The 70,942-nt window shown below is 51.0% G+C and overlaps 2 protein-coding genes across 2 annotated transcripts; both read left to right on the top strand.

Moving 5' to 3' along the window:
• Positions 1-19,256: 19,256 nt before the first annotated feature.
• CDH5 (cadherin 5) lies at positions 19,257-50,496 on the top strand. Its single transcript, XM_016213140.2, has 12 exons — positions 19,257-19,345; positions 31,773-31,992; positions 36,771-37,059; positions 38,166-38,282; positions 39,149-39,313; positions 40,047-40,234; positions 41,580-41,830; positions 42,539-42,681; positions 44,466-44,590; positions 44,931-45,039; positions 47,123-47,368; positions 48,357-50,496. Exons 2-12 carry the CDS (start codon positions 31,792-31,794, stop codon positions 48,875-48,877), a joined length of 2,355 nt encoding a protein of 784 aa, XP_016068626.2. The 5' UTR covers positions 19,257-19,345; positions 31,773-31,791; the 3' UTR covers positions 48,878-50,496.
• Positions 50,497-57,739: 7,243 nt separating this feature from the next.
• On the top strand, positions 57,740-69,220 carry BEAN1 (brain expressed associated with NEDD4 1). The gene is made up of 7 exons (XM_087827414.1): positions 57,740-57,983; positions 59,237-59,311; positions 64,498-64,653; positions 65,542-65,751; positions 66,478-66,534; positions 67,785-67,929; positions 68,944-69,220. Exons 1-7 carry the CDS (start codon positions 57,740-57,742, stop codon positions 69,218-69,220), a joined length of 1,164 nt encoding a protein of 387 aa, XP_087683540.1.
• The last annotated feature ends 1,722 nt before the right edge of the window (positions 69,221-70,942 follow it).

Raw genomic sequence — 70,942 nt, 5'->3', positions numbered from 1 at the left:
GTGGGGCTGGCGGGGCTGAGGTGGGAAGTGAGGACAGATTTAGAAAGGACTGAATTTTGCAATTTAAAAGTAATTGAGGGGAGAAAAGGGAGAAGAGAGAGATAGACAGACAGAGAGCCGTGAATCAAATAACATGTGAGGGCAGGGGAAGCGGGTGCTAATTCTCCTGGCCCTGAATCATCCCACTTCTGTTCCCACACTGACAGCAGGGTAATAGCAGGGACATATAATTAGCAGCTGTTACTACATTCGAGTGTGTGATCCATGCTGATGAGGTGGCTGCGTCTGTGAGAAAGGCTCAGACAAGGAAGGCGGTGAGGGGATGGCAGGGACAGAGGTCTCCTGGCTGAGCCTCGGACCTCTCAGACTGGCCAAAACGTGCCCAGGACACCTCCCATCCCCCACCTCCCACCAGCCTCCACCTCTGGGGGACTGACCCTCCTCCCCAGGGTCAGATAAGTACATCCCGCTGTCCCCTCAGCCTGTCTGACCCTGCCTCCCCTCTCCCACCCCCAGCCTCATTCCTCAGCCTGTCTGACCCTGCCTCCCTTCCCCCACCCCCAGCCTCATTCCAGGGCAGCCTCCCTACTTACTATTCCCCCTCAGGCTCTCAGAAGACGTTCTGCATGTTAATAAATTCAGGACACTTTGGAATTCCGAGCAGCTGGTTATTTCAAAGCAACATTTCAACACGGTCCAGCAGGCAAGCACTAACCAGATCTGAGACCAGCCAGGCCTCGTCTATCAGAGCAGCTCTTCTGGGTCTACCAGGGCTGGGGAGAATTGTTCCCCAAAGCTGCCACCTACCTGCCCATTCGTAGAGTTGAGGCTTGGAGGTTGGGGACGGGATGCTGGCTTTCCCTAGGGGTATCTAAGCCATGATTCTCAAAGTCTTCCATGAGCCACCATGTCACCCATGGTGCCTGTAAAAATGCAGATTCCAGGGTCCAGCCTTGCTGAATCACAGGGGCCTGAGAATCTGTATATTAACCTGAATCATCCCAGATGATTTTGATTCGAATAGAAGTTTGGGAAGCCCTAACCTGAGGACATGGGTAGAGGGCATGCAGTCACCAGTGAGAAGAGCCAGATGCTAAGAGAATGCTTGTTCAAAGGCCCTGAGGCCAAGCTCCTATAAGGTACTATACCCCTTACATGTATGATCCCATGTATACATTACAACATGGAGGGGGTGGGGTGTTTCCACGTCCATTTTACAGATTAGGAAACTGAGAGTAACAAAGGTTCAGGTTTCAGCTCAAAGGTATTGCTTCCTCCCAGAGGCTATGACCACTGGGTTACCTGAGCCCCCAATCACTCCCTGTCACAGGATTTGTCCAAAGCACTTAAAACTGCTCAGAATTATTTTCTGTAGTAGTGTGTTTATGTCCACAATGACCTTGAATATCCTGTCCTTACAACCCCAGCACCCAGCACTGAGTCTGGTACCCAATCAATGTTCCCTGAAGGATGGAGGCAATGAGGTCAGGGTTCACCACCAGGTTTGGGGATTCCAGAGCTGTCCTGAGATGGTGCCCCAGGGCAAGGCCATGGTCAGGGTGGGGCAGGAGTCAGCAGGCATCACCTCTACCTTCGGGAGCAGGTTCAGAAGTGTAAAGCAGGCAGGGTCACACTTCCTGTTAAGCAGATGAGGTGATGCCAGGTGAAGCGGTGAACACAGAGCCCCCCAACGAGTGAAGGTCAGGCCTGCCCCCACACCCTCTCTTCCCCTCCTCTTCCCAGGGGTGAAATTCTTGTCCATGGGGTTTCTGGGGCTGAATCTGGCCTTGGACCAAGGTCAGCCAACACCCAGCCTTCCAGGGTTCAGGAAGGATCTGCTGAGCTGGGTGGGGCAGGGCAGGAATGTGGGCAAACAGCCCGGTCACATCCCTCGGCCAAAGACAATTGGCAAAGACAAAGAGGCAGCTGAGCGTCTTTCTCCAAGAGACTAATGTTGATGCTGCAAGTTGAGCAGCTGCAGCAGCTGGTCCACAGCGAGGCCTTCAGAGCTGCCCCGCTGGGGCCTGCTCCAGCCCAGAAAATGGACTTTTAACAGACAGCAAATGAACATGTCAGGCCCAATCAGACCACAATCAGGCCATGACTGTTGGGGGTGGGGAAACAGCCTAGGGACAGTGGCCTCAGGGCACAGCTGTCCCTGATAACACCAAGTCCTCTCTGTGAATGGTAATCTGCTTGGCCCGCGGGTCCCTTCCATCCAGTCCCTTGTATCTTGGGCCTGGTCAGGGGCCACTGCAGAGCCAAGGGGGCAGCTTTCAGGGAGAGCTGCGAGGCAACATGAGCAGGACAAGGGGGGATGGCTGGTGCAGGGGGAGGGTGGGGTGGCACAGGCCTAACCAAGCTTAAATAGGGAAGCTGTCGCCCCAAAGCCAGGTAGGATGTCGCCCTCTCCCCTCCACTTGGACTCCAGGTCAGTAGGAGCCTTGGTTCTCCACTCCTCTCAGAACAGCTTTAAGGGAAAAGTCCCAGTTTCGGGGGGAACTATCAGAGAGCTTAGCCCTCCTGAGAAGCTCCCCTCAGACAGCCCCACTTTGCAGGCTCAGCGTCAATCACAGAGGGATGTCAGGGACCCGCCCCCATCCCACTGTCACCCCTGCCCTAAGGACCTGGAGTCCCCTGTAGACTCACCCAGCCCTGGGCCATGCCCTCCCACAGCCCTGGCCACAGTGGCCTCAGCACACAGCTGTCTCTCTATTTAGACCTAGAGCTTCCGGAAGGCAGGAAGGAGTGTTTCCTGCATCCCTAGGCCCTTGCCCAGCCCAGTCTCTGCTGAATGAAGGCGGGGGCACGTACCGAGTGGCAGGAGTGGGGCTGGGCGCTTTACCTAAGAGCAGCATCACCACTGCACCAGGAAAAACGAGGTAAGGCTGGGGGACTCACTGCAGTCACACCGCACATGCGTCTCAGGCCCCGTACCCAAAGAGGCCGGCCAATACTTACAAACACATGTGCACGCTCATGGGCTCAGTCCCCCTGTCTGCACACACACAGGTCCTCATGTAGGTACACGCACACTTCCACAGATGCTCACACCGACTTGCGCACACCAACCCACAGCCACACAATGGGAGCTATGGACTCGAATTCACAGATTCACACACACACACACGGAATGCCCAACTTCACAAATGCACCCGCCGCTTATATTTAAAGCATTTCTCTGGCTCCTCGGTGGAAAATAAATTTCTTTCCACACTTTCCAGATTTATTATCTTTAACCTGGTGCCAACTTCCACTTAACAAATGACACCCAAGAAAGACCAAGAAGCTAGAAAGGGAAATGAGTCTCAGCCCAGCAGATGCTGGCACCGAGCTCTGCCACAGCGCACGGGAACATCCAAGGAGGACGATAGGGCTGGGGCTGAGGCCAGTCCTCAGCTGCGATGACAGGGGCGACGGGTTCACGCCTATGGGAGGCAGGCTTTGGGGCAGTCAGCAGGCGGGTTAGGGGAGCAGAAGGAAGAGGGGGTGGCAGGAGAGCCAGGTACAGCACAGGGCTGTGATCGAAGTCCCAGTGGTGGAGCTGCCTCTGAACCATGCAAGATAGCTTCTTCTGAGGGCTCCAAGGGAAGGATCTCTTGAGAGACGACTGTCTTCTCCCCTGTCATTTCACGTGGTTTTGCTGCTATGCATACATGTGTCTAAATGTCCCCTTTTCGTAAGGACACCGGTCATATTGGATTGGGACCCACCTTAATGAACACATTTTAACTTGATCACCTCTGTAAAAACCTGATCTCCAAATAAAGTCACATTCTCAGGTACTGAGGGTTAAGACACTAACATTTCTCTTTGGGGGGGGGGACACAATTCAACCCATATCACCCCAAGAACAAACCACCTAAATAACAACTGACAGAGGCTGGGGTTCAACCTCGCCCAACAGGTCACAGCTGAGCAGGTGGCCAGTCAGCAATATGGCCCCCAATTAGCAGGCCTCTAACAGTTTTCTTGGAAGACCAAGGCTCTGCACTGTACACCCACATATTTATAATTCTTGTAAAATAGTCTTCCTGGAAGGATGAATGGTTTTATTTGAGCTCCCAGTCGAGAGCGGCACAGCCTTTTGTGTGGATTGGGCTCATTAGAACTGCATCTGTGAGGCCCACGTGGGCTCGTTTCTGAGTTAGCAAATACAAGCCAACCTTTTATAAAAGTCGTAGATCTCAACTTTAAGTGAACAAACCATTCTCCACAAACATTCTAACGAATTTAGTTTCCCATAACAAATATTCACCATCTCCAATGTCAAAGTCTACAGTCCTTGGAACTAAGAAAATAAACCTTTTAATATTTCAGGAATGCCCCTCTCCCCCTTAGGAAATACACTTGGACAGAAAATCAACTTTACGATGACAAGACACAGAATAAATACGAATTTCTCTCGAATTTCACAGTAACTGGTATGTAAATATTTGCTGCACTTCTCTTGTCTGTCCAAATAAAGGCTAGTGGTTAATCCAGGGTTTTGCATTCTTGAAAGTGCTTGTACACTCTTGAGGCACCTGCTACTGAAGCTTGAAGCCTCTGGCCTCAACTAAATTTGAATCAAGTCTGATTTTTAAATGTTTGGAGTTTATAATTTTTAATTCTATATAGCTCCTAGGAAATATTCCCAGGGCCCCTTTTAGAACTCATGACCTTGAAACGGTCTTGGGGCAACCTCCATAAGACAAAGCCTGGTCCATGAGCAAAGACTCTGGAGCCTGTCTGCCTGGGCTGGAATTTCAGGTCTACCCAGCACTAACCACATGGCCTTGGACAAAGGTATGTTAACATCTTTGCGCCTCCGTTTCCTTATCTGTAAAATGAGGACAATAATAATATCGATTTCACTAGATTGTTGTGAGAGTTAAATGAGATAGTATATGGGTTCTGGATACTATGATGTGGGCCTCCCGCTTTGAAAGTGAAAGTCTAATTCCCCCAGCTGCTGGGTGTGCTGCCAGGAGACGGCCTTCAGCTATCAGCCCTCTTTGGGGAATTGCCTCAGCCGCAGAAACCTGCCTTGGCCAAGGTTCCAAGGACAGCCTGTACTAATGACTGATCAATGAAAGAGTATAAAGCCTGGTGGCTTTGTTCACACTCAGGCAGCTCTGGAGGACCATCCCAGCTGCAGAGCATTCTATGGGGCTGGCTGACCCCCTGCCCAACCGTGCTTCCTACCCTTCTGGAGCTTGGAATGCTTGAGAACTGGCTTGGGAGGAAGTTGAGGAATCACATAAGAACCTGCTCATGGCTGGTTCAGGATCTCAGATCAAAGCACTTTAATCTCATTCTGAAATGATGGGGTACCCACAGGAGCTCCTGAGCAGGGGACTAGCCCAGCTAGACATGGTTTCTAGAACTATAACTCAGGTGGCTAGCATGCGGGGTGAGATGAAGGGGTGACCTGGCCACAAGGCACGTCTTCCCAGTTTGGGCTGGTCAACTAGGAGGCAGCTACCTGGGTATTGCACACCTAAGTGAAAGTCAGAAGGCAAACATGGGTTTGAAAACGACAGAAGCCCACACTTGGAGGAAACCGGGGAACTGGAGTAGTTTCCTTCTAAACAACTGTGGTGACAGGCGTTTGGATCTGAATATTTTAATGGGATGTACTTCTCACTGCCTCTCCTTGTTTTATATCAACATCTGAGGTGGCCGCAACAGTATCCGAATGATCCAGGGACTTGCTCAACAAATGGCAGCCGCTCAGCCACAAGCCACAGCTGGACAGTCCAGTTCTCTATGGAATTTTCAGCCATAAAAAGACCCAGCTGTTCCAGGATGAATTTGGGGGGGGGGGGGTTGGTTTGTGTTGGTTTTTTTTTTTGGTGCTAAAAAGATGCGAGGTGTTAGCAACAAACTGTCAAGAAAATGGGTGTCACGCTGGCCAGTGTGGCTCAGCGGTTGGCCTCAGCCTGTGCATCCAAGGGTCGCAGATTCAATTCCCGGTCAAGGGCATGTACCTGGGTTGCACTGTAGTTTGATCTCCAGCCCCGGTCGGGCTGCGTGCAAGAGGCAACCAACTGATGTCTGTCTCACATCGTTGTTTCTCTCTCTCTCTATCCCTCTCTAAAAACAAGCTACCATAAATTTAGTGGCTGAAAACAACACAAATGTATTATTTTACAGCTCTGGAGGTCAGAGGTCCAGAATGGGTCTGACTAGGGTGAAATCAAGGTTTCTGCAAGGCTGCGACCTTTGTGTTCCTGCCTCTTCCAGCCTCTGGAGGAAGCCTGAATTCCTCGGCTCGTGGTCCCTCTCCTCCACCCTCAAAGCCAACAATGGCCAGTCCAGTCCTCCTCACGTCACATCACTCTGACACTCACTCACTCACTCACTCTCTCTCCCTCGCCCACATTTAAGGACACTTGTCATCACACTGGGCCCACCAGGACAATCCAGGAGAATCCCTCTGTTGTAAGGTCAGCTGATTAGCAACCCTGATTCATCAGCAACCTTAATTCCCCTTTGCCATGTAGTATAACATACTCACAGTTTCCAGGGATTAAGATGTAGACGTATTTGGGAGGCCATTAATTCTGCCTACCTCAGCCCCTAAATTAGTATCGTGGGCCTGCTGTACCAAATGGATAAATCAGCCCTGGACATTAGTGTTCCCACTTTATAGCTGAGAAAACTGAGGTTCAGAGAGTGCAAGCAATTCACTGGAGGTCACAAAGCAGGGAGCTGAGATGTCAGCTCAGTCTGGACTGCCTCTGTGGTCAGAGTCCTGGGGAAAGTCACGCTGGCACAGCAAAGCCACCTGCACCAACAGGTACAGCTCCGGGAAGGGCCTGGGTTTGGTGGGGAGGGCAGGGGTTCGATGGCAGGGGCCGGCCCTGCCCTTCAGAGCTCCTAGTACTCAAGCAGGGAGGCAGTGCCCAAAGGCACTGACAATGACAGGGGGGCAGGAGCGGTTCCAGGGGCTCCATGATTGACGGCCCAGCAGATGCCTTCCCGCACCAGTGTGCTGATTCTTAATAAAGCAGATTCATTTATCTCTGACATTTATGACTGGAGACAGAAATCATGTTGGGGGAAATGTATTACTTTTCAAATGCACATTTGTTTCCTCCTCATCACCTACCAGTAAGCAGATGCAGGTACGAGTTATTTATTCGAGGTTCCTATTAACTGGCAATTAAGTTGCTAACACGCTATGAAAAATGCAATGAGGCGGACGAGAGCATGCTTCTCGGGATGGGCAGGCAGGGCTACAGACTGGCCAGAGGCCCCACGACACCCCTGAGAAATGGGAACTTGGACCCTGCGAGCCCAGAGAGGCCAACAGTCGGTGGTGGCAGGGGGACGGAGTCCAGCAAAAGTCAAGGACTCTGAACTCTGAGACTGGGAATTTGGGGATTCAAGGGGCACCAGGGAAGGTGACGATGGATCATGCTGGGGCCACAATGGGGCTGGTAGAGGTACCCAAGCATGGCAAGGAAGGGGAAAGGTCTAGGACTTGAAGGAGGGGGCCCAAAAGCTTATATTGCACCCCCAGAATAGATTCCCACAATGCAACGCCTACTGTGTGCTGGGCACTTGGTGGACAGCTCACAGTGTGAGAGCCATAGCTGACATGTACTGGCAGGCTGACTGGGTGGCAGTGTCCTTATGTTTCACAAAATCCTGCCAGAAGTATCCCAAGTTTTCCAGGTGAGAAAACCAAGGCACAGAGAGGTTAATTCACCTACCCCTATCACACAGCTTGAGAGTGGAGATTCATACTTAGGTGGGTGGGCACCAAGGGCAAGAGGGGCAGACCTCCCCTTGCTCTGCCAGGCTGGTCTGAGCAACCAAGAGTCCTGGTGGTGGGGGGAGGAGACGCCACACCCCCGCTTCCCCAAACCTACCACCTGCATCAGGCAGCCCTGCCTGGGTCTGTGTTGCTGCCGCCAACTCTGCCATTGACAAGGGTCTCTGGCTGGGAGCAGAAGGGAGGTGGTTGAGGGAGGCAGGATCACCCCCTTGCTCGCTGCCTGCCCTCGCCCCCTCACAGATAATTCCCCCTGATGTTTACTGCCTTTCCCCTTATTTATTAGCCAGGCTGCCTCAGAATGTATGCCAAATCAATGTCATAGCAACAGCTCGGCTGTAAAGATTGATTTCTTCTATTTAAGTTGAAAACTAGTTTAGTCTGGAGGCCCCAAGCAAAATCCTCACATTTGCTGAAAAGATGAAGGAAGAATCCAGAAAGCTGGAGCCCTCTGGGTGAGCTGCCGGCCTTCAAGGCTCCTGGTTCCCAAGGCAGTGCCAAGGAGAACAAAGGATGGAAAGACAGTCGCTGAGGACGGGCCTGCCACACACCACCTCGGTAATGCTGGGAAGGGCATGCCTCCTCCCCTCCCAGCCCTAAATGAGGAAACTGAGGCCCAGGCCTGTTGAGAAACTCATCCAGGCCACAGAGCAAACTAGGTGTGTCTACCTCCAAATCTGTGGGACACTTCCCTGAAACTAGTGACAGTGGGAGGTTTTCCCCAAAGTAAATCCGCTGAGTTTCTGAAACCACATCATAAAACAAACTGTCATAAGCTGGCCACGCTTTCCCACAGGAACTGTGTAGACGTTCGGTGTGGGCTCCTGATCAATGACTGGGCACCCAGTACTTCATAAACATGACTAACCCTGTGTCATAAATATAAATGCACAGTAACTATAAATGTCTTAATAATCAGCCGAAACATAAACTCGAAATGGTCATGTAAAATTTGTCACAAGTCCTAGCACTTGGGAGCAAACACAGTGCACATACTTGTCCCAGGAGAAACCCCAAAGTAGTATAAATAATGCATAACTCAGTGTGTAAAAAATGGAGTCCTCCCGTATCATCAACTTGACTTTAGAGTAATAAGTTGCTCTAGCAGAATTAAAAAATTGCAGAGGATGGAGGGACCTTACATATTATTTATCCTAGTCTCCATCTGATGCTTGGAACCTTACCACAACAGCGCAGCCCAAAAGGGTGCAGATTCCCAGTCAGGGCACATGCCTAGGTTGCTGGTTCAATCCTGGTCAGGTCGCATATAGCAGAGGCAACCGATCAATGTTCTCTCTCACATCGATGTTTCTCTCTCTCTCTTTCTCAAATCAATAAACATATTCTCAGGTGAGGATTTTTTTTTTTTAAATGTTGGTGAGGACATGGAGAAATTGGAAGCCTTGTGCACTCTTGGTGGGAATGTAAAGTGGTGCAGCCGCTAAGGAAAACATTATGACGGTTCTTCAAAAAATTAAAAATATAATTACTATATCATCCAGCAATTCCATTTCTGAGATATACCCAAAATAATTGAAAGCAGGGACTCAAATAGATATTTGTGCACCCATGTTCACAGCAGCATTATTTACAACAACCAAAAGTAGAAGCAACCCATGTCCATGCTCGGAGGAATGGATAAGCAGATATGGTATGTACACGCAATGCAATAATATTCAGCCTTTATTAAAGAGGAAGGAAATGCTGACACATGCACAGCCTGGGTGAACAGGTAAGGACATTGTGCTAAGTGAAATAAGCCAGTCACAAAAGGGCACATACTATAGGATTCCACTTATAGGACATTCCTAGAGTACTGAAAATCATAGAGACACCTAACCCTAACCCTAACACAGAAAATAGAGTGGTGGTTGCCAGGGGCTGGGTAAGAGAGGAATGAGGAGTTGTTTAATGGATATAGGATTTTCATTTTGCAAAATGGGAAAAACTTCTAGAGATGGATGGTGGTGATGGTTGTAACTTAACGCCACTGGACACTTATTAGCAGGATAAGATAAGAAATCTTATGTTATGTGTACATGCTATGGGCACCCTGCTCAGATGTTCTATTTCTTTCAATGTCCCTGCCCTGGTGAGAAGCCCAGCCATGCCAGCATGTGAGAGGTCCCGAGTCACGTCCTAGGGCCTCTTACTTGGTTCCACCGGAGCCAGTAGGGTAGGTAGCAGCCACCAACTTTGACTCATCTCTGTGGGTTCCTATTCAGCCCCTGCGAACCAGCTTCAAGAAGCCACCCCCTCCCACAGCCACCTCAGATCTCCCAACTGGGGCACCACCGACTCCCAGCCCTGCCTGCCTCTGATGGAGCCCCTCCCTGGGCCAAAAACAGACCTGCTGGACCACAGGGGATTGAGCACCCCAAATATTCTGTGCTTCTCCCCCTGATGTCTGAGAGCCAGCACTCCCCTGAGGCCTGACCTGCAGTGGCTGTTTGTTGAATGAATCAATGTCCAAACAGAGGTTTGACAGCCCCTGAGAGTGGGTGGAGCTCTACTGCCCAGGTGGGTGGATGGAGGCAGGGAATTTCTCTCCATTTCAGGTCCCTCTCTACCTCCCCTTCCATCCTCTGCCTGGGACCCAGCCTCCTGGGTTTAACGCTCCCTAGGGTTAAAGAAATATATATTTATGACACTTGATAAAGATGATAAGGCAGGCTGTATTCAGGATCATCAAGCTAGGTCCAGGGACCACTGCAATTGCATTTTGCAGTCAGGGATAGAGACTGGGCTCAACTCTGAACACTACAGCGTGGGCAAGTGGGAATTCATATGGCCAAGCTGCAGGGTGAGGGGGGTAAGTGGATGGAAAATCACTAGGAGGAAACATCAGGGATCTGGGGGGACCTAGCTAAGCCAACCTACCAGGATTCTCGTTCATCAGACCTCACCTGGGGGGCGGGGGGAAGGGGACCTGATCAGATTCAAGGATGATCAGATATCAAGGGTGGAAAGTTCTGGTTAATCTGACTTGGCTGGGTTCTTGCTAAAACTGGATTTTACAAAGAAGCACACAGACGGCCTAGGAAAAGGTTCTGGAGCCTGACTAAAGCTTAAACGGGAACCCACCACCATTCCACTCTCCTTTTCTCAAAGGACACCTTTTGGAAAAAATGCCCCCCGCCCCCCATCCCCTGAGAACAGTCACTGTAAGTCCTGAAAATGCTCATCAGTTGTCAACGGCCACTAGATGGCAACATTATGCATCATTTGTTTTCCAAAGAAGGCCTCTTGGGGAACCTATGCACAGGTTCTAAATTAATCAAAAAGTAATAAAATGGAGGAAAGAGGGAGTGGAAGGCAGAGACTTTGAATTCCAGCTCCCCCTCCTTCTACGTGGCTATGTGAGAAAAAAAAGAAACATCTGGGAAAGTGCTTTGCGGACGAGGTATTGTTCCCACTGTCGGGAATTCAATCCCTGCTCTACCGGTCCTTTCCTGGTCAAGGAGAGGCCTCTCTCAGCCCCTGTCCTCCTGCCAAGTTCCAGTGACGGCACGCTCAGCAGCCGAGTTGTGATTTCCAGCCTGTGGCCTCTCCCCAGCCTGACCACAGGCCACCAGCCTAGACAGGGCGATTCACCTAAAATTTAGGGCTCCTTGGATCCCTGCTTGGGGTGAGACACCCAGGTGTCCCCTTGCTTGATCTGTCAGTGTGGCTTGAGAGGCCCTCTGCTACCTGGCTTCATCCCCAGCCAGTCCCTCCCTGCGCCTCAGTGCTTCCCCCCATGGAATGGCTTCTCCTTCCCAAATGGGCCTCTGTGCCTTTGACCTTGCTGTACCCTCGGCACATTCAGTCCTGCTCTGTGTTTGGTGACTGCATGGCTGTATGGCGACTGCCTCTGCTGAAGCCAATGGCATGGCTTCATCCTTGGGCCTCCCACATCCACCATGGAGAAGAAGGAACTGGGAACTCTTGTTTGATGAGCCCCTGCTGTGTGCCAGACATGTAGCTGGAACACAAGTTTGACTGCCTACTGCCACAAAAATCAAACTCATGAGACAGATGCTGGTGAAAAAGGAAATAGGTTTATTCAAGTGCCAATTACCTGAGAAGATGGGGGACTCTTGTCACAAAGCCCATCTCAATATCTCAGTGCAGGCAGAGGTTTCTGTAAGGAAGGAAAGGGAAAGCAGAACAAAGAAATCAAGGGGAAAAGGTTGCAAAGTTCTCTACATGCAGGAGGTTCCAAGATGGCTGTAGAGTAGCTGGAGGCTCCATCCACTTGCTCCCAACACAGACTGGACTTGTAGCTAAACTGCAGAGCATTTGGATTGAAAAACCAGCTGAAGTGTAGCTGATCTGAAGTATTGTAGGCTAGAAATAAGGAGAAAGACAGGAGGAGACATGGACAGGGTGATCCAGGTCTCGCACCTGTGAGGCAGGGGGCTGGGGGGAAAGTGTGGCAGGGGAGCCACTGCCCCCTGGGAGCACAGGGTCTCAGCCCTATGCAGGGATCCCCAATCCACAGCAACAGAGAAGGGAAAGGGAACCCACGTGCATTGGGTGGTGGGAATCAGTGGGGATTCAGTCACAATCAGTGAGGTTAGGACACAAAATAAGCCTTAACAAATTTAAGAAGACTGAAATCATATCAAGAATCTTCTCGGATCACAATGGCATGAAACTAAAAATCAACTATAATAAAAATACTCATAAGTATTTGAATACATGGAGACTATATAGCATGTTATTAAACAATGATTGAGTTACTAATGAGATAAAAGAAGAAATAAAAAACTTTCTGGAAACAAATAAAAATGAACACACAACAACTCAAAATCTATGGGACACAGTGAAAGCAGTTCCTAGAGGGAAGTTCACAGCATTACAAGCCTATCTCAAGAAACAAGAAAAATCTCAAATAAACAATCTAACCCTACAACTAAAAGAATCAGAAAAAGAACAACAATAAAAGCTCAGAGTAAGTAGAAGGAAGGAAATAATAAAGATCAGAGTGGAAATAAATAACATAGAAACTTTAAAAATATATACAAAACATCAATATCAAGAGTTGGTTCTTTGAAAAGAAAAAGATTGATAAACCTTTAGCCAGACTCATCAAAAAACAAAGAGAGAGGACCCAAATAAATAAAATCATAAATGAAAGCATCAAAGTAACAACCGACATCACAGAAAATCAAAGGATTGTAATAAAAATACTATAAACAACTATATCCCAACAAATTGGACAACCTGGACAAATTCCTAGAAACATACAATCTTCAAAAACTCAATCAGAAAGAATCAGATAACACAAATAGACCAATAACAACTACTGAAATTGAAGCAGTAATAAATAAATAAAATTCCCAGCAAACAAAACTCCTGGCTGGATGGCTTCATAGGCAAATTTTACCAAACATTCAAAGAAGAACTAATACCTACCCTCCTCAAACTATTGCAAAATATTCAAGAGGAAGGAAGACTTCCAAGCTCTTTTTATGAGGGCAGCATTATCCTAATTCCAAAACCAGGTAACAGTACAAAGAAACACAACAACTCAAAATCTGTGGGACATAGTGAAAGCAGTCCTGAGAGGGAAGTTTCAAAAGAAAGAAAATTACAGGCAATATCCCTGATGAACACAGATACTAAAATACTCAACAAAATATTAGCAAATCGGGTCCAGCAATACATTAAAAAGATGATACACCATGACCAAGTGGGATTTAGTACAGGGATGCAAGGCTGGTACAATATTTGCAAATCAACAAATGTGATACATCACATAAACAAAATGAAGAATAAAAATCACATGATCATATCAATAGATGCAGAAAAAGCATTTGACAAAATCCAGTACCCACTTATGATAAAAACTTTCAGTAGAGTGGGAATACAGGGATCATACCTCAACATAATAAAGGCCACCTATGGCAAACCTACAGCCAACATCATACTCAATGGGCAAAAACTAAAAGCATTTCCCTTAAGTTCGGGAGCAAGACAGGATGTCCACTTTCACCATTCTTATTCAGCATAGTACTAGAAGTCCTAGCCACAGCGGTCAGACAAGAAGAAAACATAAAAGGTATCCAAATTGGAAAGGAGGAAGTAACACTGCCGTTCACATATGACATGGTATTGTCTGTAAAGACTCCACCAAAAAACTACTAGATTTAATAAATGAATTTGGCAAAGTAGCAGGGTACAAAATTAATACCTAGAAATTGATGGCATTTTTATACACCAATAATAAACTCTCAGAAAGAGAAACTAAAAAAACATTCCCATTTACCATTGCAACAACAACAACAAAAAGATTCCTAGGAATAAATTTAACCAAAGAGGTAAAAGACCTGTATTCAAAAATCTATAGGACATTGAAAAAAGAAATAGAGGAAGATACAAATAAGTGGAAGCATATACAGTGTTCATGGATAGGAAGAATCAACATCATTAAAATGTCCAAACTACCCAAACCAATCTGTAGATTCAAAGTAATCTCTATTAAAATACCAATGGCATTGCTTGGCTGGTGTGGCTCAATGATTGAGCATTGTCCCATGAACCAGGAGGTCATGGTTCGATTTCCGGACAGGGCACATGCCCAGGTTTCAGGCTCAATCCCCAGTAGGGGGTGTGCAGGAGGCAGCTGATTGATGATTCTCTCTCATCATTGATGTTTCTCTCTGTCTTTCTTCCTCTCTCTTCCTGTCTCTGAAATCAATAAAAACATTTTTTTAAAAATACCAACAGCATATTTCACAGATATAGAACAAATATTCCAAAAATTTATATGGAACCAAAAAAGACCCAGAATAGCTGCAGCAATCTTGAGAAAGAAAAACAAATACTGAATATCAAATACTGAATATCAAACTATATTACAAGGCCATTGTAATCAAAACAGACTGGTTCTGGCACAAGAGCAGGCATATAGATCAATAGAACAGAACAGAGCTCCAGAAACCAACCCATGCCATTATGTCAATTAATATTTGACAATGGAGGCAAGAGCATACAGTGAAGTAAAGACAGTCTCTTCAATAAATGGTGCTGGGAAAATTGGACAGGTACATGCAAAAAAATGAAACTAGACCACCAACTTACACCATACACCAGCATAAACTCAAAATGGATAAAAGACTTAAATGTAAGTCACCAAACCATAAAAATCCTAGAAGAAAACATAGGCAGTAAAATCTCAGACATCTCACATAGCAGTATTTTTGATGATAGATCTCCTATGGCAAGAGAAACAAAGGAAAAACTAAACAAATGGAACTACATCAAACTAAAAACCTTCTGCACAGCAAAAGAAACCACCAACAAAATGAAAATGGAACCCACTACATGGGAGAACATATTTGCCAATAATACATCTGATAAGGGGTTAATTTCCAAAATATATAAGGAACTCATACAACTCAACACCAGGAAAACAAACAATCTAAATTTAAAAATGGGCAAAGGGCCTGAATAGATACTTCTCCAAAGAGGACATAGAGATGGCCAAGAGACATGAAAAAATGCTCAAAGTCACTAATCATTAGAGAGATGCAAACTGAAACCAGCCCATGAGATGTCATCTCATACCTGTCAGAATGGCTCCATCAACAAATCCACAAACAAGTGCTGGCGAGGGTGTGGAGAAAAGGGAGCCCTAGTACACTGCTGGGGGGAATGCAAACTGGTGCAGCCACTGTGGAAAACAGTATGGAGTTTCCTCAAAAAATTTAAAAAAACAGAACTGTCTTATGACCCAGTGATCCCACTTCTGGGAATATATCCTAAGAAACCTGAAACACCAATCAGAAAGAACTTATGCACCCCGATGTTCATAGCAGCGCAGTTTACAATAGCTAAGATCTGGAGACAGCCCAAGCGCCCATCAGTAGACGAGTGGATGAAAAGCTGCAGGTCATATACGCCATGGAATGTGGCTGTAAAAATGAAGGATCTCTTACCTTTTACAACAGCATGGATGGGCCTGGAGATTATTATGCCAAGCAAAATAAACTGGTCAGAGAAAAGTAAATATCACACGATCTCACTTATATGTGGAATCTAATGAACAAAATAAACTGACAATCAAAATAGGTCCAGAGACATGGAAGCATGGAACAGACTGACGAACCTTGGTGGGGAGGGGGGTAGAGGGGACGGGAAGAGATTAACCGAAGGACATGTATGTATACATGCACAACCCATGGACACAGACAATAGTGTGATGAAGGCCTGGGTTGGGACGGGGGTTGGGTGGAGGGGGCAAAAAGGGGGAGGGAATGGGGGACATCAGTAATACTGTCAACAATTTTAAAACAATTTTTAAGCCACCTTTAAAAAAAAGGTCTCTACATGCAGACTAGTACAGTCCATTCCAATAAGGATCTAGAAACTGTCAAGTGATGGTCTAGTTCTACGTCATCCTGGTCCTACATCTGAAGGTCAAGTGTCACAGAACTGGGATGACTGAAGGTCAGAGCCTGCATCTTCTGAAGTTAGTTCCCAGGATTCTCATACAAACATGCTGTTTATGTACAAGCTACATATTAGAGTCAGCATTTACAGAAACAACATCAAAAGAATAGTGGGTTAGGGTGCAATTCCCTCCCCACTGTTACAGACGCAGCAGGACAGGAGAGCTTGGTGGGTGAGGACATGGCCTCTGCAATGGGAGTCTGGTTGGTTCAGAATTTCTGTTCCACCACCATAAGCTCTCATCATGGTGAGCACTGAATTCCCAGTCTCAGTTTCCTCATCTGTGTAATGGGGATGACAATAGTGCCATCTGCCAGAATTGTCCGGAGACTGAAAGAGGAGTTCCTGACGAGAGCTCAGTGCACCACCAGCACATGCAGACCGAGGTCCTCAACCATGAGTGCGCAGACACTGCCTGAAAGCTATAAATAATAGGTCTTGGGGGTCAAGGGCCAGCCATTCTGACCTCACTGGCCTGGGGAGGGGCCCAGGAATCTGCATTTCAACACACACTCCCCAAGTGATTCTGAGGCAAGCGGAGAAAAACCTGTTCAATAAATGCTTGTTCCAGCCCTGGCCAGGTAGCTCAGTTGGTTACAGTGCCATCCTGATATGCCAAGATTGTGGGTTCAATCTCTGATCAGGGCACATTCAAGAAACAACTAATGAATGCATAAATAAATGGAACAACAGTTAATGTTTCTCTCTCTCCCTTCCTCTCTTTATCTCAAGTCAGTAAATAAAAATTTAAATAAATAAAATAAATAAATGCTTGTCATTACCATCATTTATTTTTCTTGTCTCACTTGATGCTCAGGACAGTTCTGAAAGTTTGATCTAGTAACCCACAGGTGCAAAAAGAGGCTCAGAGAGGTAAGTCAACGGCCCCAGGTCACACAGCCAGCAATGGGCCAGGGGAGGATCTGAACTGGGTCTGCCAACCCCTGAGGCCCCGCCTCTCCAAGCAGGATGTGCCAGGGCCTCCTCCCTGGGCAGCTTTTGTCTTGGAAGAGGCTGGGTGGGTGTCCCCAGGCCTCCCCACCACCCCCATTGTTGCTTCCTTCTCTAGCTGCTAATCAGGTCTTGCAGAGCATCCCGTTTCCTGTCGGCCTACCGGCTGCCTCCTTTGCTCCTGATGGCACTTCCTGGCCTTGTGCCTTCCTATTACTGCCTTTGCCTCCAGAGGGGTTGGAGCAGGGGGTGGACAGTGGCAGAAATTGGGCATGAGATCCTCAGGGGCACAAGCCTCCCTCCTGGGGCCTGAAATACCTCTTCATGGCAACCCTGTCCCCACCCCAGGGCCACAGGCTTGGATGGCCATCCTTTGTTTACAACATGACAGGAACAGCGGGTTTCAGGGCAGTCAATCCCCCCACAGACTGGGAACACAAAGGGAATTGGCAGGTGATGCCAGGACAGACCCCGTCCCGGTCTGCCACCAGCACCAGGTCTGAGACCCAGCAGGAAATGGTGCCTGCCGTCTCTGTGGGCACGTACACCACAAAGGCAGACAGCTGCCAGGGCAGGGGTGAGGGGCTGGAGCACAGGGACAGAGAGCTGGCCTGGCTCCTCTGTGGTTGCCCCCACCTCTGGCAGGAGAAGGTAGAGTTAATCCTATCGAAGAAGGAAACACTGAGCTTTTTTGTTCATTCCACAAACAGTGGTCCAGTGTGCCGCCTTGGGACAGTTCCTCTCCAGCAGGTCCAGGGCTGACCCAGCCAACACTCCCTGCTCTCACCTGGCTTCCCCGGCTTCCCTCCTTCTGCGACGGGCTCTCCTCACTAGGAGAGCTACAAATCCCAGAGGCCCAAGACCTCCCTCCCTGTAAGCACATCCACTCCATGGCTTCAGGTACCAGCCATAAAGAAGCTCCCAGCTTCCAAACCTCATCTCCAGGCCACCTGTGCCCACCCATCCCCAACTGCCAACTTGACTCGCCACCTTGGTGTCTAAAGGCCATCTGAAACTCGACATGCCCAAAACAGAGAACTCTTTATCTCCTCCTCCCCAAAATGTATCTTCCTACGCCATGCCCCATCTCCAAACTAGTGTCCACTGACTGATCGAGTGCCTCTGGGCAAGGCCCTCTTCCGCTCAGCTCTCTGTCCAGCTGTGTAATGCAACCAGTTCGGGGACTTCCCAACCATTCATTTGTCCACGGAAAAACAGGGGCAACTATTCAAAGGACAGACTCCCATTGGGCAGCCTGGGAGATTCCAGTTGGCCTCGGTGGGGCCCCGGTGCCATAGTTTGTAAAAGCTCCTCGTATGAGTTTCATATCAGTCTGCGACACACACCATCCTCATCCCCCAGCTTCTTGGTTCCCACGAGCTCTGGTCTGGCCCCAGCTTCCCTATCTTCCAACCTGCAATTTTAATCTTGTTTATCTCAACAGCCCTGTGGGGTTAAGTCTCTGATTATCCCCATTTTACAGATGAGGAAACTGAGGCTCAAGGGGACATGACTGGTCCTCAGTCACATCAGAAGCAGAACCAGGGCACTGGATTCCACCTATATTCCTAAACCCAAACAGCCCCCACAAGCCCAGGCTCGCTCTCTGAGATGGAACCCGTGCCCAGCCCCACCACAGGGAAGCCGATGGGCCTTCCAGAGCCGAGAGCTGCTGTTTCCCTTCTCCCACCGCCCCCCCCACCCCAAATCCTGCAAAGTGTACCCTTCCCCCAGTGGGTCATGAGGTCACCTGGGAAAATCTGGCTCTGGGCCCAGGCAGACCCCGGCTGGATCTCAGTGTCCTAAGCTATAAAATGACACCTGCTTTGGGGTTACGAGGAGGAGAAGGAGCTTATGGCCCCAGATTTGAGGCCTGGAGTTGGGGTGCAAATTGAATGTCCCAGGTGGGTCCAGGGCTCAGTCTCCATGGAGACAGCCTGCCCGGGCCTTAGGGGGCCGCCCACTACAGGGCCTGCCTATCTGCAGCAAATCCAGCCCTCCCAAAGACACAATAACAGGAAACAGCCTGGGAGAAGTGGACCAGGGCCAGCTGGAAGTGGCCCCTTCAGGGTGGAAAACCTTCTGGGTGTGGTGCTACTCCATCAGTGGAGGTCGGCGGAGCTGCACAGCACGCAGCTGGGACAGACGGGCCAACTGACGGAACACAGACGCCTCTCAGCCCGCAGCTCGGTGAGTGAACTCTCCCCAGCCCAGATCCACCTCACGCATCGCCATGTGCCCAAGACAGGAGGGTTCTTGCCTGGCCCTCATCTGGAGGACGGTTGCTGTTGGGGTCCCAGGGAAGAGCCAGCCGTCGGGCAGAGCAGAGCTGGGAGGTACACAAACTCTCAGGCATCCTCAGGGCTGAGGGAGGGGTAGGGGCTAGGCTCTCCCATAGGTCGACTCTCCCACTCGTTGTGACTCCCATGGGTGCCGCGCTCAAAGAGGGCAGGATGCTGCCTGAGATGCCCAGCACACAGGGCCAGAGGACCGGCACCCAGGTCTAGGCTGCCCTTGGTGCCCCTGCCCCCATGGGAGAGGATTAACCGGGGCCTGTCATCATGCCGTTACCCCAAGGCTCTGTGCTGGGACTGGGAGAGGAGCCCCGGAAGGGGAGCTCTGAGCCTCAGCCCCTCTGTCAGCCTGCATCCCCGTTTTCAGAAGACATAAACTGAGGATCAGTTTCGGGTACCTGAGGCCCTGCCTGCGGAAGCCCTGCCCCACTCAGGGCTGTGGGAGCTGGGGTCAGGGAGGCCACCCACCCTTTCTCCCCTGACACCCAGATACCCATGGCCCTCATATTTTGGGGAAATCCCTCAAAAGGACTTGAAGGCAAGTAGTCAGGGTAAGAGCCCAGCCTGGAGACGGCCGTCCCAGGTGCAGATCCCAACTCTACCTTTCACTTCCTGAGTGACTTTGGGGAAATTACTCCACATTATCAAACAGTCTGCCTGTCTGGACAATGGCGATGGGGTCTTTTTACAATTCACCGTGGGAACAAGATCCAATGCGTAGAAGGCTCTCAAACAATGGAGCTCGTTCTTTTCCTGCTACCGACCACCCCATGAGTGAGATATAGCCTGCCCGTTTCCCAGCAAAGGAAACTGAGATTCGGAGAAGTTAAGTAAGAGCTGGGGTGGGGGGATTCAAAACAGGATCTTGTGCCCTAAAGCCTGGGCTCTTGCTTCTCCGTGTCTCAACTTTCTCAACTGTAAAACAAAGGAAGCGGGCTCTTCGTGAGTCAATTTAAGGAGGCGAAGTACACACCTGGCTCCAGGAGAGGCTCATAGTAGGGCATCTCCAAGAAATCACAGCTGAATTTACCTGTTACCCCAGAGCCGACCGTGGCTGTGAATGTTAGGAGAGTTTTGGCCCCTGAGGTCCGTCTGTCCCCAGCAGGTGAGAGGGAGGAGGTGGAAGCCAGAGGATCTCAACTCAGCTCTAGAGAGCAGCAGGTGATCTCCAGGGGCCCCGGGGGGTCAGGCAGCCTTGCCAATGCCTGCTTACTGTGGTGAGGGGTTAGGGGAGGCATCCACTGGCCTTGAAGGGGCTAAACTGCCCGCCCTGCAGTCTGGACCTGAGCAATTGTGTTGCTGAACAAGGGCCGGACATGGGGGCAGGAAGCTAGAGCTTATTTTCTCCTAAAGTTAGATGACTCACGCAGCTCTGCTGCTAAATCGGCGACACAAGGTGGACACAGTGGCCACCAGCTTGGGAAAAATCCTGGGCCCCTTACCCATGTGGACCCATGCCTGCTACCTCTAACACTTTTTTGCACCCCCTCAGAGGCCCTGAAGCTACTAAAAGAATATCCATTTGACAGATGAGACCACAGAGGCTGCGAGAGGCTGAGTGGTCAGTCCAAGGTTACAGGATGAGGTGAAAGCAGGATATGAGTGAGCCCAGTTCCTTCTGACCCCACAGTCAAGCTTGGAGAGGGGAGAAGTCGGGAGGATAGCACCTGACAGTTCAAGCCATAGAAGCAGGCACCAGGATGAGCCCGGGGCCCAATAACCCTAGGGAAGGAATGTTCTAGGAGACAAGCCCTGCCCTGAGGAGCTTGGCTTCTGGCTGGAGAGATACTTAAAAGCCCATCCTAACCAGGTCCAAGATGATGCTGGGTGGAGAAATCATAGAAGGCTTCCTGGAGGAAGAGCAGGAGCCCCATAGGATACTGGCAGGTCTTAGGTCCACAATCTGATCTTCAATCTTATCTCTCTGGGGCAGGGAACGAACCCAAACGTCCCTAAATTCATTCAGGGACCTCCAGATTGCCTGCGAGGGGCCACAGTATAACAGTGAGATCCCGGCAGGTGTAGATAGTAGGAGGAGGAGGCATCAGGCCAGGCAGGCGGTGAGTGCGATTTCCTTCTGGAGAGCGATTTCCTTCTAGACTTGGGGTGAAACCAGGAAATGAGGTCAGGTGTGAGTCAGCCAGTTGAGTCCAAAACCTCCAGGCGGGAGGGAGTAGATGAGGGTCGAGACATTTACTGAGCACCTACTGTATACTGGGCTTCCAACCCATGATTTCATTTAATGCTCCTAACTAGGGAGGCAGCTATCATTGATGAAGCAGCTAGAGCTCAGAAAGGGTAAGGGATGGGCCTAAGGCCACACAGCTCATGAGTGACTGGGCAGGCTCAAACAAGCTCACTCATTCTGTTGGCCCCACTGACTGCCTCAGAGCCCGTCAAAGTCAGGAAGCCCAGAGGAGGCTAGTAAAGGCCCTGTAGGGTGGGTGGTCTCTCCCTGAAGCTTGGAGATGCCCCATTAGGAGACAGGGCCATAGACTGGATGATCCCGGAGCCCAGAGACCCCAGCACAAATTTGTTTCAAATCGCACACTAGTTCTGATGAATGAGTAGAATCTACTTCAAAGATTGTATTGAGGGCTCAAGGGCTGAGTTCAGGTTCAGTGGGAATGAACGCTGTGGTTGATTAGTGATGTCTACCGAGGGTTTGGGAACGGATGAGTGGCAACCCATGAGCTCTGTTTTGCCAGGCCCACTGTAAGAGGCCCCTGCACAGTGGCGGGTAGGTATTCATTGGGGACCATAAGAAGAAGAATCTTAATGTCCTCAAAGGATCAAAATCTTAAAGTTGGAGTGTCTGACATCATCGTGGGCCATCAGAGAGGCTATTTGGGGACAAGGAGGAGCTTCTTTGAGTTACAGCTACTATTGCAGGCTGGCTCTGACCACCCAAGGCGTCTGCAAATATGCAGATTTGTCTTGAATCCTGAGTGGGGAAGGATGCAGTCACAAGAACAGAACTGACGGCTGAGGCAGGATGGCAGGCAGCAGTGGGGACACTAACACGTCAAGGTCCGGGAAGGCCCTGAGTTCATGCAGCTGGAGGTTAGATGAAATGGAGACAGACCCAGACCTGCCTGGACAGAGACATTTGGCTGTGCTAAGGACAGGAGTTGATCAGAAGGCCTCACAGAGGAAGCGCCCTGGGGCTTGAAAAGAAGGATGGCATTCACTCAGGGGACACAGCAAGGAAGGGCATTCAGGAAGAGGGAATAGCCTATGCAAAAATCCTGCTGGAGAGAGGAACAGCACTGTGAGTTCCAGAAATGTCTTGTTCTCCTCATGGTGGGAAGGGGCAGGGAGGTGGGGAAGAGGAGAGCCAGAGAGGTGGGCAGGGGACACGCCTCCTGCTGGGCCTTGAACCCTGGCTCAGGAGCTAGATTCATCCTGCAGGGGTTGGGGAGCCAGGAAGAGGGGTCAGCAGGGAGAGCGGTCAGCAGGGGAGCAGTGTGGTCAGTGTAGTCAGCTCTCAGCAGAGTAGAATCCCGAGGGGAGGGGATCAGGTCTGGGACCCAGAGGAGCAGGTCCCTCGGCTGAACTGAGCCATAAACCAGGAGAAATCCCCGGGGGCCAGCTCATAGCTGCCCAGTCCCACCCCCACACACCCCATCCCCAAGACTCCCAGGGCCTCACCCTGCATCCTCCCAGTGTGTGGTTGCCAACGCCCAGCTATAAATGCTGGGGCTTGAGCAAACAATTTGAGAGTCCCTGAAGGAGTTTGGGGATCCCTGGCTCCAACCTCTACCCTGGACAGATGTGGTGGGGTGGGACGGTTGCGGGAAGAATTGCCCACAGCCACACAGGGAGTGTGGCGCCAGCAAGTCCCCTCCCAAAGATATACCTCGTGCATGCTCTGGGCCAGCCCCTCATCCCTGACCCCGGGCCTCTGGGCTAGAGCCCAGAGTCTGCAGGAGGTTGTGCTGGGACTAAGTGTCCAGTCCCTCCCCAGTCTGGGGCTTTGCCTGGGGCTGGGCTCAGCTGCCAGGTCTTGTCCCAGCTGACACTGGGTGTGCTGGGTGGGAACAGAGGGGTGAGACCCAGAGCAGAGGCTCTTCAGGAGTTGGTGTGGGCAGATTCCTGGAGACAGGGATGTGTACTTGTGTGGTATTTGAGGGTGTGGTGTATCCATGAGGCCCGAGGATGTCATATGTGTATCCCCAACCTAAAGGCTCCCTCCACGCCACCCTCAAGGGCCCTTGGCCTACTCAATAACCGTCCAAAGCCCAGACTGAGCCCCTGGAACCTCAGGCTTGAGCAGGGCCCTGGTCAGGTCAAGGAGCAGGGGTCTGCCCAATGGTCAGGGGCAGGGCCAAGCCAGGGGTATCTGCCAGGCTGCCCCTCTGAGTGGACCCCAGCTGGATCCAGGCTTCCTAGGGTTGATTTAGCTACAAATGGAGCAGCTCCAGCCCCTCCCTCCCCTCCCTTTGTGCCCTGTGACCCCTTTTATTTTGTTTTCATTTTGTTTTTTTGTTAATCTTACCCGAGGATATTTTTCCATTGATTTTTAAAGACAGTGGAAGGGAGGGAGAGAGAGAAAGGAAGAAACAGAGAAACACCGATGTGAGAGACACACATCGATTCGTTGCCTCCCACACGAACCCCAACCCAGGTATGTGCCCTTGAACAGGGATCCAACCTGTAACCCTTCAGTGCGCGGGCCTACGCTCTAACCACTAAGCAACACTGGCCAGGGCCTAGTCCCTCCTTTTAAAGAGCACAGAGCTAAGTAGATTTCATGGCCCCTTCAAGGCCAAACCCCAGCAACACATGGGAGCCACAAAGAGGGGTGCAGGGAGCCCCCTCACAGCTCCCTGCACCCCTCCATCAAAGCACGCATCACAACTTGAAACTACATTTTTTATCAAATGGTAGCATCCCTCTCCCCCACTGGAAGGCAGCCTGTGTTTGCTCCCCATGTGTAGTTCAGTGCCTGCCACATAGTTGGTGCTCGATAAATGTTTGTTGAGTGGCTGTGTAACCCCAAGGCCCTAGAGAGGGCTTCAGAGACGTGGTAATATGTGACCTAAATCCAGGCAGAGGAGAGAGAATGGTGAAGTGCAAAGGCCAGGAGGATGTGACCAAGTCTGGTGGGTGTTAACATCCTACTGGCTGGAACTCCTCTTAGAGGCTCACCCAGACAGATAACTGGAGAGAAGCGGACAGAGGCACAGGACCCCCACTTGGCTCGGCCTTGAGAGCCACCCCTTAGTCCTCAGGCCCAGCCCAGGCATCTAGGTTTTAACCTCAGTGGTCCCACTCACTGTGGATATAGACCCAGACCCAGGGGTTCACCAGAGCCCCAACCTGCCATCCAGGCTCCTCTGGCCCTCCCCTGGGCTCCATGCCCACTCACCAGGGGCCTTGGGCCACACTTCGTTCTCTCCTTTTGGGCCCTCCAGACCTTCCCAGACTGACCAAGGACACAGAGGGCCTGCTCTCATTCACAAGTCCACTTGGAGCTGCCCCAAAAGTCTCTAACAGGGCTCCAGGGGTAGGCATTGTCCCACATCCTAGGTGACAGGGACTCGGGCAAGCACCTGGCCTCTGCTGCCCGGCACATCCTCTTTCCCCTCAAGGCAGTTGTTGGGTAAGTTCCCAGGGCTGCTCTGCTAGGAATTTCTGAGCATGGAAATCACTTCCAGCATCTTCTGCCCCTCTGCATATCTGTCATAACCAGATCCACTCGACCGCAGCCTGTTCTCTCTGAAAACTTTGAGAGCAACCAAGAGACGTGCCTCCTATTTGTGGCGAGATAAAGGGTTGAAATAAATCCGACCTCAGCTGTGGTCCTGCTGGCACCTCCAGAGGTGCGGCCCTGAAAATTCTGCCTCCAGCTGTGGGTACAGACAATCCTGCCACCTGACTTCCTCTCTCTCAGCAGGAGAAGGAGGAACAATCCTTGGTAAAACTCTTCCCCTGGGCAGCCTTTCTGATGGCCAAATTTCTAACTTAAAAGGCAAAAGACCCAAATAAACATGGCTTTTCAGATGGAAAAGTTCCTCAGATCCAACTGAGATTAGGTGTAGGAGCCCGGGATTTAGAAAAAGATCTGGGTGAGGGCTCCAGATCTGCTGTTTCTGAGTTATTTGCCCTCAGCCTCAGTTTCTTCCTCTGTAAAATGGGGCTGATAATTCCTACCTCCTGGGGATAGTGTGAAAACTGAATGAGAGCCCAGCGAGGAGAACAGTTTATTATTATTACTGTATGACTGTCACCGTGGGAGAAGGAGGTCATGGAAAAAGCACTATGTGGGGTGAAAGGCAGCCTAAATTCAAATCCTGGCTCTGCCTCTTGCTGCTGTGTGACCCAGGAGGACTCACTCCACCTCTCTGAGCCTCACCTGCAAAATGGGATTACTTACGACTACATCATGGTTTGACCCCATGCCACTAAGGAGGTGCTCAGGAATGTCAGCCCCCCTCCACCGCCCAGGCAAGGAAGGGCTGTTGTGGGATGGCACTCAAGGGTCCAGCGTGGGGGATGGAGAAGGCCCCCACCTCCAAGGTCCTGCCTCCTCACTAGCTGCTCACTAACAAGAGAGCTAAGCACACAGACCATCCCCTGCCCACCCCAGCAAGTGACACACTGGTGATGTGGGGCAACTCTGCGGGGACAGTGCCAGTCCTGTATGCCAAGGGAGTTCTCTCCAGGGCTCACATTCAGGCCTTCACTGGACATAGGTGGAATCTAAGGGACTTTTCCGTACATTCAGAGAATACTTTGTACGTGAAGCCAGCCAAAGCCCACTGAGGGGTTCATGTCCCCTGTGAGCCATGTGGCCATGGCCATGGCCATGGCCGTGGCCTGTGACTAGTGGCCTCTGCTTTATTTAAGTCCTGTGTGGTTATTTGTTTGTTTGGCTGATGGCTGCTGTCAGCCCTGGGACCACGAGCCCATCCACACAGGCCCCAGCAAAGAGAAAGCTCTGCTCCCCTTCACTGCGTCAGATAGGGTCCTGGCAGGAACAGTATTGTCCCCAGGGGTCAAATTAAGAGACTCTGTGAAGGGATCAAATTAAGAGACTCTACTTATAGAGCTGGGCAGTTGGCTAAGGGAACAAGGAGGATACTGAGGCACACGGAGACCAGCAACAGTGAGAGCTGTTACTGCCCAGGGCCAAAGACACAGGTGACGTGTCTTGCGTGCAGGCATGTGGTGAAAAGGCCGAGCAGCTGAGGTTCTGTGGACCGCGGAGCCTATGGTCACAACCGTCACCCTGCACTGTGTGAGCCCAAGGAGGCAAGATCCACGTGTGACGTGCAGGTGGGCCTTGGGGAGCAGGAAGGATGTAGTGGGGCCAGATGGAGAGATCTTCTGCAGGAAGGAGAGGAAGCGAGATCTGAGCCACTCTGTGGGGCCTGGACGTCAACCTGTGACAGCCCCAAGCAGTGCTGCCACGGGCAAGACCCAGGGATGCGCAGGGCTCTGAGGCAAGGACCAAGAACGGCCCCAAAAGGAGGACATTTGGGCTTAACTCTGAAGGACAAGTTCACCAGACAGAGGAAGAGGGAAACGCAGGGGCACCTGTCATGGGCACTTCCCTTCTCCAGCTACCTCCTCTCCTAACTGTGTCAGCCTCACAGGTTAACTGCCACTCACACACCCAACCCTCTGCCTGCTGCCCCGGCCCTGCTTCCTTCCCCCCCCCCCCCCCCCCCCCCCCCCATTCCCAGGCTGATCTCCAGCAGTCGCTGGCCATGGCCGCACAGACATTTCCTAGGCAACCCCAACCTGACACAGGTCACACAGACAGTTTTGGTTTCCTCCTCTCCACATGTGCCACCACCCCAGTCTCCCGAATCTCAGTGAAGGCCCTGCCATCCCCCTAGCTGCTGGGGCCAAAAACTGGGAGTGTCCTTGATTCCTTTCCATCCCTCACCCCCTACAACCCCTTCAACAGTGAGCCCTGCTAACTCTACCTCAAAACCGTATCCAGCGGCCATACCCTCCTAAACCTGGAGTGGGAATCATCTACTGTCACCTGGTTGACAGTGACTGCCTCCCCCTGATCTCCCCTCGCCCAGCCAGTCCCCTCCCCATGGCCAACTACACAACCCAACTGCATTAGTTTTCTAAAGCTGCTATAACACACCGCCCCAAACACGGTGGCTTGGAACAACACATATTTACTTACTTGTTGACTTAGAGCCCTGGAGAGCAGAAGTCTGAAGGGGTCTCGGTGGGCTAAAGTCAGGGCTGCGTTGCTTCCGGCAGCTGCAGGAGAGAATCCATCCCTTGCCCTTTCCCGTGTCTAGAGGCGCCCACACTGCTAGAGGTCCCACGGCATTCCAACCTCTGTTTCTGTGGTCACATCTCCTTTACCTGACTCTTTCCCCCTACCTTCGCTGGCCTACCCACGCAATTCAGGGTAATCTCTCTATCTCAAGATCCTTAACTTAATCGTGTCCGCTGAAAGCCCTTTCGTGAGGTATAGGTTCCAGGGATGAGGGTGTGGACATCTTTGGTGGGGGGCCATCATTTGGCCTGCCTCATCGACCTGGCCACCTCCTCCCGCACCCCACTCTCCCCCATTGTTCATGTCAATCTGACCCAGGGACCTTCTTTTGGTTCTTCAAACACACTAACCACTTTTCTACCTCAGGGCCTTTGCACTTGCTGCTCCTTCTGCCTAAAATGTCCTTCCTTCCCCTGCATTCCTGGGGCTGACACTCAGATGTTGGCTTAAGTGTCATCTATCTGAGAACCCTTCCCTGGCCTCTCGGCTCAGCCAACTGCCCCCTCTGTTGCATCCTTCATTATAACCCCCTGCGCACCTCTCAGCCTCACTTAGCTATTTTCCTGGTGTTCCCACTACAGTGTTTACTCTCCAAGGGTGGGATCTGTCTTGCTCACTGCTGTACCCCATGGGGCCCAGCATACAATAGGTGCTCAATACCCATCAAGGCTTGCACCCTGTCCTGCTCAGAGGCCTGAAAACTCCCCCAGTTTCTCAGTTTCAATTTTGTTTGTTTTACTTTCTTTTTCAAGTCATTTTCTCACTTGAGGGGGGAAGAAAGGACCAAGACTTGTAGTTTCTTTCTAAGCAAAGAAGGAAATGACCCATTAAACCTGGGTCCAGAGAGGCTGGGACAGGGGTCATGCCTGCTGCTTCCCCTGAGTCAGGACCAGCTTCCTGGTCAAGGCTCCCAACTTTCCCACACCTCTGTTCACTGCCTACCTGTTGCCTGGAAGGGCTGCCCTTTCTAAATCCTACATCAAAGGGCACCAGATCTCTCCCAAGTCAACCACCTGATTTGTGACTTAGAAATGTGAGATGCAGAGCCAGGAGGGCCTCCCCCTGGGCACATGGCACTTGTACTCTGGGGCCTGCTCTGCCCTACCCCAGCCCTAGCAGGACACTTCCTCATAGGCCAGTAGCATTGGGTGGGGGCTTTGAATGCTAAGGTCAGCAGTCCAAGAGGCCAGGCTGGCCCAGAGCAGATAACCTCAGCCCTCGCGGAGGCCAGCCTGGCGCCAGTGTCTCAGAGGAAATGTTACTAGAGTTTGAAGATCTCCTGGGATGTGCAGAGTCCAGCCTCTCCCCTAGGCCGGGACAGGGGACAGCTGTGGAGGAGGCCTCCTATCCAGAACCCGGAGAGTCCTCGACTCTCCAGGCAGGAGCCCTGGTCCCACTACCACCCACCCGCCTTCTTCCCCTGAACCATCCCAGAGGCTGCAGGTGAGTGACACAGGGACCCAGCAGGGGATGGCTGAGGGAGTCAGGGCTGAGAGGGCACAGTGATGACCAAAGTCAGAGCCTCCACTCACCACGGGGTAGTAGGGAAATCCCTCTTCCTGGATTCTGGGTCCCCACCAATGGGTGACCCCCAGATCCCAGTCTAGGCTGATCTGAGGGCTACCTTCAAGGGCACGCACTGGGCAAAGGTGGGGGCCCTGCCCTTAAAAGGCCCCCGAGCTTAGTTTCACGTTCTTCTGTCTTAGTCCTGAAATTCTTAATAACTTTTGAACATAGTTTAAAAGTTACTTAAATTTTGTACTGGGCCCTGAAAATAATGAAGCCGGTTTTGTGAGCCCAGACTCTCAACCCCCCACCCGCCTCACCCTTGCTCATGTGACTGCTCCTAAACTAATCACCCACGGTGAGTTCTGGGGTGAGGCCTGACCCACTGGGTTAAGACATTTGTGTTTCCTAAGAGCCTTCGAAGACAGATCAAAGCAGTGCTGCCACAGGGGCTCTTGGGCTGGCCAGGGGACGTGTTGATTTAGAGGAACCTTAAAATCAAATATTACAGCAGCTGCTGGGACAAGCGGGAGCGGTAGGTTTCCGTCAAGATAATGAAGTAGGTAAACGCAGTGCACGCAGCCTCCCACAACCGCATCAAAATTGCTACTAAACTACAGAGCCACCACCATTCAGAACCACCTGAAACCTAGAGAAGAGAAGTCCTTTAACAAAGGATGTAAAGAAGAAGCCGCATCAGACTGGTAGGAGGCGGAGAGGCAGAAGGGCTGGGCCCACACCCACATGTGGTGGCTAAAAATCAAGAGGGATGTCTCGGCTACAGAGGTACCCCCGGAGGAGCAAGGGGTCCCAGTGCCAGGAAGAGAAGTCCCCATAACTTCTGGCTGTGAAAACCAGAGGGGATTGTGTCTGAGTGAGACAGAGGCCTGTGGGAGTCCCAGCTACTCCTCTTTTTTTAATTGAATTTATTGGGGTGACATTGGTTAATAAAACCATACAGATTTCAAGTGTACAACTCAATAAAACATCTCTGCTTACTGTACCGTGTGCTCACCACCCATAGTCAGGTCTCTTTCTGTCCCCATCTATCCTCTCTTTGCCTATTTCCAACCCCCCCTTCCCCTCTGGCTGTCATCATACTGTGGTCCATGTCTATGTCATATATATATATATATATATATATATATATATATATATATATATATATATATATATATACTTTTTTTTTTTTTGCTTAACCCCTTCACCTTTTTTCATGCAGCCTCCCAATTCCCCTCCCCTAGGGTAGCAATACTTATACCAGATAAAACAGACTTTAAAACAAAGGCTATAACAAGAGACAAAGAAGGACCCAGCAATTCCACTTCTGGGTATTTATTCAAAGAAACCCAAAATCCAAAAGACATATGCACGCCCATGTTCATTGCAGCATTATTTACAATAGCCAAGCTATGGAAGCAACCTAGGTGTCCATCGATAGATGAGTGGATAAAGAAGTGGTGCCTATATGCAATGAAATATGGCTCAGCTGTAAAAAAGAATGAAACCTTGCCATCGGCAACAACATGGATGGGCCCAGAGGGTACTGTGCCCAGTGAAACGAGTCAGACAGGGAAGGACAAATGCTATATGATTTCACTTATGTGGGGAATCTAAAAAACAAAATAAACAAGCAGGCAGAACAGAAACAGACTGATAGATACAGAGAATATTTTGACAGTTGACAGATGAGATGGGGGTTGCTGGAGGATGGGTAAAAAAAGGGAAGGGATTAAGAAGTATAAATTGGTAGTTACAGAGTAGTCTTGGGGATATAAAGCAGCACACAGGGAATATAGCTGATAATATTATAATAACCATCTGTGTGGTGTCAGATGGGTGCTAGTTTTATCAGGGTGACCGCTTCATAAGTTATATAGATGTCTAATCACTGGGTTGTATACCTGAAACTAATATAACATTGTATGTCAACTGTTAATTGAAAAATAAATAAAAAAGAGAGCAGTAGGAAAAAGCATGAACTTTCAGGTCAGACAGACTTGGTTTAATCCTGACTGCTGCTTACAGTCTGAATGGTCTCAGCAATGTTACTAAACCTCTCTGTTTCCCAGCTCATCCATAAATGAGGGTCACCATGAAACCCACCTCAGGGGTTATTGGGAAGGTTAAATGAGATAATACAAGGTGCTTGGTACAGCGTCAGGCAAATGCTAAGTGCTGGATAATGTTTGCTGGGTTCCACTGTTGGCCCCACCGCTTGCTCCAATGTGAACTCAACTTCTTTGTATGTTGGTTTTCTCGGGTGTAAAGTGAGGCTATCTGGGTGCTCACTGCACAGGGCTTTGGGAGCAACCATCAGCATCATCATCTCCTCCAGAAAACCCTCCTCCGGGCCTGCCTGTCGCCTGTGCTTGCTTCCACACTAGCATGTGTGACACTGAAATAGGAAGGGTCTGCCTTCCCCTCCCAGGCTTGGAGCTCTCTGGGGCAGGAACAGAGTCGGCAGAGGGTGAAAGATGAGGAGTGAACAGACAGGGGAGCTCTGTTCACTCACTGAGATAGTAACCGATACGCCCTGATGGTGCCTCCTCTCTTTCCCCAGATCTGTGCATCCTGGGAAGATGCATCTGCCCCTGATACTGCTGGCCACGGTGGGCACCTGTCTGGGCCTGCTGATGGCAGCTGCCACAGGCGATAACCCTGCCCAGCTGGACACGCCCAGCATGCTGTCCACCCACCGGCGCCAGAAGAGGCACTGGATTTGGAACGAGATGCACATTGACGAAGAGAAAAACAACTCGCTGCCCCATCACGTGGGCAAGGTAAGGCTCAGGCCCACAGCGGCAGAAGCCCACCATGCCGCTGGTGGTGGTGGTAAAGATGGTGGTAGTTGTCGGGGCGGGGGTGACAGTTGTGAGGGCAACGGTGCTGGTGGTAGAGGTGATGGGCCGGTAGATGTCGTGGTGGCGGGTGATAATGAAGGGAAGACGATGCGGCCATAATGGTGGTGACGACAGTGGTGGTGGTGACGGTGATGGTACAGAGGAAGGTGGTCATGGTGGTAGTGATCCTGGTAATGGTGATAATGGTGATGAGGAGGGGGAGTGGGTGGTAGTGGTGATGGTGATCGTGGAGGTGACGGTGGCAGTGATGCGGTGGTGTTGACAGAAAGGGAAAGTCGGTGGTGGTGACCATGACATTGATGATGGGAGTGGTGATGTTGTTAGTGATGTGGCTGTGGTAGATATGATGGTGAACACTATGGTTTATTCTCTCCCAGACCTTGGTCTGTGGACCAAATATCATTGGTGGAAGGGCCACCCCATTCAAAGGCTGGGAAGACCAGTTCAGGGCTTAGGGCAGAAGCAGCCAAGCCTCCCATAAAGTTTTCCCATCTGAGAGGTCTGGAAAACCTGAGCAGCCTTCTACCAAACTGTGCTGGTGGTAAAGTTAATGGTCCAGGCCATAGTTTGCCAACCCTGGTCTAGGCCTTTGAACTTCCTCAAAAAACACTTTCTCTCAGGCGACCCCTCCCTAGTTTTCTGTCACCCTACACAACCCTCCAGCTTCTAGAATACCCACAAGGTACCTGACACCAGCCTGCCCTCTAGGGCTGCTACCCCCACTTCCTTCCTCTTTAAATTGTGTTCATCCCCAGTCACCTTCCTAGGGCTCAGAGTGAAGACTGAACTGTCTTACTGTGTGTCACATCGTTATTGATGTGAAGACCAACCATTCTAATTCAAAAGAATAGCTCTAGTGGTAGAATTTCACACACAGTGACAGGTAGATGCACTGGGTATTTTGAGAGTTTTCAGCGAGGAAAAAATATTTCTTTCAAGTGCGTAAAATCTCACCATGTCCGTTTCTTGGAATCTAAACATGGTTGGCTACAGAAATAAGAGATCAAGGCGCTGACAAGAAGATGTATGGTGCCACACATGGGGCAAGGCTCTGGAGAGACCACAGTGGGCAAAGATAACATGGTCCCCATCCTGGTGCAGTTTGTGGTCTAAAATAGGGGCTGGCAGAACTGGCCCACCACCTAAGTTTGTAAACACAGATTTATTGGGACAGACACATCCACGATTTACACATTGCCGTGGTTGCTTTCATGCTACGATGGCATATTTGAGTAGCTGTGACAAAGACCATGTGACCTACAAAGTTGAAAATATTTACTATCTGGCTTTTACAGAAACAGTTTGCCCAACCTAGTCTAGAAGGATAGCAGACATTAGACAAAGAACCCCGCAGACAGCAGTGATGGAGGAGCCCTGTGGTTACAGAGAAACAGACTGGAGAGGACCCTTGGTGGAGGGGGGTCCAGCCTGGCCTCACATCAGATATGCCACAGCAGCTGGCAGAACCCACTCAGCCCCGCCAACAGCCAGCTGACTGTGCCCATGGGCTCCTCTGACTCCCAACAGTGACTGGGAAGTTTAAATCCCTCAGGTTGGCTACTCAAGGGGGAAAGACGCTTGCCCAGGACAGAGCCCTAGGAGGACATGGGCCCAGGAAAGCATAGGGTTCCTGGAGCCCGACAGGAATATGAACACTGTCATAGGGGAAAATTCCATCAACCTGCCCACGTCCGTTGTAATGGGATAATTGTGCCATGAATCAGCACTGAAGAGAGTGGCCAGTCCCAAGGAAATCTGCAGGGTGAGTCAGAGAGAATCAGCAGAGAGCAGGGGACACCTGTGTCACATACAGCCTGACACGACAGCCCCCGAAGGGATCATCCTAGGGTCTTCAGCAGCAGGAAGAGAGTCAGGCCTGCCGTCATCGGCCATCAGTGTTTACTGGGTACCTGGAATTGGGCTGGGGGACAGAGGAGCCACATGCTGCCCCCAGCCCAGATAGAAACAAGGGTGCATGGGAATGATAAGGACAGGGCTCCAAGGATCACCCCCTGGCTCCCAAAGATGTCATCTGAGGGAAGGAAGTCCCTGTTTATCAAGGCCAGAGCACAGAGCCACTGTTTACAAAGCTGGCTGGACAATGGGAGTGAGCCCCGGGCCAACTCCGGGATCCACAAATATGGGTCAGCATGGCTTTGGGCATTAAGACGTTATGTACAAGCTCTCTTTAAAATATGTTTCTATTGCCCAGCCGGGCGTGGCTCAGCGGTTGAGCGTTGACCTGGGATCCAGGTGATCAGGGTTCGATTCCTGGTCAGGGCACATGAGTTGCAGGCTCGATCAATGACTCTCTTATCATTGATGTTTCTATCTCTCTCTCCCTCTCCTTCCCTCTCTCTGAAATCAATAAAGATATATCTTTAAAAAATAAAAATTAAAAATAAAATATGTTTCTATTGATTTTAGAGCGAGAGAGGAGAAGGGAGAGGGGGAGGGAGAGAGAGAAACACCGATCAGCTGCGTCCAGCGCTCCCCTTACTGGGGACTGAGCAGGCAAGCCGGCCATGTGCCCCGACCGGGAATGAAACCTGTGGCCTGTCGGTGCATGGGACAATGCCCTACCAACTGAGTCACACTGGCCAGGGCTATAGTGATCATTTTTAAAGATAAGAGCTCCCCAAAATCCATAACCTCAGTCTAATTTTGGGAAAAATGTCAGACAGATTCCAACAGAGGGCATCCTACACCAGGAGACCTCCAAGCAGTCACGGTCATCAAAAACACTGAAAGTCTGAGCACCTGTCACAGCCCAGAAGAGCTTAAAGAAACGTGGTGACCAGATGTAATGTGGTGGCCCTGATGGGATCCAAGAACAGAAAAAGGGCATTAAGTAAAAACTAAAAAAATCTGCATAAACGATGGACTTAGGGCAATAATAATGTATCAAGATTAGTCCATTAAGCATAACAAAGGTACCAGACCAATGCAAGGTGTTAACAATGAAGGAAATAGGGAGCAGGAAGCATGAGGACTTTCTGTACTATCTTCTCAACTTTTCTAGAAATCTAATACTATGCTAAAAAATAAAGTCTACTTAAGAAAAGTTGGGAGAAAGGAAAACAAATTTATATTCAAGTGAATTCTTCCTCAGAATTCTAATAGACGAGATCAAAACTGACTCGTTCCCCCTCACTGTTCTTAACCTCGTGGATCCCAACACGCCCACTCAGAACCAAGTGTGGAGCTACCATCTTACCCTAACCCTGAGCAACTCACACAGCGCCCCAGACTGTCCCTTCAGGCCACAGGCTGCAGAGCCTCACTGTCCATCAGATGACTCGGCCTCTGGGCCTTAGGACCTCCCATGGGGTCCCACCTGCCTGTCCCTGCACACGGCAGCCCCGCTCCAGGAAGCTCTGCCCCCTCCAGCTGCAGCCCTGCCTCTCGCCCTCCCTCCCACCCAAGGCCAGTGTCCTCACTCCGTCTCCTCTTCCTCGCCTTGCAGACTTTCCTACACTCTCTTATCTGGCTTCTTACCCCACCACCCCCTTGCTGCTGCTCCCACCAAGAAGTCCAATGACTGCTAAACCCTAGGGACATGCCCAGACCTCATGGGAACTGACCACACCCTTCTTGACGCTCCCTTTTCCGTCTCAAGACCCACTCTTTCTTGGCCAACAGACATAGGAAAAGATGCTCAACATCACTAACCATCAGGAAAATGCAAATTAAAACCACAATGAAATATCACCTCACACCTGTCAGCATGGCTATTATCAAAAAGGGAACAAATAACAAGTGTTGGTGAAGATGCGGAGAAAAGGGAGCCCTCATGCACTGTTGTTGGTGGGAATATAAACTGGTGCAGCCACTATGGAAAAGAGCATGGAGGTTCCTCAAAAATTTAAAAATAGAGCTACCACATGATCCTGCAATTTCTGGATATTTATCCAAAGAAAACAAAAACACTAATTCGAAAATACATATGCACCCCTATGTTCATGCAGCGTTATTTACAATAGCCATAATATAGAAGCAATGTAGGTGTCCATCAGCAGATGAGTGGATAAAGATGTGGTATAGAGAGAGAATGGAGTATTACTCAGCAATAAAAAAGAACCAAATCTTGCCATTTGGAACAACATGGATGGACCTAGAGGCTAGTATGCTACGTGAAGTAAGTCAGAGAAGACAAACACCATGTTATTTCACTTGCATGTGGAATCTAGAAGAAGAAAAAAACCAGATCGAACACACCAGAAAAAATCCTCATAGATACTAATTGATACAGAGAACTGATGATTGCCAGAGGGGAGGGCAGCGGGGGGAATGAATGAAAGGGTGGAGGGGAATAGAGATATAAACCTCGTTATAAATCAATAATTAAGTCATGAGGGTGTAATGTACAGCATAAGGAACACAGTCAGTATTATCCTAATAACTTTGTACGGTGACAGATGGTTTCTAGCCTTATTGTCGCAATCACATCATACGGAATATCAATGTCTAATCACTGTGTCGTACCCCTGAAACTAATATTGCACGTCAACTACACTTTAATTTTTAAAAATTGCAGTGTCACATTTAGGATCCCTGGCCAGCACCACACGCTCACATGCACAAATGTGCATGTGCGTACATACATGTACACGTGTGCTTGCACGCTCGCACGTGCACACACACACACACACAGCCACCACTGCCCACTGCGGCTCAGAGCACCTCTTCTCTCCCAGATCAAATCAAGCGCGAACCGCAAGAACGCCAAGTACCTGCTCAGGGGAGATGCTGCCGACAAGGTCTTCAGGGTCGATGAGAACACAGGAGACGTGTATGCCTTTGAGAGACTAGACAGGGAGAAGGTCTCCGAGTACCACCTCACTGCCCTCATAGTGGACAAGGACACCAAGAGGGACCTGGAGTCACCTTCCAGCTTCACCATCAAAGTTCACGATGTGAATGACAACTGGCCTGTGTTCACTCACCAGTTTTTCAACGCATCTGTGTCTGAGATGTCGGCTGTGGGTATGTGCTCAGTCTGTCCCTCTGTCCCTCTCTCCTCTCCCTCCCTTATCCCCAGCCTGAAGGCACCTCTCCATCAGCAGCTTCACCTCCTGAGGCCAGGAGTCAATGAGTTCAGAGCAGTGATTGTAATGACCCTAGTCATAGACTGAGCCCCGATCCTCATCCTGGACTGAACCCTGGGCCTAGTCATAGACTGAGCCCTGATCCTGATCATAGACTGAGCCCTGATCCTGATCATAGACTGAACCCTGACCCTAGTCATAGACTGAGCCCTGATCCTGATTATAGACTGAACCCTGAGTCATAGACTGAGCCCTGATCCTGATCATAGACTGAGCCTTGGCCCTAACTATGGGCTGAGCCTTCACCATCAGAGACACACACATCTGATTACTCTTTAGAGCAAGCCCCACCTACTGCTCTGACTCTCAGGACTGACACAAGAGCATAGCTTCTGCACATGAATAATGCCAACTCTGCCACCAAGGCAAGAAGAGTCCTCTCTGGGATCCATGCAGGAGTAGAGGGGGAAGGACTAGAGCCTTCACCCCAAGGTGTGTCACCAGCCTGGACTACGGACCTCCAGAGGTTACTATCCATTCCTCAATTCTACCCCAAGCTTCCAGGAGGTGATAGAAAAGGGTTCCCTTCCCCACCCCTCAGTCCAGGGCCCTGGCCAAGGCCCTGCAACCAGACCTTCCTGCTAAGTATGGGGATCCTGGTGTTCAAGGGAAAAAGAGTTGTGACACCCACCCCTTTGGGGGGTACCTTCCCATTCCCTTGTTGCCACCCTTCCGGGGGAGGAAAGAATCAGCCCCTCTCTCCTAGGTTTCTCCTCATGACCCCAACCATGCACCCCTCCCTCATTTCCCCCATAAATGAAAGCCAACCGTTCTCTGCACCCTTCAAGGCTGACCAGGCTGGGCCTCAACCCCTGCCAGCACTTTGTCCCCATGCAGGCTCTTCAATAAACAAAGCAGCCATTTTCCCTCAGGACCTGGGGGAAGGAGGGTCAGGGGACACCCTGAGCCCCATCTGCCCTCACCTGGGGATGGGGTAGGGACTGGCAGTCACAAGGCTACAACCCCTGGATTCTCTCTCCACAGGGACCTCAGTCATCAAAGTGACAGCAGTGGACGCAGATGACCCCACTGTTGCAGACCATGCCACTGTCATGTACCGAATCCTGAAAGGAGATGAATATTTTGGCATCTCAAACTCTGGTCTGTGTGACTAACCCTCCCGTGGCTTAGAGGTGGGGTGGGACGGATATTACAGGGGCAGGGGCCCAGGGAAGTCCAGTCTGACAGGTGTCACCGACCACTGAGCAACACTGTGCTACAGAGGTGGTCAGTATCGAACATTAAGACAAGGTGGCTGGTGAAGGCAGAAGGAAATAGACAGGTGCCCAAGGTGTGGACTGCAGTCCAGGGGACCAAGCAGTGACACGGGAGGCAGGAGTGAAAGCTGGTTAGCAGCCCTGGGTGCAGGTTCAGACTGACCTGGCTTCCAAGCCCAGCTCTCCTACTAACCCTCTCTACAGACCTCAGGTAAATCAACTAACCTCTGCAAGCCTGAGTTCCCTCATCCAAAATGGGAATGCTTACGTTCATCCCGCTCGGTAGCTGTGAAGACTGAATTAGAAAATATAGAGAGAGCACACAGCCCATTGTAATTATCCACTCAGTGTGATTTTAATAACTGTAAAGACTGAGTCTTGGAAGTAAGACAGGCCTGGAGGGATGGCAAATACACAGCACAGACACCACCACACCCTGTGAGGCACAAGGCGGGCATTACTGGTCGTCACAGCTGTCTCTCCATGCTGAGCCTAGAGGTGGCCTCCTGCACTTTCTCAGCACAGTGCTCCAGGCAGCTAAGGCGAATATTGGACCGTACTGGGCAGCCTTGGCCTTGAAGTGCAGGGCGTGGAGGCCGGGGGTGGTTGACCAGTGCCCCTCAGCCCTGGCTGCACATTGGAATGACTTGGGGCACTTTATAGTCAGGTGCTCGCTGGAGAGGGCCTGGACACCAGCATTTTCTACAAGCTCCCCAGGTAACACAGCTCCTGCTGGGATACTTTTTGCAGGACTCATTTCCACAAAAGTCAACAACTTGGACCGAGAGGCGCAGGCCAGGTACGAGATCGTGGTGGAAGCACGTGATGCCCAGGGCCTCCAGGGGGAATCAGGCACGACCACTGTGCTGATCACTCTGCAGGACATCAACGACAATTTCCCCATCTTCACCCAGAGTGAGCCCCTCCCCTGGGACCCTGTGGAGGGCAGGGGGTGGAATGCTCCAGACTCTGTGACCTGGGGGCTCTCGGCAAAGTCCCTCTACCTCTCCTCCCACCCCAGGGTGAGCCTAAGACCCAGGGAAGTCATTTTGGTGAAGGGAGAGGTCCTGCGCCCCATCCCTGAACACATTCCCAAGGCTGTCTTACTGCTCCCTGCCTCAGGACACTGACCCCACCCACAGACTGATTCTCCCCAAAAATGTCTGACAAGAGCTTTTCACATGCCCCGGGTGGGGCTGGGGAGGAAGTCAGATGGCTCCTCACTTGAACCCTCCAAAGCTGAAGCATAATTCAGAGGTTCAGCCACCCCAAGGACAGGCCAGTTTTCCTGAAGTGGTCTCATTGTGTATGGCATAAGCTCCCTGAAGGCAGGACTTGTCTCCCTGTCTCTCTTGTCAATGTATAACCCCTAGCAAAGTGCCTGGCACACAGGAGGTGCTCAATAACTAGATGGATGGATGGATGGATGGATGGATGGATGGATGGATGGATGGATGGATGGATGGATGGATGGACAAACAGAGCAGAACCAGTTTGCCTTGGGACTCAAAATTCCTGTGGCATTATTATTTATTATTATTTTTCCATGCCCATTTCCTAAATCAGAATATGTTAGGGTCGTAGGAGGGACAATCGCCTTGTCTATCTCATTAACCCAGTGCCCTTTGGGGTGCCCTATTTGCGTCAGCCAAGTACGTATTTACGGTGCCTGAAGACATCCGTGTGGGGAGCCCCCTGGGCTCTCTGTTTGTTGAGGACCCAGACGAACCCCAGAACCGGAAGACCAAGTATAGCATCGTGCAGGGAGAGTACAGGGACACCTTCGCCATCGAGACGGACCCCACCCACAATGAGGGCATCATCAAGCCCATGAAGGTTTGCGGGCCTGGAGCAACGGGGACAGATGTGGGGTGGGGTTGGGGGCTCCCAGCATCCACACAACTCACTCAGGGGCGGCTACCAGGTCAGAGGCCATCAGAGGTGCACATTTGGGTCAGCTTGGGCTAGCCTTATGCTCACAGAGACTGGGACAGGGGAGCCAGAAGGATTGGTGCCTTAGGCTGGGGTGAGGTAGGGACCTGGTACAAATAGTGTATTTGGGAGGTGTTCCCAGGAAGCCCCAGGAACAGTGACACGTGGAAAGAAAGAAGATGGTGTGGGACTCCTTAGTGACCAGGTTTCCACTGTGGGCAGTGGGGTCCCAGTCCCACTGGGGACATCTGGGAAAGGGCTGCCTCAGAGTTGTAGCAGCTGAGGGTGGGGAAGCTGTGGTGTGGACCAAGGGCTGCTCCTAGGGACATTCACTCCCTGGCACTTTCCAGCCTGCCCTGGGCCCTGGCCACTAGAGCACCAGGAGAGCTAAAGCTGCTTGCAGCAGAGAGTCGTGGGCACGTACGGAAACAATAAGCACCGTGGGGATGTCGGTGGCCACTGGCAGTGCCTGCTGACAGACAGCGGTTAGGCCAACTGAATCTGGAAGAGGCAATACTGCCAGGGCACAAAGTGCCTCCAGAATGTCCATGCAGACTAGGAGTGTGAGCCAGGGGTGACCCACCTCAGATGGGACACTCCGGAACCCCTCTGCCCGAGCTAGACCCCCAGCAAACCTCTCCTGAGTCTGTCTCTGGCCCAGCCCTGCACTGGGGACTGGAGACACCCAAGGGAGTCAGTCAGCCTCCATGCTACCAAAGCTCTCAGTGAGCAGGGAAGCATGAAAAGACAGGGACAATTTCCTGTGTCAGGAGGGGCAAGGATGGGTGCTGAGAGAACATCTGATTACCTTTGAATTAGCTTCTGAAGTGGTGCATAGGAAAGTACTAAGCAGGCAAGGGCAGGAGAAGATTCTTGAGCAAAAACATAAGAAAAGACTCATCCTGAAGGAGCTGTGGCTAGAACCACTAATCTTTGATCCCCTTGAGAGCAGGACTGGGGCTGATCCCTGTGTGTCCCAACACTTGGAACAGGGCCAGGCACAGAGCCAGGCCTGAAGGTGTAGCAATGAAGCCGCTGAAAAGTGATTGGGGGGGGGGGAGGGGTGCAGCTGCAGATAGCCAGGCCCAGCCACTCTCTTGATGACCTTGGAAATATCACTTCTTCAGGCCTCAGGCCCCTTATCTGTAAAATGGGCATCATCCCAGAAGTACCTCACAGGATCACTGTGAAGATGCATGCCACATGCTTGGCTCTGACCAGGGGCTCCCCATACTTTTCCATCCCACAGCCCCTGGACTATGAACACATCCAGCAATACAGCTTCACCATCGAGGCCACGGACCCCACCATCAACCTCCGCTACTCAAGCAGCATCTCCCCCAGAAACAAGGCCCGGGTCACCATCAATGTCACAGATGTGGACGAGCCCCCTGTCTTCCAGAAGCCCTTCTACCACTTCCAGCTGCAGGAGAACATGAGGAAAACTCTGATCGGCTCGGTGCTGGCCATGGACCCGGATGCCGCTCGGAGGAGCATTGGGTAAGGAGGGTGTGAGGAAGGTGATGATCATCACAACCCTGGCCTTGAGGTCCTTCTGCCTGCTGGACTGAGATGCAGACTCAAAGGAGAAACCCGCTTCTCCCAGCACGCGTGCGGGAAATGGCACATGCAGGACTAGCAGCCCAAGCTCTTCCACTGGCCCACGTGGCCACCTGGGACCTTGTCCCGCCTGAGCACCCACCTAGCATGGCCCTGGCCATAAGAGCTCTCAACCTAGGTCTGTTCTTTGGACCCTGGCTCCCACAGGCCCCATCTAGGGAGGTTCTGATGGCCAAGAGGCAACCAACTAGGTAACGTATGTAAGTCCTCTCCACTAAACAGGTTTTGTTAAATTTGCCTTCCCAAAACCACAGGAGGAAAAAGTGTTCATTTCACACAGAAACAACCCAAAGATGGAGAAAGAAACATCAGTAACCCCCACTCCCAAGTATCTCCTGTCCACCAAGCTCATGTTTGGTGTGGTCCTATCTCGCCTTTCTCCATGACCACACAAACAGCAAGAGGCATTAATGGCTGATTTGTTGCTTGCTTGTCTTCATTTGCTCTGGAATTTTCTTCAGTAGATATATATGTTATAATTACATTTTCCCTCTTTCTTGTCATCTCTTCGATACCTTTGTTTTTGATCTCTGAAAAAACTGTTCAGATTTCTACTTCACAAAATTTGAATCTCTGTCTCCCTGGCAGATACTTCATCCGCAGGACCAGCGACAAGGGCCAGTTCTTCCAAGTAACCAAGCAGGGGAGTATTTACAATGAGAAGGAACTGGACAGAGAAGTCTACCCCTGGTACAACCTGACTGTGGAGGCCAAAGAACTGGATTCCAGAGGTGAGCAGTCCCAGCTGCCAGGGTACCTGGGCTTCTCTGGGTTCCCTCATTTATTCAAAATTGGCATAATCTGTCACTGTGGGTCTCTAGAGGTGTTCTAAGCTCCCACTGAAGCACCACTTGGCTGAGATGCTACAGAGCCTTCATCCCCGAGTGTGGATGGACCAACAGCCTCCCTATGCCCCGAGGCTTTGTTAGAAGGGCCGCGTGCCAGGCCCCGGCCTCAGACTGAATCAGAATCTTATGCAGAGCGCAGTTTAAGAAGCACTGTTAATAAAACGGCTGCCAATGGCCTGTAACAAGAATCACCTAGGGCACCTCTTAGACCCCTCCCTGGAGGTTCAACTCCAGTGAGCCAGAAATGGGGCCAAGGGATATTCATTGAACAAGTGCCACACGATTCTTATTATTGTGAATTTTGGAAGAGGCTGCTTTGGGGGCTCTTTATGCTTCAGTTAGTGGGTTGAATTGAAAATCTGCAGCAGCTCCTAACTCCAAAATTGTTAGGTTCACCAGAAATCAGCATAATATGTGCCAAAGGGGAAAACAAGTGTTGGGAGTTTGGCACCCTTTGCCTATATGAGAAAATCACATCTGCCCTGCAGAAGAAGGGTTAACATTCCCCGCTTACCCAGGAGAGCACCACCCAGAGAGGGGGAGAGGATGTGACTTGGCCAAGGCCCCCCTAGTACTACTCTGGAAGGCCACTGCCTCCTGCCGGGTGCTCCCAGACTCCCACAGCCCCCAACAGGACAGCCAGGCCAACTCTGAAGGACTCCTGTGTATTTCAGATCGGTCTTTGCCCCTTTCTTCCCCATCTAATAATAGTCATAATTTTTTTAAAATTTTAAAAGTAACTTATTACTTTTAAAGTAATTTAAAAGCAATTTAAATTTAAAAAGTAATTTAAATTTTAGAAGTTATTTGTTGTTTATTTTTAAATATGGAAAGTACAGAATAGGAGAAGAAAATTATTCCCCCCCCACACACACATAATCCTACCACACAGAGCCAACTACTGTTAGCACTTTAGTGTACTTTCTATACATGTGGGCCTTTTTCTATACATATTTTTACTGAAGTTTATAATATTTGCATAAAATCATATCCTCCATTTTCACTTAAAACTTATTCCAGAACCATTTTCTCATGATCGTAAAACATCTTTTTTTAAATTACATTTTTTAAATGTAATTTACATGGGCATTATAAGTGGCCACATATCCCATTCTTTTGAAGTGGTATAACTTAGCCCTAGAGGGTTTGGCTGAATGCTTAGAGTGTCTGCCCACGGACTGAAGTTGTCTCGGGTTAGATCCCAGCCAAGTACCTCGGTTGCAGGCTCGATCGGGGCACATGCAGAAGGCAACCAATTGATGTGTCTCTTGGTATAATTTACTAACCCAGTCTCACTTACCTTGTTTACCTTTTAAGTCATTTTGTAGTTAATTAATTTAATTCAATAAAGTATACTTGTTTAAATTCATCTAATTACTTGATTAAATCATTAGGTGAGTTTGGTGATTACTTAATTCAATTTAATTAAAACCTTTTTAAATTCACTTAGGTTACCTTTTTGTCCTTACAAGCAATTCTTTAGTAAGCATCCTTGTGCATGAAGCTTGACCCCCTACCTGTTCCACTCATTTCATCCAGAATACCACCGCTGGCCTCTCTTCTAGAGGTCCACAGCCCCCTCTTCCTGTAAAAAGGGCACCCCTCCAGGAGTCCCCATCCCCACATCAGCTGAGCCCACTGCGGTGACAAGTCCTCTCCCCCTGCAGGGAACCCCACAGGCAAAGAATCCATTGTAAAGGTCTACATCGAAATTTTGGATCAGAACGACAATGCCCCAGAGTTTGCTGAGCCCTACGAGCCCAAAGTGTGTGAGAATGCTGAACAGGGCATGGTGAGTCTGGCTCAGGGGGGAGGGCAAGGCGGCGCCCCCCGGGACAGGCTTCAGAGCAGCACCTCCCATCCACAGTCAGTTGCTTAATGTAACCTGCACAACAGCCTTGAGGAAAGGGGACGTTATTCCTACCTCATAGGCGGAGAAACTGAGGCTCACAGAAAATAGGTGGAGAATAGATTGGTGGGGAGGGGGCTGCTACAAAGAGTATCTTTGTGGAGGTCATTTAGGTGAGTGTTGCAGGTGAGAGGCAGCCATGGTCTAAACCCAAAATCTCCATCACTGAACCCCAGACAACCCCAACACCATCACTGACCATCCCTCATCTTCCACACTCCAGCTGGTGGTGCAAATCTCGGCGACTGACAAAGACATAACACCAAGGAACGTGAAGTTCAAATTCTCCCTGAGCACCGAGGATAGCAACTTCACCCTCGTGGATAACCATGGTGCGTACACATGCAAGGAGTTAGCTTGGCTCTTAGGAGGGTCAGGGGTGGGGTTATTTGAGTCTTGAAGCTCCAGGGTCAAGGCCCAAGCCAACAGACCGGGGACAAGCCCTCACTGGGGTTTTCCTGCGACAGCATATTTTGTACAACTCCTGCCACACACCTTATTGGTCAGAGAGGCCCCGGCCAAACTGCCAGGCCCACATGGCCTGCCGTTCCCCATAAGACGCTAGGCCTACGGAATAGATACGGGGTGCAGTCAGCTCCATTCACAAACTAGCCAAGGGGTTCCTTCCGGCAGAATCTCTGAGCTCAGCACCATCACTGACTACTCTATGACGTGGAACTTTGAGGTCACTTTCAAAGAGCCAAAACCGGAAATGTGAAATTTGAAATGCCAAGGATATAGAAAACTCGGTCTTAATTCAAGTATAATAACTACTCACCCCCGGGGGCCTGGGAGAGGATCTGGTCCACCAGTCACAGCCCAGGGAGTCCTGTGATGTCCGTAGTAGCCAATCGGAGCTTCCGACGAGTAGCGCTCAGGAGAGTGGTTGTGCTGAGTTGATTGAATTCCAGCCAACAGTAGACAGGTTTCCATCGCTTCAACTGCTTCCTCAGAAAAACAGAAAAGAAAAAAAAAATTCCCCTTTAATCTATACAGAGCAATCCTTTACCCAGCACAGGGTGGAATCCCTGCCCATTCCTGATTGGCAAAACTGTGGTTGATGAGGACCCCTGTATAGAAAGAGCCATTGCAAAGTCAGGATGAAGAAGGTCTGGAAGTGGGGTCTCTGAGAGTGGGGGCAGACCCAGGGGACCAGCCACAGCCTTTTGTGGGATGGGGAAGGAAGGTGGCCATGACATGTTGACAGTCAACAACATTCAGCTGTCTTTAGTATTAAATAATGTGGCACAAATGCCCATCACCCCGTCCCTAAGGTCAGCCTCAATCCCATCTCAGAGGAGGTCTACAATGGGGTAGAAAGCCTAAGTGCCACCCCAAAGACACCCCATGTGCGGCCAGGAGGCAAGCCTGTTGGTCTTGGATTCACTTAGAGTGTGAATGTCCTGCTATAGAATTAAATGAGTGTAGTGAGAGATCTCTCATTTCTCCCATGGTGTCCACAGCCATACTGTTTACTCTCAACTATAATAGACAAGGCTACTTAATAATGAAATGTAACTGGCTCTTATTTGAAATCTAAAAGAAGGCCTCCTTTGCTTTTGGCTGGCTTTCTGAGTGGGCCAACCCTACACAGCCGGTCAAATATCCCCTCCAAACCCTGGAACAGGGAGTCCCCGGACCCTCCCCTGACCATCAGTATCATGACCCACAGGAAGTCTACAAAAGGCAGGCTATCTGGCCTCTGCTTAAAGCCACTGAATCAGAAATGTGGAAGGGGGGTGGGGGAAAGGAAAGGAGGCAGCTGGGAGGGAGGCAGGTCTGAAAGTCAGCAGGTTTAAAAGCTCCCTGGGGAGTTTTCCTGTACATGAAACTATTGATTGGAGGTCGGAGGGACACAGCACAGTCCCAATTCCAGCCTGCCCCAGATATTCTCAATTCCATGTGTAATCATTCCCTCAGTGCCCCTGCAAACATAAGCATTGTTTTTACTTTCTAATCAATTTGCAGGGATAACAGAAAATCTCAGAAATTAGCCCGATCTAAAAGACTTTTTAAAACTTTATTTCCCCCCTTATTACTTGTCAAGGCTTAAAATAACACATTCATTAACTGATCTGAAAGAGAGTCCCCTGTTATTAGAGTGAAGTTAGGAAGGAAGGGGTCAGGCATATCAGTTGCCCAGAGAAGAAAGCAGAGGTTTTACATTCTGGACAAGTCATTCTTAGAAGTCAACGGAGCTGCCCAAAATATTCCCTCTCTGGAAGAACAGACAGGTGTTCAAATGGCTGAAACATAAGGCAGGGGGTACAAAGAACACAGAGGCACCCCGGGCGGCACATGGGCAGGCACAATCAGGGAGGACTCTCTGGAGGAGGCAGGCCTCACTGTCAGTGTGGGCAAGGGGACGGGCGCTCCAGGCAGCACAACCTGACTCTGAGGCCCTGGTGCTTCCAGATAACACGGCCAACATCAGAGTCAAGTACGGACAGTTTGACCGGGAGCGTGCCAAGGTCCACCTCCTGCCTGTGCTCATCTCGGACAACGGGAGGCCGAGCCTCACAAGCACGAACACGCTGGCCGTGACAGTGTGCAAGTGCAACGAGCGTGGCGAGTTCACCTTCTGCGAGGAGGCAGCCCCCCAGGTGGGCGTCAGCATCCAGGCGCTGGTAGCCATCTTCCTCTGCATTCTCACCATCACAGGTCAGTGTCCAGGAGGAAGGGGAGGGGACACTGAGGGGGCCGCTCCGGAGGAGGAAGAGGTCAGGGACCCGGGTCCAATCCTGCCTCCAGCCCACAGTATAGCCCTGGGCCAGCACCCTACCCTAGGCCCCTGTGGGAAACAGGACTGCCAGCTTCACCTCCCTGGGTGCCAGCACGGATACAGTAGGTGCTGAAGAGTGACCGCTGCTCCTGCACTGAGTGCCACATCTGCCAACACCACCCTTATCCACTATCATTATCACACCTGTCAATGAAGCCATGGCCCAGAATCTTTGCTCTCCAAATTCCAGCTACATCTCTTTGCCCATTTCTGCCCTGACCTCTGGCCTACTGGCCTTCAAAAGTGACAGAGGATGCCCTGGCCAGTGTGACTCAGTTGGATGACGTCATCCCATGCACTGAAAGGTCACCAGTTCAATTCCAGGTTAAGGCACATACCTGGGTTTCAGGTGTGATCCCTGGTTGGGATGCATACAGGAGGAGACGCATCGATGCTTCTCTGTCACATCCATGTTTCTCTCTGTCTCTCTCCCTCTCCCTTCCTCTTTCTCTCTAAAATCAATTAAAAACACACACAGACACATGCACACAGAAATAATCTGGGGGTTTGTTTTTAAGTGACAGAGGATTTGCCACGGTGGTAAAAGAAGGGAGGAAATGAGGCTGAGAACGAACTTGAGGGAGGCCCACTCGGCGCCTCTCCCTTCCCACCCCTACCAGTGGCAGCAACAGCCAGTCAGGACCACATGGGGACAGGGTGGGGCAGAGACTCCGTCCCAGGGAAGTGGGGAGGTGGGCCCACTAGGTGTCTGAACCAAAGCAAACCTGTGTTGGGCTGGGATGCCACTGGGAAGTTGGAGGGATTCCCGGGGAAGAGAGGAGGGTGCAGCTGAGACCCGGAGGGTCGAGGCGGCCAGTGGCTGGGCCACGTCTAACTCCCTCTAACCCACTGCTCGCTCACCGGCAGTGATCACCCTCCTCATCTTCCTGCGGCGGCGGCTCCGGAGGCAAGCCCGGGCCCATGGCAAGAGCGTGACCGAGATCCACGAGCAGCTGGTCACCTACGACGAGGAGGGCGGCGGCGAGATGGACACCACCAGCTACGACGTGTCGGTGCTGAACTCGGTGCGCCACGGCGGGCCCAAGCCGCCACGGTCCACGCGGGATGTGCGGCCCTCCCTGTACGCCCAGGTGCGGAAGCCACCGCGGCACCTGCCCCCCACCAAGCCTGGGGAGCTCGGGGACATGGCCACTGTGATCGAGGTAAAGAAAGACGAGGCAGACCACGACAGCAGCAGCCTGCCCTTCGACACGCTGCACCTGTTCGACTACGAGGGTTCCGAGTCCATCGCCAAGTCCCTCAGCTCCCTGGGCACCGACTCCTCCGACTCGGACATCGATTACGACTTCCTCAACGACTGGGGGCCGAGGTTCAAGATGCTGGCGGAGCTGTACAGCATGGACTCCCGGGAGGAGCTGGCGTATTAGGGGCCACATGCCTCTGGGCCTGGGGACCCAAATCACTTGCGGCTCCAGCCAGCTGGACACCAGGCCCTGAGCCCTGGAATACAGCACTGGCACCCCAGCCCAGCAGCCCTTCCTTGTGGGTCCCAGAGACCTCGCCACCTTGGGCAGCAAACTCTAGGACCCTGACATGTCCAGGAACAGTGATGGCTACCCCAAAAATGCTGGAAAATCCAAGCTAGTGGTCTGTCTGCGCTTGGACGTCCACATAACCCTGTCACCAGAGACCACAGGTCCAACCCAAAGACTTTTTCTCTGGCTCCTCAAAGAGCTTATGTTCAACTACCAAGGAGAGGTCTTCCCCTGAGGTCCCTAAATCCCCTGGCAAGGCCCTGGTGCCTGTCTTCCTGGAGGCAAGGGCAGGACAGCAATGATCTGTGGGTGACACTCCCTGCAGCCCAGTCCAAAGGGATACTTGGGACCGTCCATCACGCCTGCCCTGCTTCAACTTCCTCACACCCTCCCAAGTCCCCTACCACTCCTGGGCCCCTCTCCAGGCCTGTCAAGAGGAAGAAGGGGCCCTTGGCAGCTATCAACCTTGGGTCCTCAGGTGACCTCACTTGCCTGCCACACTGGTTACTATACTGTACTGAGCATTGAAAATTCAACCAAAGTCAGGGAAATGGCTTGCTGAACTTTGAAGCAACTGTGAATGCATCCTGAGGCACACTGGAGACCATGTGAGACAGATCATAGGGTGAGGGCCACCTCCACACCCATGCCCTCCGGAGAGGGCCTAGAGTAGCAGTGATCCCAATTTGAGACTTACTGACACTCCTCTAGTTTTGCCTGGGAAGTGGGAACTGATGTTCTGGGAACAGAACACCTCTTCCCATCTCTGCCTCTCCTGGCCCTTCATCCATGCTCTCTCTTCCCTGTCTCTCTCTCTCTCTCCCCCTTACCCCTTGACTCAGAGGCACTCAAGATGTGATCCGTAGCAACTGGCAGCTCCGGCCAATGTCCAAGCCCAAATATGACTGCACGATGGAGCCACACCATTTGCCTTTACACCTCGTTGTTGCCACATCTCAGGGAACCCCAGCAGGGCCCCATCCTTCAGGCACAGCCTGTGGAAGGCAAGGCCCCTACCCTACCCAAGTCCTATAGTGTTCTGTGCATCTCCCCTCTCGCCACATAGGAAACAGTCCACTGCAAGCACACCTGGGAGAAGTGGAATCACTCAGAGGGAGGGGACAGGGGTGGAGGCAAACCCTCCAACTCACCCTTGATCATGACTAAGGTTCCCACTCTGAAGGCCCCTTACACATCAGGGGATTGTAGATAACACTGACTTTATTTTTAACTAATAACTAGTTTTTTATACATATGTTTTTTACTAATAATACTTACACATTCCTAGCTCTCACAAATGTATAAAATAAGACTTTTTGCATAATAAGGTTGCTATTTAGGTTAACAATTTTTAGTCATGTGTTTTAGTTGAATAAACAGATTCCTATAATCTTCTATTTCCTATCATTGTCATAATTGCTCTAGGGATATTGACTATATATTGACCACACTGGTGCATGAAACGTACTGTATTTTTTTTTATATACACCTAAATAAAGATCTTGAAATTCTTTTGTTCCTATTGCTGAGAGAGTGTATGTGAAAGGCACACACACACACCGCCGCCACCAAGGAGCAAGGGGACATTTGCCAACAGGATTTCAGAAACACCACAGAGAAGGGACTGCAGCAGATAATGACAAGGGACACCCAGTCTAGCCCCCTCTCCTCCCAGAACCCCATACCATCACCCAGTCTCATACATGCCCCCCAATCCCACCCTACACACCAGGCAAGCACCTCTGGAAGCTGAAGAAGCTGCAATAAATGAACCAGGAGGTGAGATACACCAGCAAGGAGGAAGGAAATCAATTTCCAATTAGCTGGTTGACCACAGGGAGTGCTGGCACTTTATTGGTATGTGTGAACCCCAACATTGGAACCCCAGCTGGGAAATCTCATAATCAAAACAAGAAGCAGATGCCTCCAGGTCAGACTTGGGTCTTAAATTGGAGATTGGGGGGGAAAAGCCCACTTCAGCATGGTCCCTGCTCCCTGACCCCCGCCAGCAGGATTTCCAGAGCATTGTGTCCCCCAGGAATGATATTCTGCCAATTGTGCTCTACACAAACACAACTTTTTGAAGCTCTCAGAGATCATTTTATCTCAATTTCCAATTTTTGCTCTAATTTCCCTTGCAATTTTTTTTGATGTATTGGTTACTTAGGAATGTATTGTTTAATTTCCACATATTTGTGAATTTTCCAAACTTCATTCTGTTATCGATTTCTAAATTCATTCTATGGTGACCAGAGAGCATAGTTTTTTAGAATTTCAATCCTTGTAAATTAATTGAGACTTGTTTTAGGCCCTAACACATGGAGAGCATTCCATGTGCAAGAGGAATATGTATGCTGTTGCTGTTGGGTGGGGTGCTCTGTGGATGTCTATTAGGGCTTGTTGGTTGCTCAGGTCTTTTATTTCCTCGTTGATCTTCTGCCTAGTTCTTCTATCCATTATTGAAAGAGGAGTACCGAGATCAACTATTATTCTCCAATTGTCTATTTTCCCTTCAGTTCTATCAGTTTTTGCTTTGCGTGTTTTTGGTCTTTGTTGTTAGGGCATTATAAGTTTAAATGACTGTATCTCCTTGACAGATTGGCCCTGTTAGCATTATAAAATGTACCTCTTGCATCTAAGAACAATTTTCATCTTAAAATCTATTTTGTCTGATGTTAGAATAGTCACTCCAGCTCTCTTTTGGTTACTGTTTACATGCTATATCTTCTTCCATCTTTTACTTTCAATCTATTTGTATCCTTTAATATAAATTGTGTCTTCTATGGACAAAACATAGTTGGATCATGGCATTTTACCCACCCTACCAATCTCTTTTTTATTGGAGTGTGTAATCATTTTCTATTTAACACAATCATCAGTAAGGTAGGGTTTATGTCTGCCATTTTACTATTTGTTTTCTATGTCTTATGTTTTTTGTCCGTCTATTACCCCAACACTGCCTTCTTCTATGTTCAATAGATATCATCTAGAGTAGCATTTTAATTATCTTGTCAAATCTTTTACTCTATTTTAAGTTCTTTTCTTAGTGGTTCCCCCGAGGATCATATTTAAAATCTTAACATAAGCCCAGCCAGGCGTGGCTCAGCGGTTGAGTGTCGACCTGGGATCCAGGCGATAGGGGTTCGATTCCCAGTCAGGGCACATGCCCGGGTCGCGGGTTTGATCAATGACTTTCTCATCATTGATGTTTCTATCTCTCTCTCTCCCTCTCCTTTCCTCTCTCTGAGATCAATAAAGATGTATTTTTTAAAAAATCTTAACATAACAATAGTTAGAATTTATACCAACCTAATACAAAACTTTGCTCCTATATAGCTCCACTACCACCCTTTCCTTTATACTACCATTGTCATACATATTACTGTTTATACACTGTATGCCCCTTAACATAGATTTATAATTATTGCTTTATGCAGTTGTCTTTTAAATCATATAGGAGGGAAGAGTTACAAATGAGAAAATATCTATTTAAACTGTTGTTATATCTACTTATACAATTACCTTTACTTCTGGTCTTTATTTATTTTGTGGTTTGAAGCTATTGTCTAGTGTCTTTTCATTTCAGCCTAAAGGCCTCCCTTTAGTATTTTTGTAGGGAAGATCTGCTAGTGAGAAATTCTCACCATTTTGTTTATCTATGAGTGTCTTTATTTCTCTTTTATTTTTGAAGGATAGTTTTGCCAGATATAAACTCCTTGGTTTATAGGCTTTTTCTTCTAGCACTTTGAAGGTCAACCCACTGTCTTCTGGCTTCCCTGGCTTCTGAGGAGAAATGGCTGTCAATCTTATTGAGGAAAGTTTGTATGTGATGAGTTGTTTAGCTCTTGTTGCTTTCAATAGTCCCTCTGTATTTGATTTTCAATAGTTTCGATATGATGTGTCTAGACCAAATTCAAGATAAATTTTTATTTTACTTAGAGTTCACTGAAATTCTGGGATGTATAGATTAATATTTTTACCAAACTTGGGAAGTTTGGGGCCATTATTTCTTCAAATAGTCTTTCTGCCTCTTTCTCTCCTCTCCTGCGGGACTCAAATTATACATATATTAGAATGCTTGCTGATGTCCAATAGGTATCTAAGGCACTATACATTTTCTTCATTTTTTTCTTTCTGTTCCTCAGGCTAGATAATCTCAATGGACCTACCCTTAAATTTGCTGGTCCTTTTTTTCAGCTAACTCACATCTGCTCTTAAACTCTTCTAGTGAATGTTTTATTTCACTTATTGTACTTTTAACTCCAGAATTCTATTTGGTTCTCTTTAAATAATTTCTACCTCTTTGTTGATATTCTCTATTTGGTGAGACATCATTCTCATACTGGAAAGCTGCTGAATACTCTATTGAAATCTTCGTCTAGGACCTCCTCTGAAATCTCCACCCTTAAAGCCATTAGGAGGGAGTTAGTCAATGTGCTCCCCCTCCCGGGAGCACCCCTCGCCTTCCCCTCCTCCTTCCCCTCCCCCTCCCCCAAGGCACCGCACTTTTACCTGCCTCACTTCTAAGCTCCCAGGGCCCTTTCTTTGCCTCTATAACTTCTTTCTGAAGCCCATTTTTTTCTACGAATTACTTCTTCAACCTCTGTGATTTTCCAAATAAATGTTCTCTTATAGTTTGAGTCAGGTACCCCGTTGAAGCAGCATGTATCTGCTAGGGCCCAGCTCCGAGCCCAAGGTTTTGGGGGAGGGGGTACAGAGAGCACAGGGTGGGGGAGGGGGGCATAGGCATGGCGGCGGCTCGGAGAGGAAGGCTGAGGCCTAGCTGACACCCTGGCGCTCCACAGAACTCACCTGCCTGCGGGCAGCTCGGAGGAGGAGGCCATGCCGGGCTTGTCCCTCCCAAAGGTCATGACAAGGTTCCCTGCCGCAGTGCCCTGCCTTGCCTCTGACCAAGCTGTCTCACTGGCCTTCCATGGATACATCGTTTGCCTACCCTTCCCTACTCCCTCCGGTCTGTATGTCATTCTCTACACCCGTCTGTCTGTCCTCACGCGTCTGGCTGGCTCGCTGGCCTCCTGCATCTCTTGGCCTCCCCGACGTGCCCTGCTGCTGGGTGGGTCTGAGTGGATTTCGGGTGGCTGCGCACAGAGGGGTGCTGGGCCGCCCTCCCCTGAGGCCCCCATCTCAGGAACGACCTGGGTGGCGGTGCAGCACCACTGAGGCCCAGGAGCAGCGTTGGAAGCGCACCTCTACCTGGGGAGAGGGAGGGAGAGGGGGAGGGGGGACAGGTAGCCCTTGGCGCCTGGACTGCGGATCGCCGGCAGCTGGTCCACTCGGTCTGGCCCCGCCCCGCCCCTGAGCGGGGAGCTGGCAGAGGAGGAGCCGTGCCCCGCACCCCCCCCCCCCCCCCCCAACGCCAGAGCCGGAGCCCCAGCCCCAGCGCAGAAGCGTTCGAGCGGGAACCAGAGCAGGAGCCGGAGCGGGAGCGGGAACCGAGCCGACACTGGTGCGCGGAGCGGAGCAGCCGAGCCGAGTAAGGGGCGTGAGGCGGGCGGTGCCGGGGGGGCCCAAGGAGGGGGTCTCGGCGCCCTTCCCGCGTTCTGCCGCGGCCGCGCCTCCACACGCACCTGGGGCGCTCGCCCCGGGAGGGCAGGCGCGCGGTGCCGAGCGCAGCCGCAGCGCTTTGGGAACGCGATCCCCGCGGACCGGGACTCTGTGGGGACCTCTGTGGGGCCTCTGTGGGGACCCGCACCAGCCCCGTCTGCCCCTGAGCATGCCATCGGGTCGCGGGGAAGGGGAGGTCTCCCGGATTCTTGCCTGACTCGTGTCCCAGACGAGCATCCACCACCCCACGTTAGGGACATAAGACAGTCTCCCCGCCCCGGTGCCGTCAGTTCTGGGAATCCTTTAACCTACCCAAGTAGGGGGAAACTAGGAAGCACTTTCGGGCGGGGTGGAAGAGAAGAGGGGGTCTGAGCTTTGTGGAGTTTGAAGCGAGAACCCACTCCCCACCCCTGAGCCGGGAAGTTTAACCCTCCGACGTGCGGGTCACCTGGGCGCTGGCCGGGCTCCAGTGCCCGCCGCGCCGGCCGCCGCGCCAGCGAATCCCAGTTCGAAGGGTGGGAGAGGGGCGTCCGCACCGCACCTTCTCCCACTTTGCGGCAGACTTTTCCTTGCGCGGCAAGAGGGAGCCCGGGCCGAGTCGAGGCCGCTGCTCTGGCCGGCTGCACAAACCCAAGCGACACAGCTGCGTCTCCCCCGCCCCCTCCTCAGGCCCACTGGCGCAGCCCTTCTCTCCCCACCGCCTTCCTCCGGCTGGAGGCCGGCTGCGAGGCACCCAGGGCTGCCCTTCTGGTCCCACGCAAGTGCCAGCATGGGTGGCCAGACCCAGGCTGCGAAGGGGAGGGCACAAGTGGCAGGTGTGAAGCGCAAGGGAGGGGGGGGCTCCAGGAGCTAGGTCCTTGGTCTTGTTCCACACAGTACCCATGGCACCTGCCCAGAGGATGCCCCTCCTGACTCCTCAAACATCCTGACTGCTCTCCTGGAACAAGTGGCTTCCTCACCCTGTGCCTCAATTGCCTCTCTGAGCCTCAGTTTCCCTATCTGACATGGGGAAGGTGGATTGGGAAGATTAAATGAGACGATGTTGTCGGAGGCCTGGGGCACAGTGCTTGACAGCCAGTATTCCGTTCAGGTTGGCTACAGGTGTCATTTTACGAACTGACCAGCACCTGTAGATGCTGAGGCTCAGTTCCCATGATGTGGTGGGGACATAGCCCCCTCTGAGGAAGCCTTTGAATCCCCCAGGGCCTTGCAGACACATAACTGAGACACAAAGCTCCCTCCGGAGGGCCCTTTCTCAGACATTCCCTCCTCCCCCGCCCTCTGCCGCCCCTCCCTACCCTGCCATTTCCATCCAGGTTGGAAAAAACTGTATCTGACTGACGCTTCCTTTTGCCATTGGCTGATGTCTGTTGCCCTGGTGGAGGGCTCCTCATGGATTGCTCACTCGGTGAAAGGGAGTTCTGCCTACCTCCCTCCACTCTGGGGTGTGGGGGAATGGGAGGATTACTTTCCCTAGGGAGCCATCAGGCTGTCAGGTGGGCCTTCCAGAGGTGACCATTGAGGCTGGAAAGCAGCAGGGAGACTAGCCACCAGGTCAAGGAGACAGCAGGAGATCTAAGGGGTCCCAACCCTGATTCTAGGCTGGCCATAGTGTGTTCATCCAGACCACTGAGCCCTGAGGCCCCAGAAATGATGAACCTCAGGGAGGAAATGAAGCCAGTGGCTAACTGAGAGGTTAGAACAGCAGAACTGGAACATCCCCAGGAAGAGATCTGCCTGGTCTCTGCAGCTGGGGCCTCAGACCCAGAACAGAGCTGATGAAGCCCAGGGTCTAGGAGGGGATGCTGGGATCCTTGGGGTGGCATGGAGGGTGGAGGTGGCCAGGAGCATTACTGAGAAGAAAACAAAGGTTCAGCTTGTAGACAACCATGTCAGTCCTGGCACCTGTGGCCCAGCTGCCCAGAACAGGTGGGGGGCAGAGGATGGGTGGGTCTGCCCACATGGTGCCTGGTAGGGACCTGGCTAGACAAGCAGAATGGGCTGCCTCCTAAGGGCTCCTTCTACACAGAAACCCCTTCTCTTCTTCCTCTGTAGCCTACCCCACCCCCATTCACCCATTAGAGTATCACACCCTAGAGTGAGGATCTTCCATAATCCTCACTCTTGAGTTAATCAGAAACAAATTAGGAGGTTTGCATCTCCTGGTTCACATAGTGTTTGGAACAAGGCCGATGGGAACCATGATGGGGATATGAGCATCACCCTCAGACTTTGGGAATAATCCAATTAGACACATCCAGAAGCCTTTGCCCTGGACATGCTCTGAGCACAGGGTAAGGGGCAGAAAAGCAAATGGAGAAACTGAGGCCAGCAGGGCTTCTGGAACTGGACTGTAATATACCATGTGATTCTGAGCAGGAGATTTATCTTTCAGAGCCTCAGTTTCCTCTTGAAAATGGGAACAATATTACCACCTCCCAGTACAGTTGTAAGGACTAAAATAATATATAGGTTTCCCCTGCTGCTTGAACAAGTGTTCCCGCGAAACCTTTCCTAAGCCAAATGGCGTAAAATGAAGATGCTATCACCTTAGGACACGAGTTTTGCCAACAGGTGCACAGAATAAATCGAGATAAGGCGCAGATACTCCCAGATACTGACTGTCCTCCCCCAGGAACGAGCTGTAGGGTGCAGGACTGCCTCTCTTACAGCTGCTGCAAACCAAACGCTGGCCGCTATTTTCACTTTTCACCTTTTGCGGTAAAAGCAAAAATCTTGTTAGCGGAAACAGGTACTAGCGTAGGTCTTTTCCTGAAAGCAAAGTGGCGTGATGCAAACCTTCAAAAAGTGGGGGAGAGGAAACATGGCTCGGTCACCTGGAACCTTCCCAGTGGCCTTGCGGTGTCTGCATCATGAACGTGCCTCAAACACAGGCTATTCCCCAGGTATAAGCATTTTCCCTTTGAATTCCGATGACAGCCCCCCGATTTAGGTACTATCATCGTCCCCATTTTATAGGTGAGGACACCGAGGCTTAAAAAGGCTCAGGGCTATGGAACTTGGATAGGTGGAGCATGCTTAGAACTTCACTGTGACTCATCACTCTCTGAGCAGGTACATTGTATCTTAGATGATCTGTAGTTAGTTACAGGCATGATTCCTCCTCGGAGACTTTCTATCATTTTATGTCTATGTGTTAATTGCCCACCAGCTGCACAGTTGAGCCGCATGCCCATGTGGATGTCACAGGGCGCCTTCCACAAGCTCGCCCGGCCACCTGCCTCCCGGTGCCCCTGCCTGGCGCAGTCGCGAAATCCTCTGGGTCGCTGCCGCGCATGCGCCAAGCCGCCCCGGCGGCAGGAGGCGCGCAGCTGGGAGCCCGGGGCTCGCGTGTACACGCACTCACTGTCCACGCCCGGGGCCGCAGCGCCCAGGACAGAGGCATTGTGGGAGCGGGAGGCACTGGGCAGAGGTGTGGGTGCCGCGGGCTTGCCGCGGACCCTTCAGACGCATCAGATTATTGCGAGTGCCGCGCCGCCCCCGCGCGCCCGCCCGCGGTCCAGTTTCCAGCCAGAAAATTGAGCCGGAGATGAGTCACCCGCAGCAGCGCGCCTCGCCTGGGAGGCCAGGCTGCAGAGGGGCATCCGTGGTGCAGTTTGATTTTTTTTAATATATATGTCTTTGTTGATTTCAGAGAGAGGAAGGGAGAGGGAGAGAGAGAAAAGCATGTGATGAGAGTCATTGATCGGCCGCCTCCAGCACGCCCCCTACTGGGGATCCAGCCCGCACCCCGGCCATGTGCCCTCACCCGGAGTCCAACCGCTGTCTCCTGGATCAGAGGTCGATGCTCAGCCGCTGAGCCACACCGGCAAGGAAGGACGGGTTTCATTATGAAAATGTTTCCTCCATTGGAAATGGGCCTTACGGTGGCCTGGCGCTTCCTCGCTACATAGACATCCAGGCTTCAGGTCAAGGTCACACCAAGTAGGGAGAGTTGGGGAAGAGACATTTTCATTCTCTGGGCCTGTATTCCAGAACATTAGGTGCCTTCTAAGGGATTGTGTTGGCTGACACTGTGGGCTTAGAGTCAGACAAACTGGGTTCTAGTCCCAGCCTGTAATTAGAAGCTGTGTGACCTCAAACAAGCTATATAACCTCTCTGAGCCTCAACTTCCTTATTTATAAAATGAGAGTAAAAAGAGTATCCTCCTCTTAAAGTTGTTGGGACAATAGTAATAATAATATGGTTTGAGCTGTGCACCTATGAACACCCTTCCAAAGCCAGCTGTGGAAATTTGGACTAGCCCTTCACTCTCTCCAGGTCTCAGTTTCCCCTTCTGTAAAATGAGGACATTGGGCTGATCTTTAAAGGTCCTTCTAGGCCCAACAGTTATAAGATGCTTGGGATGTAGTTGGCTGAGGCAGTGGGATCTCACAGGTTCATGACTCAGGAGAACTCCATGGCATCTCCCATTCCCACTCAAGGGTCCACCCAGGAGAGAGATTCCACCCACCATGGGGACCCCAGCACAAATTTGCCATATCCCTGCTACAGCACCCCCACACTGCAGCCCAGAGCTTCCCTGGCCCCCATCCAGAGTGGGTACTTGCTCTCAGAGTCACAATCCTCTCTCCTGAGGCTGACAGCCCAGGGAACATGAGCTCCCACCCTGCAAGGTCAGTGGGTGTTGTGCGGGCACCCCCATCATCTGTCTGTCTCTGCAGGTGAAGAGTCAGAGCTGTGTGGGCGGACTGGTCTGTCCTTCTGCTCCAAGATGTCTCTCAAAGACCCCTGCCCCCGTAAGTTTCCTTCTGCATCCTTCCATGACTCAGGGCCAGATGAGGGAAGAGCTTGGAGTCAGGGTTACAAAGAATATCTTTAGAATGTCTGGGCAAAGAACTCCAAGGATCTGCTTAGGGGTGGATGTGGTATGATGTGTGTGGGGAGGGCAACACATAAGACCCCTGATGTACGCAAGAGACATCTCACTTCTGTCAAGTGGTCTGTCTCAGCACTTCCCAAAGTGTAGATCAGGGCTCCTCAAAGGGATATTAATGGGGTCACTTAAAAAAATTTCCATGACCAAATGAGTATGGAAAATGCTGGGTGAGACAAGTAGGTTTTGCTACTGCAGGACTTCTCAGAGCCTTGAAGCCTTGAATGTGGTGATGTGTGTTGTAAGGCTCCCCTAGGAATGGTCTTCCCAAATTTAATTGATCACAAGGAATGTCTCACGGGATTGGGGTGCCACAGAACACACTCCTTGGCAGTCACTGTCCTAAGAAACCCTTCCTGGAGCATCCCCACTAGGAAGCCTCTTACTTCCTAATTCATTTCATCGAAGGAAATATGACCTCCCCATCCCTTCCTGGTGAGTTGGGACTATGAGTCTGTATGAAATCAGGGAGACCACCTTAGCCCCATTTATCTATTTGTCATTGTTCCTCTCTCATGCTCATTCCCACTCATCACTGTCTGTTCAAATTTGTACCATTGGTTACATGTCACATATACTGGGGTTGGAGTTTTTCTTCCAAATAGTTGAAACCCTGATTATTAAATCTTTGAACACCAGGGGGCTGCAGCAGTAGTGAGTAGGGGAAGCTGGCGTACCCTGCCTGGGTGGGATCACCAGCATGCCCAGGGGATTAAGGTGGCAGTGGGGTCATTGCGCAAAGAATAGTGTTTGGGGAGGTAGGGGTGCCCAGCCAGGCTGCTGGCCACCAGGGGTACCCAAGGAGGGCTCAGGTCAAGAGCTAACAAGATCGTTACTGATAGAAAGTATATGAGCTCAGTAAATTACCATTACTGTCATCACTGTGGCTATTGTGGCATTCTCAGAAAATCAAAGTCCAGGAGCCAGGCCAGGTGTCAAGGCTGCCATTCAGGGGCATGGCAGAGCCTGGGGACATCTGCCCCACAGAGAGCTGAGGTGGTCATGTCCTCACCCCATGAGCAGCTTGGAGTGGAGAAGGCTTGGGCTGCTGAGTGTAGAGGGCTTTCCAGAACCTCCTGGGGTCAAGCCAGGCCCCTCAGAGCCCTGCCCGTCTGCCTGACAGCCCTCTGCATATCCACTTGCTGAGGACTCCGGGGCTTCTGTGACACTCCTTGCAGGGCAAGGTGAGCAGAACCCTGGGCCCTCCACCCCCATTGCTTCAGCCAGAGCAACTGCCTCTATCTCCCTGCAGGTTGGGGTCCACTCCATTTTCATTGGCAGAAGGTCCCAGGCAACGGCAGGCCAGCTGCTGTGGGGCTTTGGGGCCACCCCTTCCTCCATCATCTCTCTCCCTTTCTGCCCAATTCTTCTCACGTCGTCTAATCCAGCTCCTTCCCTTTTCTCCCAAACTTGTCTAAGAAGTGCTCACTGTCCCCCCTTTCCACTCCCCAGTCTGCCTTCGGCCCCTCACCCCAACACCTCATGGACTTCCATGTTGCTGAACTCCTCCCGGAGTTTCCAGTTCTCAGCTACCTCTGATCCTGCAGGTCACTTCAACTTTCCTGATGACTTCTCCTTTAGCGTCCCTGACGCTGAGCCTCGGGGTTCTCCTCTGGCCATTTGGGGTCTGATCACCATTCCTGGTCTTTGACGGCGGGGGCGGCGGATCTTCCTGCCCCTGCCCCTAGGCTCCAGCCTGGCCCTGGCCTTCTCACTCAGAACACTCCAGGCCTCATCCTCGCTCGGCTTTCGGCCGCAGCCTCCAAGCTGGCAGCTTCCACGGCTCTCTCCCACCCAGGCTTCTCCTGAGCTTTCGGGTCCTTCCTCTGCCTCCTACTGCCTGTCTCCCCTGGGCAGCCGCCACCCCACACCTCAAGTTCAGCTTGTCCCAAATGGAACTCTCTGTGTTCCCCTCCAGGTCAGCCTTGCTTGACTTTGCTGCGCTGGTTTTAGGACACCACAAACTCAGTCCCTCAGCCCAGAGGTCTGGGAGTGGCCCTCAGTTCCCCTCCAACACACCCATCTCCACCAATTGCCCAAGGAAACCCCAGGGTTTCCAATTTGGGTCAACAGGTTGGCATTCTGACTTTACCCCCCACCCGAGCCCCCTCTTCAGACCCAAGCCAGAAATCACTGCCTCAATTACTGTTTGTTAAACAGCCTACAAGTGAACGAATCGATGGAACTGATGCCCTCACACAGTTTCTGGAAGGACGCAGCACACAGGAGCTCCAGACACCCTGAGAACCCCTGACCCATGCCGTTCTTCTTTAACACCCCCCTTCCAGCCCAACACCTGCTCTGTGAACTTAGACACTGAACAGGGAATTGTTTTCACTTTCCCAGCTCACGAATGATCTTGCTCAGTACATGAGAAGACACCAAGATTTCCCACTCGAACCTGGAAGACTTAGGGGAGGAGCCATAGCTTGTTCCTGTTTGGGTGTCCACAGCCCTACCCCGTGCTGATTGAGAAGGGCAAACAGAAAGGTCCCCAGATGGAAAGACAAGCCCCAAAGTTTCCCAAGAAATATTAGAGTCAGCTCAGGATGCCCGGGGGGGGAAGGTCAACCCATGTAGGGGGAGCAGGGCGGTGGGCTCGGGTCTGTCCAGCTTCCACAGCCTCAGTCACTGGGTGCAATGGGAACATCTGGTGGCCTGTCGGGAGTCGGGCAGGCTTTAATCAGCCCAGGCTGAGCCGGCTCCTCCCAGGCACTGCCCCCTCCCCAGTCCCCCCTACCCCCTCCCGGCCCCTCGCAGAGACGGCCCCAGCAGGCCTCATCACTCCTCCCCTCTAACAGAGCAGCTAAGATGAAGGCAGAGAGAGGGGGCAAGAACAGGGAAGGGAAAGCAGGGAACCCCTGACCCAGGGAAGCCCAGAGGGGCTTAGGCCTCGTAGCTGCTGCAAGGGGGGAGTCAGGTCTTCTGCCTGCCTGTGCCAGGCCTGTGAGCCATTTTCCAGCCTTAAGCAGTAAGTGAGGAAGAGGCGGACCAGCCTGGCTCCTCAAGAAGGCTGGAGGCATGGGCGCTTCTCCATCTGGACAGGGTGGCCGAGGATTCCCCCGGGGCCCAGGCTCCAAGAACAGATGCCCCACCACCTCGTCACACCAGCAGATGGCAGCTCCACGCGGCTCCCTGCGAGGAGGGGAGAGCCTGCCACCCTCTGGCCTCCAGGGAGAGACCTCTGGGAGGAGAGGCTATCGGGCCCCAGGGGAGACTGAGCCTGTAGCAAAGCAGGAGGGAGGGAAGCTAGCACCCAGTGATCCACAGAAGTCAGGTGGGGCTTGTCTCTGCTAAGCTCACAGGCTGGCAGGAATCACGGCCTGGAAGAGCGTCTGGGTGGGCTTGGGTGTCCCACAGAGTCAGGGTTCCCAGCAGGGCCAGCCTCCTGCCAGACCTCATCACGGGCAGGTGATGGAATAACTTAATAAAACAGGTTCTCCCTGCCTTGTAGATTGGATATAAGAGGTCATCTGCTGACCCTCTGGGATTTACTCCGGGACTCTACCCAAACTGCCTCACACCACAGGTACAGAAACTGAGATGGAGATTGGGGACTGACCAGCTCACACAGCGTGTCTGTGGCTAAAACTCTGAGGCGCCCAGCCTGATGCCACATAAAGTTCTCTTTCCACACAGAGCCCACTGCCCTGTTCTCAGAGAAGATGCAGAGAAAGAACAGCCCTCTTTGGAAACAAAGACTGTTAACCCAAAAAGAAAGGTTGTCACAACCAGTGCCCCTCACCTCACTTGCAGGCAGTGGACAGTCAGACCAGCAAACCCTTCCCCTCCTGCCTGCTGCAATCTTTCCCCCTCTGGGTCCCTAGACACCAGCAGAATCTCTGAACGTCTGGAGTGAGAACTGAGGAGTTCCGTTTCTGGGGAGTCTCTAGAGTGGTTGTTTTTGTTTGTTTAGTAGAAATACCAGCTTATAAGTGTCAATAGTTAAATAATCAGGAGCTTCCTGAGCCATTGTTAAACCATTGATAGTCAGCTTGAAATCCACCATGATGGGAGTATTTACACCATGGAAATTGACAAACACTACAAATCAGGGATTTCTTTCCCTTCCTTTCTTTTTTCTGAAAGGTGCTCAAGTCATCAGTGTATCAGTACACTTCACAAACTAAACTCACAGCCTCTCTTGCCCAACATTACATTATGAGATTCTCCATACCACTGAACATAACTGTGGATCATTTATTCTCATCACCATATAGTATTCCATTGTGTGAGTTTACCACAAATCACTTATCCATTCTATTTTAATGGACATTTGGGTGGCCTTCAGTTTGGGGCTATGAATGGATAATACTGCTATAAATGTTCTAGAACAGTGCTGTCCAATAGAACTTTCTATGATAAGGAAAATGTTCTATGTCTTCACTGTCCGATATGATAGCCACCAGCCACCATGTGTAGCTATTGAGCACTTGAAATGTGACTAGTGCAACTGAATTTTGAGTTTTAAATTTTATTTTAATGAAGTAGTTACAATATTATCATATTGGACCACATAGTTCTAGTACATGGCTTGTGGTGAATATATGGATGCATTTCTGTTGGAGAATGCATTCCATCTAGGAGTACAACTTCTGGATTATAGAGCATATATATGTTTGGCTTTAATAGCTAGAGCTAAATAGTTTTCCAGAGTGTACCAATTCATATCCCACCAGCCATGTCTGAGAGCTCTAGTTGCTCTACATCCTGCCCACACTTGGTGTTGTCTGGATTTTTTCATTTTAGTCATTCTGGTGGGTAGTAGAGCTATCACCTTGTGGCCTTCATTTGAATTTCCCTGGTGATTAAATATAATTTAGCATCTTGTATCTCTTTTGTGAAGTGATTGTTTGATTCTTTTGCCCATTTTTCTTTTGGGTTTTATCATTATTGATTTATAGTTCTTTCTATCTTCTGAATGCAAGTCCTCAGATGGATATATTATTGTGGAAATTATCTCCCTCTCTGTGGATTGCCTTTTCACTCTCATAATGGTATTTTGGATTAACGGGTGTTCTTAATTTTTATATATAAAATATTTTTTAGTTTGTGTATATAGTTATTTACTTTATTCATGTTTAACTTTAAAATTTACAGAAAATGATACAGAAGATAACATTGTGGAACAATCTGGAAATCTTAAGAACGAGGACTTGACTACTACACGTCAAAGAATAACATTTTATGGCCATGAAAGCCAAGGTGGGCACCTTTTAAGTTGGGTGGCAGCCTTGTTAAAGAGTTCTTGTCTATTATTGAAATTTCAGGTTTTCAGTCAAATGAAATTTAAAGAATTGCTCATAAAATAGTTTAAACATTTTCCAAAAATCATCTTTTTTTTCAAGTTAGAAAGGTACCTCCAATACTTCAAAATATCCACAATGATCTCCATAGTTTAAGGACTATTATAATACGTGTGACTATTATACACACACAGTATGTCACTAACACTCTCTAAACCATGAGAAGAGTAGCACTGTGGCATCACCCCCTTGTCATCCTTGTGAGGGAGTAGAATGACCAATTATACCTGTTCAATACTAGCACACTACCAAGGGTAAAATCCAATTATCTAAAACAACATGACTATCAAATTTCCAGACGATATGCAGTTTATAACTGAATTTGTAGATTCAGAAACCTGTGGAGGCCAGCAAAGCTGGTCCTCATACTCCATCTTCCTGTGCATCCCTCCCCCTTCCCAAGACCTTGGTAAAGACATGCTGACCTTTTCACCTTGTTTCTTGGTGGAGGAGAGTCCTTGTCTAGCACTGAGTCTTGGGCTCACTCATTTGCTGTGTGACCTTGGGCAAGTCCATTGCCCTCTCTGAGCTTCCCTTTTCCTATCTGTGAGTTAGTTGATCTCCCAGACCAGAGGCTTCAGAGGAGCGGAGGGGAGGTCAGATCCTGCTACCAAAGGCTCCTTCAGGACTCTGCTCCCCTCCTCCCTGGCAGGAGCAGCCAGGAGAGAATCTCTGGTCCTGATCTCAAAGTACCCTGCACTTAGGGGTGAATAGCTCGCAGGGATGGAGGAGGAAAGTGTGTGGTGGGGTCTGTGCCCCAGCTCAGTATCCTCTCTGTTCCCAACAGGTCCACACAACCATACCGGCTATTTCTACCCTGGGTTAGAGAATTGGGGGAAGAGTAGTTTGGCTGTGTCTCCTGTAATGGTGGCAAGTGTAGTCATAGGTATGGTCACCGCCATCTCCTGCGTCACCATCATCCTGGGCAGCCTGCGCAAGGAAAGGCGGTCGTGGCTGCAGCCCCGCCGCCCCAGTGGGGACCACGAGGATGGCCAAGGTGAGCTGCTGCCCTTCTCAGGGCCACTTATCCCTCCCTCCATCCGTCCACTGATCCATCGACTCACTCATCCCACCGTCCCCCCACCTATTCACCTCTTCATGCCCCTGCCAGGTTATCCTCCCATCCCACTCACCCATGCCTTTCTCCATCCATCCCTCCATCCAGGCACCATCTGGACCACCTATCAGTACAGCCTGGACCAACAGTGGCCGGGGCTGGGGAGTAGCCACCTATCTCCCCTCTGACCATCAGCCCCACCCTTGGCAGACACCCAGGCTTCTCATGCCACTGAGAACATTACGGTGAGCACCTGTGAGCTCTTCCTGATCACCCACGACCACTGAGAGGCCTTCCCTGACCACCCGCCCCCTCCCATGGCAGAGCGGCTACCTCCTGATGCCTCCTGGGTTGCAGGCATCTCTAAAATGGGTACACAGGACCCTCCCCCCAAAATGTTATTGTGAGGACTAAATTAGCACCTAGCTAATGGGTAAGTGCTCAGTGAATGTTAACTATTTTCATTGTCTTTCCTCCAAGAAAACTTGCTCTCAGGCCACTTATGCTGGTGCCCCCACCTGCCAGCACCAGCCTGGCAACTCCAAAGCATTCTCCACAGGTAACCAAAGTAACTGGACTGTGGCCACGCCCATCCTCAGCCCAGCTCTCCTACAAGGCTCCCCAATGCCCTCAGGACAAAATGGGTCCTCCTCTGTTTGCCCACAGGGCCCTTCTACAGTCTGGCCAGCACAGAGAGAGTGGCCGATAAATGTCTGGGAGTGAGTGAGTGAGTGAATGAGTGAATGATGAATGAATGAATGAATGAATGAACGAACGAACCAACAAAGGAAATTATGTTTCCATAAGATGGAAAGAACTTGAGCTTTAGGAGACAGATCTGGTGGCTGACCATATCTCCTCTCACTTGCTGAGGTTTAGAGCAAGTGACTTCCCCTGTCCTTTTTGTCATCTGAAAGAAGGGGACAGCCACAGTGCCTCTCTCACAAGCACATGAGGATACGGCCCAGGAGGGGCTCATGGATGCAAACTCCGCCTCCCCTCTGCCAGGCCTGTCAAGGGATGTTAACCTTGGATTTGGGTTAAATAATGAACTGAGGTATTTATTAATATTGGTAAAGAAGGGGATGGGGAGATTTCACCTTCCATGAGGTGGATGGGGGGCTTCCAGAGGCCTGGACCATTTGGGTCTGTGCTGACACAGAAGTCAGGGAAGGAGGGACGATATAAAAAGAATTTGGGGAGTTCAGATGAGGGGCAGGCAGTTCCTTTCCAGCTAGTCCTCAGGAGTTCTGCCTGGCTGGATGCTTGGGACTGACTTGGGTCATCTCAGGATTGGGGGCTGAGCCAAGTGAGTACCTCAGAGCAGCTTCACTTTCCCTAAGGTGCTCAGCCTCTGGGAGACCCAAGAAAAGCAGTCCAAGGGGAGAGGTGAACAGCAGTATGGGCGGCCCTTCCCACCAGGGCCACCCCACTGTCCTGGAAACAGCCTTGGCTTTCCTGACGTTTGGACAGCAGGCGGGATCCTCCTCTGACAACGCTGGCAGGGAGGGGACCCCTGCACCAGAGCCCAGCAGCCCTGGTTGCCGTCACCTGTTGTTTCCTGCTTACCTCTTTCCTGAGCTTCTTCCCCAAGTTCCTCCAAAAGTTCTCATTCTTCAGCTGCTGCCCTAAAGGGAAACAAATCTCATTTCAGCTCCCTTCTACAGCATGTTATTAGGTTCTGTGTCTATCAAAGCTCAAGGCACACTGCTCGGTACTGGGCTGTCCCCTGGGCAGACTGCCCACCGCCCTGGGAGCCCCCACCAGGGCAGGGCAGCTCTGCTTCCTCTTTGGGACCCCATGCCCAGCACAGCATTGGTGCTCACATTCTGGGGCCATCACTGAGGGTATCTGTGCTTGGTAAGGAGCAGGAGGGTGCTTTGGAGAGAACAGTCTCTGTAGCCTCAGGTAAATACGGGAGGACCCTCCCTGGCACCAGCCTGAGGCCCAAGCTGAATGTCTGTTCCCTGCAGACTCGGAGGGAGAAACATACTGGAGCAGCGGGATACACGACACCTGCAACCTTGTGGGGTACTGGACCATGCCCTTTGACCTCAGCTCTGATCCAGAGGCGGAGGCCATCAGGCTCCACTGGCTGTGCAGGAATCCTCCACCTCGGTAAGAGGCCTCCTGGGGAAAAGGGTGTGTGTGGGGGGGGGGGGGGTCTAGGCACAAATGCCCCCCATGGGAAACAGCAACACCTTCCTAAATGGTATAGATGCAGAAAACATCTGCTTAGAGGCTGTGACCGTCTCCCCACCCCTTCCAGGGAGGCAGGATTTGACTCAGCAGATGTCACCATGAGACACTCAAAATGGAAGAGAATAGCTCGACTCCTTCAGGGGTGAAGGGGTGTGGTGGAGGGTCCAGGCCCCAGCTCCTTTGTTTGTGCCCCCAAAGCCCAAATCACATCCACTGGGATGGAGGCCATTGTGTCCAAACTCCACTCAGGGCCATCAGGTAGAGCTGTGCCATTGGTGAATTCTTCTCTGGAGGGCCTTTGGCTCCTCTCCTGCCAGCCATCCGCAGGCAGATCACCCACCAGGTAGTACTTGGAAAGAGAAGAGGGGTCCCATCACTTTGCTACCAGGAGACCCTCAGCCCAACAAACACCCAGGTCTTCCCTATCACCCTTCACGCTTCTCTCTCTGCCCTCAGGGGCACTGGGAGGGGCAGTGCAGTTGCCCTCTCCCAGGACAGAGGATGCTTTTTAGCCCTGCACCTGTGGGTTCAGAGGGGCCCCAGGGAATGACTTAAGATCAAGGGGTGACTGGCAGCCTGAGGTTGCTCCCACCAGCGCTGCGCACACTCAGTGCCCAGCCTGGGAGATGCTGCACCAACAGCAGCTCCTGCTGTTCTGAGCAATCTGAGACCCAGTGTTCAGTGACTTGCTCACTCAAGTTCACACACAACATTGTGGCTGAATCAGGACCAGAACCTAGGTCTCAGTGGTTCTGTGGTACCCCTCGCTGGGGAATAGAGAGGTTTCATTGGACCCATCATGCCAAAGGCCTAGCTGGTCCATGCCAGGGCAGCTTATCACCGGACAGGCTCTTAGCTCTTGAGGAAAGACCCCACACCCGCCCCTAAGGGCAGGTTCCACAGGCCCTGAGGGAGCCCCTTCTCTTATAGCTATGAAGAGTGTATGGGACCAGGGGCCACTCAGCTGTACCTCCCCATGGACGCACCACCACCCTACTCGCTGATCAACACCGACCACAGCTCCAGAGGATGCCAGCAGGTGGAGAGTGGCCTCCACACCAACTCCATGGATGCCCTGCCCCCTTATGAGGCTGTGTGTTGGCCTAGCCCTCCACCGAGCCTGCTGCCACTGCCAGGGCCCGAACCAGAGCCACGCAGCTTCCAGGGCTCACCCACCCCAAATGGGAGCCCAGAGAGAATCGTGTGAATGCCAGCAGGTCACGTCCTGCCAGCCCATAGGGGCTGAGTAAGACCTTTCGGGAACACAGGGGACCACGTGCACGCACACATATACACATGCACACACATATATACACACACAGACATATGCACACACGTACACGTAGACACAGACATATGCACACATACACATGCAGATACATACATAGACACATGCACACATATCCCCACACACACACACATACACACAAACTCATGCACACACAGCATTCCTACATGTATACACATAACACAACATACACACAGACATATACACACTGACACACCCATGTGTACATATACATCCAAACATGCCCTACACGTGTGAAGACATGTGTACATGCACACGCCCATGCACACTCATCTGTGAAGCTTTCATTAAAAATGAAGCTCTCCCTACCTCGCGTTCCCTCCCCAGCCTGTGGGCTATGACTTTGTAGACAGCACTGGGAGAAGAGAGGTAAAGGAGGACCTCAGGCTTGCTCCTGCCTCTCCGGGGCCTGTTTGCCTCTGCCCTCGCCTGGCAGGCTGTGCCCAAACTCTGATTCTGTCTCTAGAAACAGCTTGACCATCCCAGGTCAGCTGTCTACCCCCATGCCCTCCAAGGGCAACCTGTCACCCAGGTTGGTGGGACAGGTCTCAGTGAGGCTCAGCTCTACGCTGAACCTCTCTGTCAAATCCAGGGCAGCAGAGCCACATCACCACCCTGCCACTTATGGGGTGAGGGACACGGGCCTGGGGGGCTCAGGCACAACCTGGAGACCCGTACAAGCCCACTCTGCCCTCACCCTAACCGAGTGCCCTCAGTCTGGTGGTGCTAGCGGAGTTATCTCCAAAGCCCCCACCCTAAACCCAGGGGACGAACAGGGCTCCTGGTGGCTGTGCCATGGTGGTGACTGGTTACAGCTGCCCCCATATCAGTCCAACCACTTCCCAGACTAAGCATCTTCAAAGAACATAAGGGCTCCAAGACATAGGAGCGGCCCCCTCACTAAGTATGTACCCAGGTGGCCTGAGCTTAAATGGGCTGGAGCCAGACCCCAGAAACTGGTACTGTCCTCTTGGGTGGGGGCTCATAGTTGGGAATTGAGGTGACATGCTCTGGTCTTGCCCTCCAGCATGTTTGCAGAGACAGAGGAAAGGCAAAGTGAGCCCCATCGTGCAACTACAAGAGGACCCCAGTGGTAGCATCTCGGCCTTGATGCCGGGACACTACAGAAGGACATGGGTGGGTTTGCCTAGTTGTAGAGAGGCTCCGATCTTGGCCCATGAAATCCAGCAATTTCCCTCCGAGATCATGCAGGTAACAGAGCTGATCCTGAACACCTAGCCTGCCAGAGGGTGGCCGCTGAGAATCTTTGAGAAGGGTCCCCACTAGCATCACCAGCAGCAGGGAGCAGAGTCCTCACACCCACTTTGCCTCCCTCGCTGGTCCTTAAACAACCCCCATCCATCCTCTCCCCCACACCCCTATTCCACCAATGAAGGGCTAAAACAATTCACTAACCCCTTTCTTAAGAAGAGCAGTCGCTGGAATGGCCATTGTGAATTTTATTTTGTGTAGAAATTGTATTTTTGTGCAGTACAGAACTGAAAGGAATCCGTCAAAAGTTCGGTAGCACCTGGAACCTCTTGTTCCACCTGGAGTAGGACCTTGTTTACAAGCAGTTTTGTCGCCTTTGTGGTGCACTGTTTTTTAGGCAAAAAATAT

Source organism: Miniopterus natalensis, chromosome 18 (genome assembly GCF_054644295.1).
Source record: "Miniopterus natalensis isolate mMinNat1 chromosome 18, mMinNat1.hap1, whole genome shotgun sequence".
Taxonomy (NCBI): Eukaryota; Metazoa; Chordata; class Mammalia; order Chiroptera; family Miniopteridae; genus Miniopterus; species Miniopterus natalensis.
This window is presented reverse-complemented; position numbering and strand designations above follow the sequence as displayed.

Coding starts and splice junctions, on each gene's coding strand:
- CDH5 (XM_016213140.2), top strand. CDS start 31,792: ATGCATCTGCCCCTGATACTGCTGGCCACGGTGGGCACCTGTCTGGGC. Junction 31,993..36,770: donor TGCCCCATCACGTGGGCAAG/GTAAGGCTCAGG, acceptor CTTCTCTCCCAG/ATCAAATCAAGCGCGAACCG. Junction 44,591..44,930: donor AGAATGCTGAACAGGGCATG/GTGAGTCTGGCT, acceptor TCCACACTCCAG/CTGGTGGTGCAAATCTCGGC.
- BEAN1 (XM_087827414.1), top strand. CDS start 57,740: ATGCCCATGTGGATGTCACAGGGCGCCTTCCACAAGCTCGCCCGGCCA. Junction 57,984..59,236: donor GCGGGAGGCACTGGGCAGAG/GTGTGGGTGCCG, acceptor CTGTCTCTGCAG/GTGAAGAGTCAGAGCTGTGT. Junction 59,312..64,497: donor TCTCAAAGACCCCTGCCCCC/GTAAGTTTCCTT, acceptor AATATTTTTTAG/TTTGTGTATATAGTTATTTA.